A 72089-nucleotide genomic window follows, 5' to 3' on the forward strand; every position below is an offset into this window, starting at 1 on the left:
CGACCATACACGCGAGTTCTTGACGTCTTGATCCATGAATAGAAATATAGAGTTGATTTGTTAAAATGGGCAAGTGGCTTTGGCTAGCAAGTAAAAATAAAGATAGGTGGCCGATGGGAATGGGATATTGGGATCACTAGGAGTTTGACATGGACGGATGGTGGCTATTTATAGGCCAAGATAAGAGGTGGATGGAAGGTCTGGAGTCGCTTTTGAAAAAATAAAGAAAAATCATAAAAAATAAAAAATAATAAGGAGACATAATTAATTCTAAAAATAAGCTTTATTGCTAGGTTGACTTATTAAAAACCTTTCTAACAAAGAAAAAAATAGTACAACCTAGCTCAAAGATTACACGTTCTCATCAACATCTAGATACAAATTTTTGAATAAAGCTTGAAGCTCAATGTTCTCTGCAGTATGTTGCATTCACGCTTTAAATTGTACCTAGTGTTTTACTATGGTGAGTATTTCCACTATCTCACTTGTGAGATTTATTCTTCTCTCTTCGATTATCTTTCCAGTAAGACTGAAGGTAGTCTCAGAAGAAACTGTAAATACGAGAACCTTAACAAATCTTGTGCTAACAACGAAAGCACCGGATAATTCATCTTGTGCTCATGCCACCATTGCAGTATGTTTAAATTTTCTTGTTCATGGCTGATAACATCGCTGTCGATAAAGATAGCTAGCTCCCCTTAGGATGTTTGAATTCCAGCGGTCGTAGTCACAAACAATCGTGACGAAGAGTCTGAACTTCTTGATGAAGAACCTCCATCAAATATTTTTTCCCACGTTGTCATCTTCTTATTGTGGGTGTTAGTGGAGGTCGTTGTAGGCGAACTCATGTATACTTTGTTTCATATTTACTATAAACATTGAATAACTTAGAATAAATATTAGTATAATAAGTAGAATAATCATGACAAAGAGCATCACCTAGAATTGTGATAACTCTATAAAAACCTACGATTTTAGCTCTAGGATCTAAAATAAAGGTAAAGGCATAGAACGAAGGAATTTATTTCCAATATTTTAGAAATTTAGATTTCATAGCAACCACTCGATCTCTTAGAAGATTGTCATTTTCATAGCTGTTTAAATGAGTAGCAATTTCAACAATATTATGCACTATTAAACAAGATGTTGGATAATAAACTCCTGATAAACTTGTAGTTGAATCATAAAAAAATTTAAAAAACTATATTATCCTTTCGGCAACATACCAATGCGCTTCCGTGTGTAAAGTTTGACCCCATGTTGATAATAGTGTTTATGAATAAACACATCAAATGTGCTCTTATATGATATAAGATTTTTTAACATCAAGAAAGTAGAGTTCCATCTTACCAGCATATCCACAATAAACTTACGTGGACGCATACCCATTGCAACACAGTACTACTTATATGCTACAATTCATTGGTTAAAGGAGTTTACATAAAATATTGCAATACGAAAATCGTCTAGATATTGTGATAACCTTTTCATACTGAATTTTACTATAAGATTGATAATATGATAAGCACAATGTTGATGTAACAAGAGAGATTCAACCTAGGTACTAAATAACAGAGTAAGAATATTCATTGCTCTAGAGTTTGTATCGACATTATCTAAAATGATAGAAAAATAATTTATTTATGAGACCAAAGTCTTCAACTAATTGAGATATTTTTTCAGTAATATTTTCACCATTATGCATGACGTCAATCAACTGGAAATATATTATTCTCTTTTCTAATTCCCAATCATTATTAAAAAATGAGCAACCACACTAAGATAATCCTCTCTAGCCCTACCTGCTGATATGTCCAAGGTCAAAGCAATTGAAAATGTACAAGTTTGCAACATTTCTTTAAGCTTGCTATGACACGCATTGTAGTATTTTACCATATCCCTATTAGTTGTCTATCTAGAAACTTGCATGAACAATTTTGAGCTTCCTTAATGTAATCTTTAAATGCTGCGGACTCACTGATGTTAATTGGTAGATCCGCTCTTGCAATGAAGCAGCATAGCTCTTTTTGAGCATTGGCAGACTCGTACTCCCAATGATGAACAGAGCCCTCAGAGTTGTACTGCAGCACCGTCTGCTTCATGTCTGCTCCATTCTTTTGCTTGAAAGTTGTGGCATGCCTCTTCAAGTGTCCAGTTCCACCTGAGAGCTTTGCAGATAATTCATATTTACAAATATAACACCTAGCATACCTGACACTTATCCCATCTTCCTCTCTATAGAACCTTTCGAAGTTTTGGTAAACTTCGGAAGTACCGCTCTTGATCTTTTAAAGCTGGTACTTACTGATGTGTGTGCACTTGTAGAGTCTGACGATGGAGGTGCTGCTACATCACCTGCATATGAACTGGGTCCATCATCACTTGCAGCACTGGTATCAAAGGGGCCATAGTCCCATGAGTCCTTAGAGAAAAAATCATGATCGATGGATGTATTATGATCATGGTCACTAGCATCCATGATCCATGTCGAATGGCACTAAAAAATTTTAAATATTCAGAGTTAGAAATAATCAAATAATAAAACAAATAATGAAAAATAATGAACAACGTTGCAAAAAATCACCAAGGTTTCTTCAAGACAACAGGATGACATTTTTAAAATTGCTCGGATTTTTGGCAACAATTCAAACTAATTTTACCAAATTATTGCAAATTCTTCAAGAACTATGAGACAAGAATGAGAGAAGAAAACAAGAGAGCAAATGGTGTTGCTTGTGTGGAATGGAAGGGCAGGATGGTCCCCTATTTATAGGTGAAAAATAGTAATGTTTGAAATTGTTTTTGAATATTTTGGAGCCCAAACGGTCACAAAATAGCTAGAAAATTAAAAATAACGGGTTAAAGGGTTAAACGAGGCCCTTTTAACCCGTTAACCCAGTGTGCCCCCACGTGCTTTCCTATGCCACCCGTGCCCCCATGTGCCTTCTCGAGCTGACCCCACGCGTAACGACTTCTGGTCGGCCCAGGTGTGCTAGCCGGGCCGTGTCGTGCCCCCCGCATGCTCAAGTGAACGAGCCAGGCCGCTTTCGTGCCATGCCTGCATAGGCCGACCGTGCCTAGCCAGGCTGAGATGTGCCGGGCCGTGTTGTGCTCGTGCCGGCCTGCCTTGTGGCCTCATGTCGTACCTACAGTCCTGTGCCTCAGGCCATCCCAGTAGACATGACACATTTGGACATCTTTGGATGGTTCTGTGTAGGATCCTAATGACTGAAAAGTAGCAGTGGTCTCGCAGGGTGCTTAGAGAGGCTTGCAGAAATAGCAGTGGCCTCATCTGACACTCAAGCACTTGTTGTGGCGACCCAGTGACCCCAACACACATTTTCTTGGGAGGGGGAGGGGGGACGACAACTTTCCACAACGGGGATGGCGGATCTGTGGAACGCCAGCTTTCCACAACAGGGACGGTGGATCTAGACATCGACTACAAAACATAGGACAAATATGGTTTAGGCGATTAGTACTCACCTTCTTCAAAGTCATCTTCTGGATCTTCCTCGTAATTTGAGTCTTCAGTTTCCTCCTCAAATGCTTCTTCATCTAACATACGCAAATCAACATCGAAGAAGTAATCTACGGGAAAAACTATTCAATTCAAATAATTTCAAATGCAAATTAGAATGAGCTCCAAAAATTATGGAATTTGTATGGTAGGATGGATTTTGAATTTAGATGGAAGAATCGTCAAAAACAAAGTTGAAACAGAGGAGATATGTACTTTGGAAGATTTGCCAGAAGATTAATTTCACAAAATGGAAAAGGGGAGAATATTCTTCGGTAGATTTCATGGAATTTCTAAAAAGGATTTTCTAATTATTAAAATATATTTGGAAAATCATAAAAGCACTTGAGCTTGACAGGTGGGGCCAGTCCAATAGTCAAAGCCAAAGGTTGACTAGGTCAACAGTTAGCATTTACTTGGTTAGCTATTGACCAAAGCGCTACTATTTGGTAGAGTAGGTCTATAAGCTATGTGGACCGGGTGCATGTCTATGGTCTATGGGCTTATGGATTTGTTCACGGTCTGTAAACCCACAACGAACTACATAAGGGGGTTTACAATGAGCCAGGACTGGTGAACTGGTGCTGACTCAGCCATGATGCTGGTCAAAAAGGGTATGCCATGTCGGGAAAAGGTGGTCAATGTGGCAGCCAAGTAGGCAGCGACGCGGTTTGGTCACAGAACAGTAGTTACGTGGTGGCATAGAGGGAGGGGCTCACCGGAGTTGATGTTGGATGGTGATTTTGACGGTAGCCTCATTGACACACTCCCTAGCGATGATCTACGTGGGAAGGCGGAGGTGGTGGGGGATTCACATTGCCGAAATCTCATCAAGAAGTGGTAGGAGCTTGCTGGAGTTGGCTGCGATGGTTTGCAAAAATCGAAATGTGTGAGGGGTGACTTTCCCTAGCATTTTTGCTATTCAAGAGCTCTGCACTAGACTTTTAGTGGCCTTAGCTCGGTCGAGACGACATTGCTGGTGGCTAGTGATGGAGAAGAAGGGTGGCAGCTGGTGGGTGCTCAGTGTGGTGCTCGTGTAGCCTAGGGAGAAGAGGTTGAGGCTTGAGTGAGATAAGGAAGGGGCACGAGGTGCTCAATGGGGTTAGGGAGGGTTGAAGGTGCGTCGACAACAGAGAAGAAGAGACAACAATGGCAATGGTTAGCTCAGGATCTACTCCCACTCAGCCTCTAATGCACTTTTGGCTACGAGGAGGGGCGTAGAGGTGAGAGGGGATCACAAGGAGGCCACTGGGATAGAGAGAAGGGAGAAGGCCTCACCAGCGATGGCAAATTTGGGTGGCGATTGGAGATGAGGAAAAAAAGAGGAGGGTTTGATTTGGAAAAAATGGTGTGGAAAGGGGGCTCATAGCTCAATTTATAATCTGGCATGGTTGGTTCTGGTAGAAGATAGTGCGTAGCGGGGAGAAATGTCTCAGGTTATGGCCAATTACCTCCCTATAGCTCTTGAAGGATCAACTCGTTTGTGGCTAACCAACTTGTCCCTAGAATTGATCAACTCCTAGGAATGGTTATGCGACATTTTCTGTGCCAACTTCCAAGGGACATACAAATACCCAAAAAAGGAGGACCATCTACACCGCCTCCGACAGGAACCCAGGGAGTCACTTCAGGAGTTCATCAAGCAGTTTAGCACAATAAAGAACATGATCCTGGAGATTACTAATCCCTCGATCATCCACTCCTACAGGCAAGGTCATAGGCTGATCGAAGACATGACCATGTGAACTCCTCTAGATGTTAGAGAGCTCTTCGAATTAGCTGACAGCTATGCATCTACTGGAGAGGCAATCTCCTAGAACTGGTCGATGACCAATTGGGTAAGGAACCCAAGGGCTCCAAAACAACTAAGAAGCATAAGTCTAACAAGAAATCAAATAGGGCAAAGAAGAAGAACAAGACTGGGGATTACAATGTCATGACCACATCCTGCGACAAGACTTATTCTTCTCACAAGACCTCTAACGATGAAAAAAGTCAGCGTCGAGGGAGAACTTGATGAAAAGATGGTGTACTTATCACAAGTTGGGCACTCACGATATGTACACTACGTGAAAATAAGTCATTAGTGATGGGTCGTAATTGTGACCTGTTACTATTAACTGAACATTAGTGACGATTTATAATTTGACCCGTCACTAATGATCGATGAACATTTTTCGTATTTTTTAGACACAAAAAAGTCAAAAAAATATTTTTTTCACCTGAGCCATCCTAACGCAAGCACATCCCATATGCCTCACAAGTCACGCTTTTTCACATTGTTTTCAAGTTTGCATTCTATGGGAAACAAATTCGCGACCTCCTCCTCACTTGTGTAGCCACCTTACCACCTCTGCTATCACGTAGTTGTGATAGAAACTGGATATTTTATCATTTTAACCTTATTTGCCGAAGGTTATTAGTGACGCGTCATAACCATGACCCATCACTAATGACTAAGTTTTCCAAATTTCGTCGAGGGTTATAATTTGATAGGTGACGACCCGTCACTGATGACCTTATCATTAGTAATGACATGTCACTGGCCTAGGATGACACATCACTGATGACCTTATCATTAGTGAAAGGTCACAACTTGACCCGTCACTAATGTCGGGTTCGGCGAATTTTTAGAGGCCTAAAAAGGCTTGGAAGATTGAGTTCTCGCATCCAGAAGTTTCTGCACTATTTTCGAAACAAGCATTTGTGTCCATAGCCGTTACCCCTTACATCAAACTTGAGCAGAAATGTACAATGGTTCATATTCTAGTGCTTCTGAAGTGAGAAAAAAATAAGAGAAAAATAAAATAAAAATATTTTTTTTGCAATGTTTGGATTATTTTCTGTATTTCTGAATAACGTCATTAGTGATGGGTCATAACTTGACCCGTCACTTATGACAGACCTATGAGACTCGTCACCGATGAGTTAGTCATTGGTGACGGGTCAAAACTTGACCTGTCACCAATGACTGGCCTACGATGACTTGTGAGTGATGAGTCGTCATTGGCGACGGGTCAAGTTTTCACCCGTCACCAATGACTGGCATTAGTGACGGATCACAACTACGATCCGTCACTTTTATCATAAGTGACAAGTCATATTACAACCCGTCACTTATGTAGTGTCTCCTTTGTCTGTTTTTCACGTAGTGACTGTTCTTACCGGATCATCTGGTGTTAAAAACTTTTATGAGTCGTTGGGTTAACAGCTAGTGCACGGGTTTGAGGCTATAAATACCTCTCCACTCAGTCATTTGAAGGTGTGGCATACAACTAGAGTCTTCAGAAGTTCATATACACCTAAGAAGACATCTAAGCCACCAAAGTGCTTAAAGTGATCATTCAATACGATTAAGCACACCATTAGAGAGTGATTAGTGCTTATAGGTCTAGAGAGTGTGTTGCTAGGTGATTGCTGCCTAGAGATTGGATCAATGAGTGATCCAAGCTTGTACCTCTTGGTACGCTGGTACCTTGGAGTCTTAGTGACTCATCGACAAGCTTGTTGACCCTCCGACTTGGTGTGAAGCGATGGCAAGGCAATTGTGCAGGGATGCGGAGACCCTTGCCTTTGTGGCTCAAGCTCCGAAGTGATTACGATGGCAAGGGACTAGAAGAGAGTCTTATGGTGAGGCCTTACCTTGGTGGCTTGGTGGCTCATCCGGGCTAAGACCTTGTCTATATGACTTGGTGGCTCAATAGCTGTGATCGGGTGCCGACCAGGAGTATATTCTTGGTGGAGCTCCAATGTGGACTAGGGGTGGCATTTATACCATCCATACCAAGGGATAAAAAATCTTTGTGCCGAGTTTGCTCTCCCTACCTTATTTACGTTTCCACATTTACATTCTTGCAATTTATCTTCCTAGATAGGTTGCAAGCTCTTTTGATTGGTAGAGTAGACACACTAGATAAACCTATAGCATATTTAGATAGAAATTGATATAGGTTTATCTTAGGTAGTTTTTGAGCCGAATAGATTCTAAGTGTCCTAATTCGCCCCTTCTCCCCTCTTAGAACGTCACCGATCCCTTCACATTTGAATTCTATGTACTCTTTGAAGCGGGAACGAATTATGTATTCTTAATACAACATTTTCTCAAATTCTGGACTATTTAATCGAAAAGATTTGCTTCAATCGAATAGTCAGGGCTAAGGAAATAAAATGTGTCTCTCCTAAAGAATCTTCTTAACCGCCCAACTGATATGCTTGTCATAACAGTCAAACAGTCAGGGGTTAAGAGAAAATATACTACATTGTTAAGTTTTGCTACCGACCGTTGGATAGTTCAAAGAGGATCTTACAAACCAGACTGCAAGAACTTGATGACAAGATAATAGCTTTCCCTAGACACACAAACCAATGAGTTTGTAACACTTGGAGCAATACGACCTCATCTGAGTTATTCGTAGGAAAGTTAATAAGTTTTCTTTTAGCTAACTGCTTGAAGGATGCATCTATATAATATGACAAAAAGAGTATTTGTATATTTACAGGACAACTTGTGGAGCCAAGACAGCAAGGCAGCCCCTTCGCTGTACAACAAGGGTAATTAAAGATGTCAACGGATAAAATACTCGTGGGTAGAGACTACCTAGATCCGTACCCACGAGTTTATACCCGTGCCCGCACTAATACCCGTTACCCACCACGGGTACGAAATGCTACTCGGGCCCGCTACCCGCGTGCGGGTTCGTATGCCTGCCCAAAGCACGGGTTTGCGGGTAATTAGGATGAATTGATATACCTAAGCTCCTAGATTATATACCTAGTGCTGACTTGGACCCACATGTAACGTGATTGGAGCGGGTTTACGGGTTCACGGGTACGGGTATGTCTTTTTCTTGCCCATGACCTTTTGCCCATAGGGTTTAAGATCAAACCCGTACCCATACCTGCGGGCAAGCATTGAAACCCAAACCTGCACCCGTCGGGTTTCTTACCCGCGGGCACGCGGGTAATCTCTACGCGTTGCCATCTTTAATGGTAATATCTTACTAAATTTTGCTCCACTTTTTTTTCCAAGCACATCCTATTGGAAATGGCATTAACCAGGCCAAAAGGTTCTTTTTGATCAAATGTTTTTTCTCGATCCAGAGGAACCAAACCCGGAGGAATCATGTTTCGTGGCACTGAAAGGTGACATCCAGAAAAAATTAAGATGAAGGATTTCTTCATTAAGGAGTTCACCTTCAATTCAAAAGATTTACATCAAAAAGGGAGGTTTCCAACATCCCACAAAATTCGCTGAGTTATGTTACAACAAGAACTCAGGGGCATCTAGTAGGTAAGAAAAGAAAAAAGATGTAAGGAAACTAACATCCTAAAAGAAGTTTGCATCCATTATTGTTTCCTTTCGGAGAAATGGCTTTTAACTTGCTGGTCTCATCATCTACAATATCTTCATCTTCTTCAATGAAAGAGGATGAAGGTGAAGGATGCGGTAAGAAAGAATGGTCATTAAGCGCACCTTGATTTGGGTCTAGATTTACAAAATCCAATTCCTCTGGTTCATCATCATCACCAGCAATGGCCAGCCATGGATCCCAACCATAGTGGTACACTATTCATGGAAGGTGAATCTTCATCTTCATCTTCGGAAGAGACTATAATGAATTATGGGAATGACATTGGTGCTTGATTGAACACCTTTGAAAGAAAGGAACCCATGATGGGAGCTTGGAGGAAGACGAAGAGGGTTTATGGCTTGAGTTTGGACTACAGGTTTATGAGAATGTCTGGGGGCTCTCCGTTTATAGAGTCTCACATCCTCACAAGTGTTCATTTGGCGAAAAGCAATGGAGCCATCAAAGACTAATCACGAGCGATATCTTTCAATTCTTGGTGTGGTTCGGCGAAAAACCAAAATGTGCTAATCAATGATCTTTGATTTCCAAGGAGGTCTACCAAAGGTTTAGTCTTGTCAACTCCCCTCAGAAGTCACATGCGTCTAACCAGTTATAATAGATAAGGATGGAAAGACCGAGGATTTTCTAGAGTTTCCAACAAAAATTCAAATGTCGTAATTGATTTCATCAAAGACTATCTAGTTGGACCCATTCTATGCGATCAGAGAAATTCCTAACTAGGAGGAATACGGCCCGATAGATTTTTTGGCTAAAGTAAGGAAATCAATGACCCTCTTCAAAGCAGAGTGGGAGGGCTAGTTGTCGAGGATATATAATATATATTCCCTAATTACCATATATTTGGAAAATATATAAGAGGATGGTTCATATCTTACTCAATACGAGGCTAGATGTAGCCACCATGGAGTAAGGTATAGAGACGATATACTTGAAAGCTAATCATCCTAGATACGGAAGTTATCACAAGTTCGACAAGGATTTCTAGATATTTGGGAAACTAACGATTTAAATAGGATACATCTAGAGAAGTTCAAGGCCGGGAGAGGGGTATGTCCAAGGCAACTGAAAGCAAAAGCAACAAAACTAACAGAAGTTGAGCAATCAAGCCTTAGCAACTCGTGCCTCCAAATCTCCAAAGTCACAAGCCCATTGTCAAGTCTACTTGGTTAGAAGACCAACACCTATTGAAGATCCATAACTGGAATAATCCCATATATGACTAGATTTTCTGTAGTAAATGCACATAAATCCGCCTAGTTCTTAGGATTACAGTTATTAGTGATGGGTGGTAACCACACCCCATCACTAGGACTAGGTCATTAGTGACGATGAGGTTACAACCCGTCACTGATAGCACTCTTGAGTGACATGTGATATTTTCACTCATCACTAATGTGCTCATCCTCCTAAGGGATTTACCTGTTTTCTAGCTACTATTGGGGAACAGGCAGGCTATGCTAGCCTAAAACAAAATTTTTCTACCGCATTCACCTAGGAAATCATGCTAGTAGGAGATTATAGATCGTTACCGCTCGACGCGTAGTGCAACGGAAGAAGAGTTAGAGTAGACCAATCCAATGTCGTGCGCGTCAAACTCCTCGAGCAGCTTCTTGATCAGATCCGCGACTGGCCCTGCGCAGGTGGTCACACTCCTCGACCAACTCCAAGTAGGTGGTCGTGCTTCTCGATCAACTCCGAGCATGTGGTCGTGCTCCTCGACTAACTCCGAGTAGGTGTTTGTTCTCCTCGACCAACTTCAAGCAAGTTTCAGAGTGCCTCAAACTCGCATGCCCTACCCACCCCTCTCTTTCTATAGAGCTCACCAATGGGCTCCCACATTGGAAGCCCTTTAGGACTCTATCTTATTATAGATCACAACCAAATCAAAACTCATATACGAATCCAATTCACATGTTTTATTCCAACCTATTGAGTGTGTGACCCGTAAGGTTCATGCACAAACGGCTACGACTCAGGAACTCTTTTCAAACCAAAATCAATAGCGGTCCCTAGCAGGACATGTTGACTCCCGAGTATACATAAAAGATCATATAGGCTGAACCTTGATATACACATGCACTGATCCCTTCGCCTCACGATACCGGTCAAGCTCAAGGTGAGATACGTGCCACACTTGTGACAGCTCGACCATTCACTCGATCAAGTAGTGGATTCATCATGATTAACTCTTTAATAATATTGGCATCGCCATGCACATTCTCAATGCAACTACCTCGAGGGGCCCAAAGATATCTCTCCCGTTATCAAGGAGGGGCAAATTCCATCTTGATCGCTCATACCCCACAATATGTTTCATGACCAATCCGAAAACTACCTTTATGAGTACCCAGTTACGGAATAGTGTTTGGCAGCCTCAAAGTATGCCACTACACATTTTGGGAATCAATGACGATCTCAGGTCTAAGGATCCTGCAGGTACATCATTTGAGATAACAACTGATGTCACATCATAAATAACAATCCCCGCAGTATCTCAAGGTGAGCCTATCCAACATCATGTTCTCTAAGATAAATGTCTACATTATTAACCTGGTATCTCTATACCTATGATCCATGAAACATGATCATCAATCAATACATGTGCTGGTCTTATGTATCATAGCAATGATATGCGACCAGGGATCGACTAAGAATAACATCATGATATAAACAAAGAGTTTCACGAACAAGTCACATACTTACTAATCAATGTAAACGATAGTCATTCTTAGAATAACACATTATTCGGTTGTACATGAACATAGATGTGTGATATAATCATCTCTATGATTGCTTTTAGGGCATATCACCTTCAGCTGCATCATGAAGTAATGTTAGGATTTGACAGCCGTCTTCTCCTGCAAACAAGATAATACACATCTAAATATCCACATCGAGATCACTCATAATATTCATGCCACAATCACATTCATGCTATAATCACCATGCATTTTGAGATATCCACATTGTAGGGACCAAAGTCATGAGATATCCACATATACATAATCAAAATGTACAATGGCGCAAGTCCACATCAAGATAACTAGAAATTACATAAGTCAAAAATAGAACCACAAATTACATAAGTCAAAATGCTTTCTCCCTATAATGGAACTCGCCTTTTGAAGAGACGATATCGGTCATTATGAATGAAGCGATCCATCCTCGAATGTTGAAGAGTGCAGACTCCTCGATTGAGAAACCAAGTTGAATTGTACCTTGGTTTATATGTGATGAGTGATTGACAATATTGTTATTTTGGTTTGTTGATTTGTGGATTGCACAAGCATGTATATAGGTTGTAATATGATCATTGCTAACCAAAGTTATAGAGAGAAATGGAGTTGGCGTGTTTTTTCTTTGAGTCTGGGAAAATTGTACATGCCGGATGATCCGGCACTTGGGACTTTGTACACGTCAAAAGGTCTGGCGTTCAGATGAGGTTCACACTGGAGCTTTTCATTCCAGAGGCAGAAATAGAAGTACACACCAGATGGTCCGGCGATGTGCAACTATATATACTGGAGCATTTCTTGCAGAGAGGTTGCAAGTCAGCTTTGGTGGACTTAAACTCACTAGATGGTCTGACGATGGAGAGCAATGCATAATGGACTATTTCCTGTAGAGATGGTGCAAATGAGTAGTCTGGTGTGAATGTACACGTCGGATAGTCTGGTGGTGGGGTCTATGAATACCGGAGAATACACCGAACCATTTTTTGTAGAGAGATTACAAAATGGTTGTCTAGTGGAGATGAGCACGTCGGATGGTCCGGTGATGAGCAGTTGTGTATGCCGGACTATTCCTTGCAGAGAGGATTTCAGACAGCTAGTCTGGTGTGTTCAACATGTCAGAAGGTCCGGTGCTCAGGATGTGTGGATGTCGGATCATCTGTCATTCATGATTTTTCTAGGATGTGTCTTAAACTGAGGATTTCAATTTGGAACTAACTGAAGATGGTTTGGAGATATTTGTTTGCTTGTCTTGTGTTGTGCAGGTGATGGATTCAACTTGGCGGCCGATGACGTGATGATCGGGGTCAAGTGGGGTGCTTGGTGCCAGACGATCAAGGTGGCCGAGCGGAGTCAAGGGTGATCCTAGTTGTGCACATGGAGGTCAAGCAAAGCATGGAAGAGAGGATGAAGATGGCATGTTGATGAAGTCAAGTGAAACTTGGCTCCACTCTTAAGTTTTTTGCATGGAAGGAAGGATGAAGACAATGAAGATGGTATGCCTTTCTTAAGTTTTTGCTTCTGTTCTTGGTTTTGAGATGTGTTAGGTGATAAAATAGGAGAAGAGCATCAAAGAAACTTGTGAGGCCCCTATTCACCCACCTCTAGTCGTAATTTTCAATCCTACATTGATGTTGCCATCCGGTAAGTTGAATTCATGCTGAATGAAACTAGTTATGGAAAAAGTATGCAATTAGCATGAGGAAAATTATTTTAGCATCGGATATTAGTAATGAATGAAAATTTTTATGAAAAGACTATGCAATTATCTTACATATGGGGATTTCATATCATTTGCTGCCATGGCTAGCACCATGTGACGCGCAACATAAAAGCCACGGGCATTCCCAAGTTGATGTTGGTGGCACTGGAGAGGGATAAAACTATCAGTTCTAAAGAAAAAATGTAGTAGTGCAGTGGTTGTAACCTAGCACTTACCGTGAAAGCATTCTTACATGTCAATGTGCGGGGCTCATTCGGATCGTACTTTGGATCATAGCATATATACCTGTCAAAATCCCTACATGCAAAGAGGGATAAAATAGTCAACATTTGGTGTAAGTTTGAAATTTTCAATATGTAACCTAAGTCATGAAAAACTTAACTCATCGAGGATTTATTTGACCAAAGTATAATCACCTTCTCCCTGTTCACCGTTAGGTCCTACTACTAGTCCTTATGAATCAAGGTACCAGACCAAGTTTCAATGACCAGTAAGATCCAATGGCCACCCATGTTGTGGGCGGCCATTAGGTAGTCCTTCTTCAAAAAGTGGCTCATTGCCCTAGCCACATATTCCACATTGAATTCCCTTTCTTGTTCCATCACAAAAATCATCATAATTTGGGGGTCAAGGAATCCGAAGGGCTCCTTCTTCCTCGTTTCTTGCATCAAGTGTCTATAGATAAGAAGTTAGTTAGATTGAAATTAGTGAAAATAATTAATGAATGCCTAATTTGAAAGGACTTACAATGTACAGCATTGCAATAACCCCACATCTAGGCCATCGAGGTTAAAGAGGTCGTATAAGTCATTGAAGCCCACAATGATGTAGTCGTCCTTATTCAAGAAGTGACGACTTTAGTATTAAATGACAACAGAAGTCTTCTTCACTTTACAACCTTGCAGGTTGTAATTATGCAACTAGACACAATGTTGTCCCACCCTCCAAAGTAGATCTGCCGACAGCAAGGGCTTCCCAAGCTGGAATTTTGGGTTAGCCTTAGTCCAAGTTGCTCCTATCTCATGCTTCTCAGTGATTGAGTCCTTACCAGAGGACTTGAACTTCTTCATCAGCTGCTTCTTGAGCCCTAACTTGGACTTCTTATTCTTCTCTGGCTGCCCTTAGGTTTCCAAGCTGGAGATGGCAGAGTGGAAAAAGGCGACGTAGTTGGATCATCTCAAAGCTTTGGTTGGGGTAGGGAACTCGATCTCGACACAATGTTGTTCCGCCCTCCAAAGTAGATCTGCCAGCAGCAAGGGCTTCCCAAGCTGTAATTTTGGGTTAGCCATAGTCCAAGATGCTCCTATCTCGCGCTTCTCGGCAATTGAGTCATTACCAGAGGACTTGGACTTCTTCGACAACTGCTTCTTAGGCCCTGGCTTTGACTTCTTATTCCTCTCTGGACTACCCTCAGGTTACCAAGCTGGAGATGGCAGAGTGGAAAAAGGCAACACAGTTAGCTCATCTTGAGGCTTAGGTTAAGGTAGGGAACTCGGTGCATTTGAACGTTTAGGCGGATCGCTCCTAGATGATTCCATGCGCACTAAGATGGCCCCCCCCCCCTCTTCCTTTGGATCCTTTGAAGACAAGCTTGACCTAGTTTTTGGATCTAATAGATACAAATATGTAGATACAATTGTATTAGTATTAATAACTATATTCACTTTTAGGACTTTTCTATAAAAATATGATATATTTCTTATCTAAGGTGAAAGTTGTAGCTAATTTCTACATAGGAGAAGATAGATCCTAATTCTATTCAAGGATATATGACCCGAGTAGGTTTCTATGCTCTTGTACAGTTCTAGAGAAACTTTCAGCAGCATCTTCCCGCTGTTCTCCAAATACACATCTCGATAATGAGCCAAAAGGGTGTATATCCAGAGAACAACAAGGAGATACCACAGAAATTCTCTCTAGAACCATACAAGAGCACAGGAAACTACTACTTGGGCCACATATCCTTGAAATATCCAAAATTCATGGACAATTCGGGATCATCTTCTTATAAATATGATGATTTCCAAGTCATATTTATAATCAAATACTCCCAAATGGAAGATTTAGGTTATGCAAATTGGGTTCACTTTTAGGATTTTCTTATAAATTTAGTTTTAGCCATCATAAAAGATAGCATTCATAATCATGTGCACTCAATTAATTCTGTCCAAAGGAAGAGACGGCAAGGTGAAACTTTCATATAGAAATAACAACATATGGAACAATGAAACATATGTGAAATAATAGCATATGGAAAAAATAGAACTGCAAGTGTAATTGATCAATGTGCTCTCGGTCATATATGATCAGTTGACCCCAAGATATATTTCAATCTTGCTCCCTAATTGCTAGGTTCCAATACATCACTAATTGGACTCAATATAATAGATAATTAATCAACAATAATTCAGTTATAACAGCAACAATGCTTCTTCGTAAATTGAAAGATCAATTGCCAACAGAAACAAGTAATGACCAGCATATTAGATCAGATCAAGTAATGACCACAACATTACTTGATGTCCAAGAAGCATCAATGAGTAATTTAACAGATCAAGTCCAATTCCAGAATGAACCTAGCATCATCGAGCATTTTAACAAATCAAGTCCAATTTCAGTATGAACCTAGCCTCATCGAGCAGTTTGAACTGGCAATTTTAGTATGAACCTAGCAATGCTCCCTCCCCTTATCAATTAAACAGATCAAGTTCAATTTCAATCATCAAGCAATTTAAAAAGTCCAATTTCAGTATGAACATGCGCTAAAACCCTAGGAATTAGAGGGGAGGAGGAGTCGGAGGGGGAGTCGGGAGACCTACCTCGACGGACGAGGGTGATGGTGGTGCAGAGCACACAAGCGTGGGCTCCTTGGTGTCGGGGTGCTCGTCGGGGAGGAGGTGGCGGGGTCCTCGGCATCGGGGTGGTGGTCCTCAGCGATGGCGACGGTGGATGAGGGCACAGGGCACAGTGGCGCAAACTCCTCAGCATCGGGCTGCTCGTCGGGGAGGAGGCAGTGGGCTCCTTAGTGTCGGGGTGTCTATCCTTAGTGTCGGTGGCCTCAAGGACAGCAGGGAGAAGGCGTCCTTTACATAACCAGGCTGCATGGGGATGGTTAGGGCTTTGGGGTCAACAGATGGGAGCCCGGCATCAAGGAGTAGGAGGTGGCAGTTGTGGAGGAGGAGGCATCGAGCGTGGACATGAGAGGAGGTGGCGTCGGTACTTAGGAAAATGCGGGGCCTAGGGTTCGAGCCCCCTTTTACATAGGCAGGTCATTAGTGATGGGTTTTAGCTTCAACATGTCACTAATGACCTTTACATTAGTATTGGGGAAAACAATTCACATGTCACTAATGAGTATATCACCCGTCACTAAAGACTAGTCGGATCTCGAACACTTCTATGAGGATAATTGGTTGAAAGAAGTAATGACTGGCCTAAGGTCGCCTACTGGTCACGAGGTTATCTCAACCAGTCAAAGAAAAGCACATTAGTGACGGGTTATAGCTATGACCCATCACTAATGACTTTCACATTAGTGACGGGGCATAGTTGTCACCCATCACTAATCTGCATACGACTGGTCATAAATGACTTTCAGAGGGATTTTGAGATATTTTCTTTTAAGAACAAAAATTATTTCCTTTATGAATTTATTTAAAATAGCAAAATTACAAGCACTATTTAATTACAATTTTCATCAAAATTCATAAATTTTATCTAAATTCATCTAGATTCATAAAGATTCATAAAACTTCATCTAAATTCATAAAAACTCAAACTTAGGGTTTCAATCCACATGAAATTCAGACTTAACCGAATATTATAAATATTACAAATTTGAGGTTACATTGATTCATACATCATTTGTCATGTACTTGTTGTTTTCGTGCTTTCTTGACATAGATCACTTTGTTATGGTCAGAACGCAGGTATGGAGTCTTCTCGTTCTATGCAGCTTGTGGCATAATTGTAGTAGCAAAAGGGGGGAATTTTATCAAATTGATTGGACTCGTCCTCATCAACTACGTTTTCAACTCTGATGATCCATCTTTTCCCAGCGAGAACCACATGGAGTTTCTTATTTGCTATGTTAGTCACATAAAACACCTGATCAACTTGTTTAGGGAGTACAAAAGGTTTGTCCTTATATCCGACATGTTTGAGATTAACACTAGTGAATCTGTACTTGTCTTTCGTAACGCCCTTTGTTCCATCCACCTAACGGCACTGAAGCAGGGGTACCTTGAATCCTAGGTAATCTAGCTCTCAGATCTCCTCTATCTAACCGTAGTATGTGCTCCTATGCCTGTTGTTATCATGAGCATCTATACAGACACTGCTGTTCTGGTATGTGCTTTTCTGATCTTAGGCAACCGTGTAAAATGTGTAACCATTTATATCATAATGATGACATATTGTAATTGTGTATATAGGGCATGCTGCTAGTTTTTTGATCAAATCATTTGTAGGAGTACTCAATTAATTGATTCGATTTTGAAACCAAGTGTGAACCTTTGCATATGTTGCTTCGCAAGTCAAGGTTTGGTCTGCCCTGGATTCTCTTGAAGAAGTAACTGCTTGTGCTTGTCGATATATGAGGACACTTCACTCATTTGTTGCAACACGAGAAAATGAGCTTGGTCATATGCCTTTGGCTCAGGAGTAATTGCATGTTTTCCCATAATGCCTTAACATGCGAGCCTGCACTTGTGGCGAGAATGAGGCACACCAATTGGGTTATCTGGGTTCATGTAATCAACACACCACTCCACTACCTCCTCCGTAGAGTAACCCTACACAATTCAACCCTCAAGCAAAGCTCGATTCTTTACGTACGACTTGAGACCACCCATGAATATTTCATATGGATATATTTGATGTAGGAACATGGGGCTAAGAAAATAAATCTCCTTCATAAGGTGAGTAGTGAGATGGACCATAATATCGAAAAGGATGGTAGGAAATACATCTTGAGAAGACATAGAGTCTCGAAGTGTCTTTTTTCTAGCTCAACTGGCACTTCTGAATCGAGTACCTTCTGACAATTATATTGAAGAAAAAACACTGCTCATGATAGCCTCTTGAACACCAATTGGCAACATGTTTCTAATTCTAACCACAATCATCTGAATCAACATCACATGGCAATCATGAGTCTTCATTGCGTCAACCATTTTCAACTCTTTAACAAGTCTTCTAATGTTGGATGAGTAACCGAAGGAAGCTTTCACCCCGTGCAAGAACTCACAAAAAAAAATCCTTCTTGGATAGGGTGATGCAATATGGGGATAGGAATTTTCCTTTATCTGTATCCTTAACATGAAGCTACAGCCTTAAGCCCATTTCTTTAAGGTCAGCTCGTGCGTTTTTATGATCCTTTGTTTTCCCCTTCATGTTGAGCATTGTATCGAGGAGACTATTGCATATATTCTTCTCTACATGCATGAGGTCAATAGAGTGGAGAACATCTAAGTATTTTCAATAGTCAAGCTCTTAGAGAATAGATTTCTTGTTCCGCATTCCATTTTCATCACTCTTGGAGTATCATTTTTGCTTGCCAAGGACAACATTGATATTCTTAACCTGATCGTAGACATCTTGCCTGCTCAAATGCCTTGGAGGTGACACTTTCTCCCTTGTGCCGTCAAACTGAGACTTCATTTTGCGATACTGGTGGTTTGTTGGAGGGAAACATCGATGCCGCATGTACACTATTTTCTTTGACTTGTTCAACCACATACTCTCAGTGTCATTTAAGCATTGGGGCAAGCTTCACCTTTTCTTTTACTCTACCCTGACAAGTTATGAAGTGCTGGCAGATCATTGATGGGGACGAACAACATGACATGAAGGGTGAAGTATTCTCACTTGTACTGATCATAAACCTCAATGACTTCATACCAGAGTCTTTTAAGATCATCCACCAAAGGGTGAGGTACTCATCGATGTCATTGCCAAGTTGCCTCAGACCAGGAATTAAGGTCGACAACATAATGTTTTTTCGCTTTTTACAAAGCCAAGGTGGAAGGTTGTAGGTAAATAGTAAAACAGGCCAGGTGCTATGTGAGATACTCATGTTACTGTGCTCATAGCAAACATAATATTTCTTAATTCTCCAGCGAGCCAACAAAATGTGGAATTAATGGTTCACTACTGAGCGGAATCTATGGGGTACCTTATCATTGTGTCATTCTCATGACCCTCCTTGTGCCACCGCAGCAATTGGGACTCCTTTGCGTTCGTGAACAAATGCTTCAGACGGGGAATTACAGGGTAATACCACACCACCTTTCTAGGAGGCCCTTTTCTCTTGCTGCATTCCTCCATGTTGACACCGTCATTTCTACGCTTGTATCGATGGGTTTCACAAACAGGACATTGATCCAGGTCTATATACTCTCTATAAAACAAAACATAATCCTCCTTGCATGCATGTCTTTTTTCTATTTTCAATCCCAAATTACAAATCTTGGGCACCTTGTTCCGCTCTGGTAGCATGCCCCTTAGCAGATACAACAATACTTTGAAACTCCTATTAGACCAACGATATATTGCCTTCAATTGCAGAAGCGTAAGCACCGCAAGCAGCAGCGTGTGTTTTTCCTTACAGCCAGGATAAAATAGTGTCTTCGAGTCTCGTACCAGTTTCTAGAATTTGGCAAACTCACCATCACTATACACGCCGTGCCCCACAGCATCGCATACCATTTGGTCCACATTCTCCACCAAATCCACATAATCATCATTGAATCCTAATATGTTTATGTCCCTGAGATAATCATCCATATCACCGGCCGACGGGAGTCCTTGAACCATACTGCTATCCGGTTAGAGCTGATCTATTCTCCCTTCATTAAGGCCTTCTTCGCCGTGTTTGTTCCAAATGTGATATCTCTCTTTGAATCCATGCCTTAACAAGTGACCGTACACATTGTCTGGTTTTGGGAACTTCTTCTCATTCTTGCAATCATAGCATAGACATCACATTGCCATTTTACCCCGACCTTCCATATCCACCACCGCGACACTCATGAATACTTCAACCCACTCATATACTCATTACAAGTACGGCAATTAAGGTATATCAAACTTCAGTCCACCATCTACAAACTGAAAAAAATCATTGTTAATAGAAATGACAAAGTACATACATTGAGTTAGTATAAAAATTCTAACTAAATTTAACTAAATTAATAGTAGATTCAAACCAATTTCTTATCTAAGGCGAAGGATCCTACATAATTTCTACATAGACAAAGATAGGTTATAATCCCATTCGAGGATATGTGGTCCGAGTAGGTTTCTATGCTCTTGTACGGTTCTCCAAATACACGTATCGACAATGAGCCAAGAGGGTGTGTATCTGGAGAACAACATGGAGATGCCACTAAAATTCTCTCTAGAACCATACAAGAACACATAAAACTACTACTCGGGTCACATATCCTCAAACTATATAAAGTTTGTGGACAATTCGGAAGTATCTTCTTATAAATATGACGAGTTAACAGGTCATATTTATAATCAAACACTCCTGAACGGGAGACGTAGGTTGGTCCTCAACAGAATCGCCAAAAAATCGCCTCCCTATGCCGAGTAGCCGACGGACAGACATTATTTGGTCGAGCTACTCAGTGCAGAAAGTAACAGTAAACATCACTCCTTAATGACAGGTGATAAGGACACTTATCACTAATGAGTGAGAAATTAGTGGCGGGTCTCAGCATAACCCGTCACTAATGAGTGTCCCCGACAGTGAACCGTCTGAGGCTATGTTTAGTGTCATGTTTCCCTTTTACCCGTCACTAATGACTATATCATTAGTGATGGACTTTGAGGTGATCTGTCACTATTATCTTTAGTGATGATTCGTTCTCTCACTATCACTAATAACTCCTCATTAGTGACGGGTCTTCATCGGGTCCCAGTCTAGGCCACAAATTAGTGATGGGTCATCACTAAACCCATCACTAATAGTGCATTGTGACGTGTTCTGGTTGACCGTCACTAATGTGTTGTCTCTTATATTAATTTCTTACGTAGTGATTATTTAACTCAAAGGCTTGAACCTGTATAACTCTATGTCTCTTCGCAACACTTTTCGATGACTACACATATGTATCTATATTTTTATTTACATATTATCGATAATGAAGTACAAATTCTCGACAATAATTGATATTTGTCACTTCGTTCGGGGAGTGATTAAGCATATGAGAAATGTATACTTGGATTGACCCAAAAAAGCCAATACTTAATACATTCATAGTAAAAGTACTTCCACTATGTATACTGGCTTTTACAAACATATTATTGCAATAGAAGTTAAAAGTTATAATAAAAAACTCACCTCTTCAAGATCGTGCCAATGTTTAAAAGAACAGGTTGTCGTAAACTCACATATACCAATTTACTAGTAATAATACTCAATTTTGGGTTTATAACTAATAACTTATTAGTTTCTACTTTCAATCAAACCAAAATTGAACATTGCAATTAAAAGTCTAAACTATCATAAAACTACATTTTTTCTCTTCTATTTCACAAAATCACACTTACTTTACATCACTTTATCACAAAACTATACTTCTTTTGGTTTAACTATGGTAAAACTACACTTTTTCCCTCCTATTTAACAAAATCACACTTATTTTGCATCACTTTATCACAAAGTACACTTTTATTACTGTAAACAAATCTGATAAGATGGGTACACAAGTCATATTTACAGGTTTCAGTCCTCACCGTTTGCTGGCATGACCAACTATGACATGTCACAATTGCTCACTAAGTTAGTAGATTCTATGTAACCTTTAGGCTCCTTTTGAAAGCTATAGGTCTAACACGAGTTGAATTCCTAAGCACGAAAAATTGGTGCTAATAAGGGTTGAGACGACATCATTTAGCCACCCAAATGGCGCTGGTGGGGATTGATATAGCACCGGGCAGCTAAATGCTGCCACGCTAATCCCTGCAGCACCAATTTTTCGCGTCCAAGAATTCAACTCACGTCAAATCGGTAGCTTCTAAGAGAAGGAGCTCAAATGCTATGTATGGTAAGTAATTGTGACATAGCATAGTTGATCACATCACCAAACAGTGAGGAATGAAACCTATAAGTATGACGTATGAGTCTATCTTGTTAGATCTGTTCACAATAATAAAAGTATAGTTTTATGATAAAATGATACAAAGTAAGTATGGTTTTGTGAAATAGTTTTGTGATAGTTAAACTAAAAGAAATATAGCTTTATTATAAAGTAATATAAAGTAAGTATAGTTTTATGAAATAGAAAAGAAAAAATATAATTTTGTGATGGGAGAAATAAATTCGAAGCTTCCAACGGGGTGATGGGAGATGGTGGTGGCTTTGGTGGTGTCGGTGGCGTTCAACCGCTGTGGGTGATGCCTGCCGGTTGGCAAGGTGGGCGAACAAGGTAATATACAATATTGTCCAGCAAAAGTTAATCCAGATATGGTACTTCGTTTCCAAAGGCACACAGTCACGGCCTCAGTAGGTTACAGTCCTAGATCGGACCTTTAGCAGCTAGGTACTTCTCAATGATACTCCCAGTCCTAATACATGATGTATATAGTTATTTCTTAGAGTTGAGAATATTAGAAACACATACTAAAAATAATCCTCTCAATGCATAATGGTTATAAATTGTATCTGAGTTTTATATAACCAACAGATAAATATGAGAACATATGTCAAGCATACTACATTTCTCAATACATATTTTGTTATTTCTTGTCTTTGAATTTTGAGTTTAGCTTGTTTTTTCATTTAATTACTTGTTCTCTTTTATCATTTAATTACTTGTTATATCATATTTTATCTATGTTGACGTGTATTTAATATCTAAGATATAAGTAAAGATGTTGCATTGGGAGAGACTTTAGTGTTTGCTAGTTCCATAGAACTTTCCATGAGAAATCTTATTCCCTCCGTTCTTAAATAGCAGGCGTATTTTTGTGTTTGGTCTTTGTAATTGAATTTTGATCAAGATTTTCTCACAAAATATATCATTTATAGCTAAAAAACTATGTAGTGTGAAATCATTTTGAATTGTGAGTCTAGTTATATAACTTTTATACACTAGATATTCTTATAATTAGATTAAATGTTAGTCAAAATACATAAAATTTGACTTTTTAAAAAAATACGTCTATTATTTCTGAATGAAAGGAAGTAAAAAAATAGGATAGGCCATAGAGTTTTACCTTATATTTTTTAGATAATAGAATAAAATTTTGGCTTCAACCTTCGACATGAGTCTGTTAATTTTTGTAAAGTTGCAACCATAAAGCTGACATCATCACACATCCGTTGCGTAAAAGATTATGACATAGCATAACTAAAATAAATGCTAACAATGTTCAAATGAGAGAAAATATTATCATATCCTATTACTAAATCTCCATTCATATCTGGCGAAAATTTACATAACTGTTGTCTTCTAAGTATAGCATACATGATGCATCATTGTCCTTGTTCTCTTCACTTAGATGTGGTTGTGCCAAAAAGTAGAGTCAATATATTCTTCCAAATAAAACCTGCCTATAAAATTTAGTTGGTGCTTTATCAAAAATCATGTTAGTCATTCTATGCCATATAGTCCACCATGATGTAGCAAAACAACCCCACCCCCTCCCACCAATGAAAACACACAAATGTCATTTCAATGCTAATTATACTTGAACACTTTTAGGTGTCTTAAGATCTCTTTTTTAGGTAAAAAAAAAGAATTATGAACAATATGATCTATATATATTTTAAAAAGTGTACTTTCTCATCTAGGAACTAGCATTATTTATGACTATGGAAGATGTCTAAAAGCGTCCACTTATCAATGATGAGTACTTCATACAGTTGTCAATCCCCATTTCTTACACTTGTCAAAAAAGAAACAACAACATTTAAACCAAAGAAAAAAAAAAGAGGAAATTACACTGCCCAAAAAGGGTATTAAAGAAGTCACCGCGTCCCCTACAAAACCCAAAGCAAAACGGAGGAGCTAGCGACACATCGGTAGCACCTTTTCACCAAAACCTAAATAAAGCAGCCAATCCCCACCGCCCAGCGCGCGCGCCCCCTTTTTCTCAGGTACGCGCGGACACGCCACGCACGCGTCGCGTCCCGTCGAACACCTCCCGAGACAACCGGCCTCCGGCCACTGGCCCGCGCGTGCATGGCAATGAAGCTCCCCGGCCGCCGCCTCCTCGCTGCCGGCGCGTGCGCGCTGCTCCTCGCGGCGTTCTTCCTGGTGGCCACCCTCGTGACGACGCCGCTGCCGTTCCTGCTGCCGCCGCTATCGCTCTCGCTCCCCTGCCTGCCCGCGGTCGCCGCGCCCTCGGGGTCCGGGTACGGCGCGCCCGGCGTCGCGGCTCTCGCTGACGCCGTCGTGGAGTACGCCGTCACGGAGACCGTGCCGCAGCAGTCGCGCGCGGAGATCGCGCTCTCGCTCGCCGTGCTCCGCCGCCGCTCGCCACTGCGGCTGCTGGTGTTCGGCCTCGGCCGCGACTCCAGGCTCTGGCACGCGCTCAACCCTGGCGGCGCCACCGTCTTCCTCGAGGAGGACCCCGCGTGGTATCGCGTCGTGCGGGCACAGTCGCCGTTCCTCCGCGCGCACCTCGTCGCCTACCGCACGCGGCTCGAGCACGCCGACCGCCTCCTCGCCACGTACAAGAAGCACCCCGCCTGCCTCCCCGGCGCCGACGGCGCCAACGCCACCGTGCACGTGCGCGGCAACTCGGTGTGCCCGCTGGCGCTGCACAACCTGCCGCCGGAGGTGTACGAGACCGAGTGGGACATGATCATGGTCGACGCGCCCAAGGGTTACTTCGCTGCTGCGCCAGGGAGGATGGCGGCGATATGGACGGCGGCAGCCATGGCGCGTGCGCGCCGCGGCGAGGGGGACACCGACGTGTTCCTGCACGACGTGAACCGGAGGGTGGAGAGGGTCTTCGCGCAGGAGTTCCTCTGCGACAAGTTCCGGGTCGGCGGGACCGGCCGGCTTTGGCATTTCAGGATCCCGCCAGTGTCGCGGCGCAGGAACGAGGCGACCGCCGGCGGTGGCCGGAGACCATTTTGTTAAGGTGGTGAGTTTTCGAGGGTTGTGTTTTGCAAATATCCCTATTTGGGGTATAATAGGAAACCGTTATTCAGATACTCTGCCGTGCAGTTCAAACGGGCATTGTTCAAAATTAGTTTTTGAACAAGTGCTCTTTTGTTTGAACTGAAGGTCTCTAGATGATACGAATCCTGAGAAATAGCACTCTTATGTCCTGTATCTTCTTTTTTGCAATGTAAGTACACTTATGGAGTTAATTTCTATTTAGATAATGAAAATATAATTTCTGATCTTTGTACCAATAAAATGTTAAGACATTGAGGATACAGCCATTTTTTATTAAATAGGCACTAGAATTCTAAGGACACGAACTTGGACGGTTTATAGGCATATATCCACGCTCTAAACTAACTGAGCTAGACCTGGTTCCTAGGAGTTAATTTCTTGGCATACAAGTTTTCGAATACATGATCGAAGGACGCATTAGCAGATTAGCTACAACAAGGTCATACGTTCTGTTTTAACCATTGTCCAACGATTGAGATTGTTTTTTTGGTGAATCAATTCAATGTATAAGTTGTAATCCTCTGTGCACACAAGGATTTTAATGCGAAATAGGGATTCTAAACTCTTTGTTGAGACATATATAGCCGATGGTTTCTTAACTTTAGCCGCTAATTCAAGGCTATTTACATTGATCATGTATAAAGGACCATGCATTTTTCAAAAAAATGTTGGCATGGAAAAGGTATTTTTAAAATGTATTTCGAACCGGGTACTTCTGGTTCATATATGTTGGGTACCCATTTGTTTGGTGCCCGACAGCATTTTCATGGGTACGCAAAAGTAGCTCAGAACTCAAAATTATAGAAAAAGACTAATGTTTCAGTGTTGTCCCTACAAACAAATGATAAGTCTTTTCCTCGAGATAACTCATGAACCATGATGTCCCTACGATGTCTGATAAGTGGGCCCGGAAATTCACTAGGTACTAGGTTTGTAGATGCACATGGCCCATGGCGATCACAGGTATCGATCCTCCCTGATAGCAAAGAACCGCACAACAAATATCTATAATTTTAACACACAAGAAAAATATTGTAATTTTACATTGTGACTAGTCCAATTGATGTTGCACTTGCACCTTTCGGCGAAAAGCTATTGAGTCCCACTAGCTACGCTAGTACTAATACTAGTACTAGCAGCGGCGGATCCAATAGGGGTTAAGAGCTCTAACCTCTTTTTACTAGCTACAGTTCCACTGAAATGAAGAGATGGAAGAGGGAGAAAGAGGAGATGGGGAAGAAGGGAGAAAGATGGGGAGGAGAAAGAAAAAGTCAGCCTTCCAAAAACAAAAAAGAAAAAGAAAAAAGAAAAAGAACACGTATAAACTCTTCGGTATTTTATCAGGTGATCTCTCTAAGGATGATTCTTTTAGGAACAGTCCTAGGCTTCTATTAACCGCTGCACCCACTGTTTGTCGAAACTAAACACAACAGCAACTTATATCAGGCATGTCGCTTGGGACCAAGTCGTCGCATGCAGAATTGCAGATTATGGCCCAGTTGACTAGGCATTTGACTTTCCAGTGGCAGTTTGCACTATGCCTGATCTTTGTGGATCTAAATATGTCCCACTGCTTATGGCAGTTTGCGATCTGGTCCTTGATGCCGTTTCCAATCCAACCTGCCAGTTTGGTGACATAACGAATTCCATGCAGTGCACGAAAATAGACAGTTTACGAATGTGTTTTAACATTTGGGGTGGGGTTCAACCTCACTTGCACCACACGCGTAATTTACGTATTAGGATTCTGTAGTTTTGGATAGGATAAGGTACTGTTTATAACGACAATTCAATCAGGTGGAAGTTTCCAAGTTTTAGAGCTGAAAGCTCAAATTCAATCAATATTTGTTTACAACACCTCAAATTGAAGCCTCGGTTTCGTATCCGATTTAAGTTGAAAGTTGACTCAGAATTCGTTTACAATACCTCTGGTTTCCTACTGCATTAGAGCTTCCCACGGAAGATCATGCAGTCATCTCTTCGCCATAGAATTCAAACCGGTCCCTGTAATGGCTGCAAAATTTGTATTTCATATCTCTTTGCTTTGCAATAATTCTTGGCCATACTTTTATTTGCATTTTGTCTGCAAGATTTATGAGAGTCATCCCTCGGCCACACCTCCAAGGGTCCAACTGGTCCTGCGGATCAACATTCTATCCAAATAGTAGGAATTGTTTAACAGGAACGAAGTGACCAAAAAGATGAAAGTTAATTCTAGATTGATCGATCAGGTTGTAACCGTGGAAGCCAACAAATACTTGAATACATGTTTTACAAAATCACAATAAAGCACAACCTCTAATCATACTGTTGCAGCTACTGTATTTGTATTTTGTAGCCAATCAATCACGAACAACAGGAACAGAGTACGAGCAAAGGAAGCCACCATAACAAGTAAACACAATTAACTCAAACAAAAAGCCAATGCTTTTATGGAAAAGAAAAGGGCAATTCAACTCACGATGTAACATGGTCGAAAACCAGGTCACTAAGTCCAAAAGTGTCACAAGAATAATTTAATATGACAACATGTTATCACAAGAATAACTTTATATGACAACATGTTATCACAGGCCCACCATTCTTGACCTGCCAACCTTCTCAGCCTGCTCAGTCTTCTTCTATGCATATCATGGAGCAACAATGAGGATTTGCCTTCCCAGCCTGCTCGTTATCCTATTATTCACAGGTCGCTACATGTTATCACAAGGATAATTACATCTGGCAACAAGGAAGGCGTGTCTTTCTTCATGAAATCAAGTATGTGATTCTTACCTCGTGTATTGCATTTCTGCATGCATGTTGCTAATACGATCTTGTGGACACCCATGTTGTGAATCGTGTTCTGAAAAAGAGTAGATCTGCATCACCCTTTCTCTTTCCTGCAAACACCATTCAATTTGACAGCCGGTGGTTATATTCAAAAGGAAAATAAGTCATAGAGACTCGGGATTTAAACATGTACAGATTTTCGTTTTTAATTCTTTTTTTTCGCGGGAGGGGTCCACGCCTGTTCTTACCTGGATGAAGAATTCTTTTTTCCGCGGAGGGGGGAGGGGATCCACGCCAGTTCTTGCCTGGATGACAGATGTTAATAACTGGATATGTTCACTCATTCACTGCTTTTGTATTCACCATATGCATTTACTTAAAACTCACAACTCCTCCATGTTTCCCAGTGTCATCGATGATTCCTATTGTTCTGTTAATTATGTTGCCTCATGGACTTCAACAAGCATCAAGTTCATTGGTTCAGGCATCAGCAAGAACATTATTCAACACTAAGACAGATGGGGATACCTTGCTGGCATTCAAGGCAAGCCTAAGCAACCAGTGGGGTGCCCTAGCCTCATGGAACACCACCACTGACTTCTGCAGGTGGCAAGGTGTCAGTTGCAGCCTTAAGCATAAGCACAGGGTCATAGCGCTTAACCTCTCTTCGGAGGGCCTTGCTGGAACTATCGCCCCTTCCATTGGGAACCTCACGTTCTTAAGAATTCTGGACCTCAGCTCTAACAAATTGCAAGGTGAAATTCCTTCATCGGTTGGCCACCTGCCTCGGTTACAGCATCTCTACTTGTCAGACAACTTGCTACATGGTGAGATAACCACCCAGTTGAATAACTGCACAAGTCTTGAAACCATCGAACTTTCTTCAAACTGGTTCACTGGAGAAATCCCTGCTTGGCTCGGAGGCTTGTCAAATCTCAAGTCCATACGCCTGAGCAAGAACAACTTCAGTGGGATAATCCCACCATCACTTGCCAACCTCTCAGCACTCCAAGAAATCTATTTTACGAACAACCAACTTGATGGGCGAATCCCTGAGGGCCTTGGCAGGCTCAGAGCTCTTGAGTTCATGGCTCTGACTGCGAACCACCTCTCAGGCACCATCCCTACAACACTCCTCAATCTTTCCTCACTGACACACTTTAGTGTGACAATGAATGAGTTGCATGGGACGCTGCCTTCTGACTTGGGGAATCGCCTCCGTAAACTCCAGTACCTCCTCCTTGACATTAACCAATTTACAGGAAACCTTCCAGTCTCTCTTGCCAATGCAACAGGGATATATCTTCTAGACGTCTCCTCTAACAATTTCACTGGAACCGTGCCTCCGGAGATCGGAAAGCTATGCCCACGCATTTTCAATCTTGAAGAAAATCAGTTTGTGGCGACTACTGGTTCAGACTGGGAGTTCATGACATTCCTGACAAACTGCACACGTCTCTGGTTACTTGACCTTCAAGACAACATTCTAGGTGGCATGCTGCCGAGCTCTGTTGCCAACCTGTCATCACAGCTATCCGTGCTATCTTTTGGATTCAATGAGATTTCTGGAAAGATACCATTTGGCATCAGCAATCTTGTCGGGCTACATGACTTGCAGCTCTCCAATAGCCGATTTACGGGCATATTGCCTGACAGCATCGGAAAGTTAAATGTACTGCAATTCTTGGGGCTCGCTAACAACCTATTGACAGGGTTCATGCCATCCTCACTTGGGAACTTGACACAGCTTCTACATCTTTTCACAGATAACAACAAGTTTGAAGGACCACTTCCGACAAGCCTAGGGAACCTCCAGAAGATAACTTTAGCAAGCTTCAGAAACAATAAGTTCACAGGTCCATTGCCTGTAGAGATTTTTAGCTTATCATCCTTGTCAATCGCTCTGGATTTGTCAGGCAATTATTTTGTCGGTCCTCTTCCACCAGAAGTCGGTAGCCTGACGAAGCTTGCGTACTTGTATATCTCCAGGAATAACTTATCAGGGCCACTGCCTGATGCACTCAGCAATTGCCAGAGCTTGATAGACCTTCGGTTGGACAGCAACTCCTTCAGCAGTAGCATCCCTGCATCTATCAGCCAAATGCAAGGCGTGACATTCCTAAATCTGACAAAAAACACACTCTCTGGCGTGATTCCTCAAGAGTTGGGACTCATGAGTGGAATGAAAGAATTGTATCTTTCACACAACAACTTGTCTGGGAATATACCAAAAAGCTTTGAAAACATGACATCCTTGTACCTGCTGGACCTATCCTTCAACCATCTGGAGGGTGAAGTTCCAACACATGGTGTGTTCAGTAATGTGACTGGATTTTCGTTAGATGTGAATTTGGGCCTCTGTGGTGGTATCTCAGAATTACATTTGCCTCCATGCCTGCCAAAATCCATGGAGGACAACAAAAGGAAACGTCGTCTCATTTTCAAAGTAATGGCCCCAATTGCTTGCATCATTCTGTGCTTTAGTTTGGTGCTTATTTACATTTCACGAAGAAAGAAACCAAAAGCTCGATCTACAGCCTTGACAGGATTTCATTTGATAGATGGTAAACATCCTAGAGTTCCTTACGCAGAATTGGTCCAAGGAACGAACGGTTTTGATACAAACAATTTGATTGGTACAGGAAGGTATGGATCAGTATATAAGTGCAGTTTGCTACTCAAAAATATGATAACTACCGTTGCTGTGAAGGTGTTTGATCTTCAACAATCTGGCTCTTCCAAAAGTTTCATAACAGAGTGTGAGGCACTTAGTACGATCCGTCATCGTAATTTGATCAGCGTCATAACTTGCTGCTCAAGTTCAGATTCAAACCAAAACGACTTCAAGGCCCTCGTGTTTGAGTTCATGCCTAATGGAAATCTACATGGGTTGTTGCATCTCGATGTGCATGCATCACAGCAACGGCGAGGTTTGACATTGGCGCAGAGATTAAATATCGCCACTAATGTTGCGGATGCACTAGATTATTTGCACAACAACTGTGAGCCACCAATAGTTCACTGTGACTTGAAGCCAAGCAACATTCTTCTCGATCAGGATTTGGTTGCTCATGTTGGGGACTTCGGCCTTGCAAAAATTCTTCCTGCGTCAGAAAGTGAGCAACTGATTGACTCAAAGAGCACTATCGGAATAAGAGGAACAATTGGATATGTTGCTCCAGGTAACTATAATTTTCTTTGGCATTCCATACTCCCAGAACAAAATTTAAACTGCGTGTTAAATCACTACTGTTTGTCTATGCAATGTAGAATATGGGGAAGGTGGTCAAGTTTCTCCATATGGGGATGTATACAGCTTCGGAATTGTCATCCTCGAATTGTTTACTGCCATGGCACCTACTCACGACATTTTTAGAGATGGGCTGACCTTGCAGAAGCATGCCGAGAATGCGTTTCCGGGGATGATAATGAAGATTGTTGATCCAGTCCTACTCTCTATCGAAGAAGCTTCTGCAAGTAATTTGGAGGGTGGAAGAGATGCAATGGAAGACATCAGCAAGGTCATGTTGTCTATCACAATACTTGCACTATCATGCAGCAAGCAGGCACCAACAGAGAGGATGTGCATGAGGGATGCAGCAGCTGAGATGCGAAGGATAAGGGATCACCATGTTAAAAGAAGACAAAAGGAAGAAGAAGTTACCATGCAGTGATATGCATTAGGCAAGGTGACGGTTGGCAATACAGATAATGGCATTCATTCTACTTGCCCTTCAGCTTTGCGAATAATATTGGCTTAAAGTAGTAATCTTTTTCTAAATGTAGAAAAAAGTCTATCTACACCCGTACCAATGCCATACTTACCAGACTTAGGCTATCTCATTGCCGAACTCCAAAAAGGTGAGATTTCGCCTCATCTGAATAATATTTAATCCAGGGCATGGAGCAACGAATGCGTGTGCTTAATTTTCAACAAATGACATTTCATCTTGTTGGGTATGTGACTGTATAAACTGTTGGGAAAATATTGTAGTACCAATGCTCTTTGTATGTGAAACCAGTGAATCAATGTTTATTTAGTGACAGCTATTACTCACCGTACTGCAGCACCACTTCACAATTCTGTTTTCGCCTTTGATTACTCCATCATGCCACCATCACACTTTGATTGCTCGTCTTCAATGCTCTTCCTCACCTTGTAAAATCCAATTCTGTTTTCGCCTGCTTTTGGAGGATGGAACATACGGTTAAGTTAAGCAGAGGAGACGCGTCACTCCATCAGAAAACTAGGAAACAACCGGTTTAGCTTACATTTTGTCTCCCTAACCACAAATCTACCACTTCATCACATCACAGGTTCCTGACATGTATGATTTGCACCGCCTGTTCAGCATCCATCTTGGCTGCCCCATTAGTGGAGAGAGGATGTAAACCTAATCTGGAGAGAAGTAGCGAAATTTACCGGGTACATTCTGCGCGTGCCGAAATCCTCCTTGAGCGGGCGCAGCGACGCCGGAGCCGGCTGCGGAGCTGGGGTCGTGGCGGCCCGGCGTTTGCTCCTTGGGGCCGCCGCGCCGCACGCGCGCGCATGTGTAGGCGGCGGCGCCGCGCGAGCGAGCGATGCATTGGCGACGGAGAGCTATCGCTGCACAAGATTATTGCAACATTAAAATTGGAACCACACGGAGAGCTATTGCAAGGTTAATGCTCTCTTCCGGCTGAAGAAACGTTGTTTGGTTCGTAAGCAGTTAAACCCATTAAACTTTTGTCAATGACATCTTTTCAATACTGAGATTGAAATTTAGAAATAATACGACTAGATTCATCTCGAAAAAAGTCCACGGTGTTATAACTTTACAGTGCTTAATCAAGTATGGCTCCCACGTGCTGCACTTTTAAGCCCAATAAAAAAAATTAGCCTAACTAAACAAGACTTTTATCTATCATCAGCAATTTACGCTCGTTCTACACCGCATATTCAACTTCCTCTGTTTCTTCACATCGCCGCCGCAAGCAGATAGCCTGTGCATGTGCTCCGCTCGCTATTAGCCGTTGCTTTAGTACTAGGGCTGTGAAGCCACAAATTTTAGGAATGTATACCTCATGCTCCCTCCCGACCATCCTAATCTCCAATTATTGTATGGAATTTTATTTTAGGATTAGATTAATCGGGTACGGATAGGGTTAATTATATCATGTATTCTTTAGTTGTGATGATGAATGGATGATGCCATGAAAAATCTAATTCTCTTTTTTTTTTTCTAATTTTAGTATATTTTGATAGCCTTTAGTTGTTAACTTATTTAGCCACAATGAAGAGGCTAAGGACGATCGATAGTTTTTATAAGCCAGTTGTTTCAAAAATTGGTTGTGCTGAAAATCCTAATTCGATCATTGATCAAACTATTGATTCGGTTGATATGCAAATTCCTAATCAGAATAATTATGTTCACCACAAGATCAATAAGCAAAAATTATAACTACAATATTTGAATAGGGCCTAGGTAAACGCCTTCAAATTTGAGATACTTACTAGCTAATTAGTAGACAAGATACTTAACTTTTTTTATCACAAAATATATGTTGCTATACTTGTTATCTATACTCCAGTTGAATTAGCATATATGCATATGTAATATCATATCATACTTATTATCAAATAATTATTATCAATATTTACGACTTGACCTCTATAGTCTAATCCTAACTTCGCCCCTGCACGTGCTCACCTTTGCCCGAGCGGAGAGCCGAATTGGCTCGCCAGCCTCAGCTTCGGCAAGGATTTTCTACCAAACAGCCAAGCAAAGCAAGCTTTGGGGGATACTACCAAACAGGTATCCTTGCCTAGCAAAGGATCCAAACACCCACTAAATTTCTCTCAACTATACATCTTTTACTATTTACCTTTTTGCCCGGCATTCCTTTGCTGAGACACGAATGTGCAAGGTGATGAGCTCATGGCGCTCACAGAGAGGAAACACCTAGCTGAAACTGGTAAATACTTCCTCGGTATAAATACTTAGTACTTTATTCTAGAAAAAATAGTTAATACTTTTGGTTGAACTTCTTTTTCTACATACTTGTCACTTTCCGTCGTGGAGTACGCCGTCACGGAGACCGTGCCGCAGCAGTCGCGCGCGGAGATCGCGCTCTCGCTCGCCGTGCTCCGCCGCCGCGCGCCGCTGCGGCTGCTGGTGTTCGGCCTCGGCCGCGACTCCAGGCTCTGGCACGCGCTCAACCCCGGCGGCGCCACCGTCTTCCTCGAGGAGGACCCCGCGTGGTATCGCGTCGTGCGGGCACAGTCGCCGTTCCTCCGCGCGCACCTCGTCGCCTACCGCACGCGGCTCGAGCACGCCGACCGCCTCCTCGCCACGTACAAGAAGCACCCCGCCTGCCTCCCCGGCGCCGACGGCGCCAACGCCACCGTGCGCGTGCGCGGCAACTCGGTGTGCCCACTGGCGCTGCACAACCTGCCGCCGGAGGTGTACGAGACCGAGTGGGACATGATCATGGTCGACGCGCCCAAGGGTTACTTCGCTGCTGCGCCAGGGAGGATGGCGGCGATATGGACGGCGGCAGCCATGGCGCGTGCGCGCCGCGGCGAGGGGGACACCGACGTGTTCCTGCACGACGTGAACCGGAGGGTGGAGAGGGTCTTCGCGCAGGAGTTCCTCTGCGACAAGTTCCGGGTCGGCAGGACCGGCCGGCTTTGGCATTTCAGGATCCCGCCAGTGTCGCGGCGCAGGAACGAGGCGACCGCGGGCGGTGGCCGGAGACCATTTTGTTAAGGTGGTGAGTTTTCGAGGGTTGTCTTTTGCAAATATCCCTATTTGGGGTATAATAGGAAACCGTTATTCAGATACTCTGCCGTGCAGTTCAAACGGGCATTGTTCAAAATTAGTTTTTGAACAAGTGCTCTTTTGTTTGAACTGAAGGTCTCTAGATGATACGAATCCTGAGAAATAGCACTCTTATGTCCTGTATCTTCTTTTTTGCAATGTAAGTACACTTATGGAGTTAATTTCTATTTAGATAATGAAAATATAATTTCTGATCTTTGTACCAATAAAATGTTAAGACATTGAGGATACAGCCATTTTTTATTAAATAGGCACTAGAATTCTAAGGACACAAACTTGGACGGTTTATAGGCATATATCCACGCTCTAAACTAATTGAGCTAGACCTGCTTCCTAGGAGTTAATTTCTTGGCATACAAGTTTTCGAATATATGATCGAAGGACGCATTAGCAGATTAGCTACAACAAGGTCATACGTTCTGTTTTAACCATTGTCCAACGATTGAGATTGTTTTTTTGGTGAATCAATTCAATGTATAAGTTGTAATCCTCTGTGCACACAAGGATTTTAATGCGAAATAGGGATTCTAAACTCTTTGTTGAGACATATATAGCCGATGGTTTCTTAACTTTAGCCGCTAATTCAAGGCTATTTACATTGATCATGTATAAAGGACCATGTATTTTTCAAAAAAATGTTGGCATGGAAAAGGTATTTTTAAAATGTATTTCGAACCGGGTACTTCTGGTTCATATATGTTGGGTACCCATTTGTTTGGTGCCCGATAGCATTTCCATGGGTACGCAAAAGTAGTTCAGAACTCAAAATTATAGAAAAAAGACTAATGTTTCAGTGTTGTCCCTACAAACAAATGATAAGTCTTTTCCTCGAGAAATTTACTCATGAACCATGATGTCCCTACGATGTCTGATAAGTGGGCCCGGAAATTCACTAGGTACTAGGTTTGTAGATGCACATGGCCCATGGCAATCACAGGTATCGATCCTCCCTGATAGCAAAGAACCGCACAACAAATATCTATAATTTTAACACACAAGGAAAATATTGTAATTTTACATGGTGACTAGTCCAATTGATGCTGCACTTGCACCTTTTGGAGAAAAGCTATTGAGTCCCACTAGCTACGTTAGTACTAATACTAGTACTAGCAGCGGCGGATCCAATAGGGGTTAAGAGCTCTAACCTCTTTTTACTAGCTACAGTTCCACTGAAATGAAGAGATGGAAGAGGGAGAAAGAGGAGATGGGGAAGAAGGGAGAAAGATGGGGAGGAGAAAGAAAAAGTCAGCCTTCCAAAAAAGAAAAAGAAAAAGAACACGTATAAACTCTTCGGTATTTTATCAGGTGATCTCTCTGAGGATGATTCTTTTAGGAACAGTCCTAGGCTTCTATTAACCGCTGCACCCACTGTTTGTCAAAACTAAACACAACAGCAACTTAGATCAGGCATGTTGCTTGGGACCAAGTCTTCGCATGCAGAATTGCAGATTGTGGCCCAGTTGGCTAGGCATTTGACTTTCCAGTGGCAGTTTGCACTATGCCTGATCTTTGTGGATCTAAATATGTCCCACTGCTTATGGCAGTTTGCGATCTGGTCCTTGATGCCGTTTCCAATCCAACCTGCCAGTTTGGTGACATAACGAATTCCATGCAGTGCACGAAAATAGACAGTTTACGAATGTGTTTTAACATTTGGGGTGGGGTTCAACCTCACTTGCACCACACGCGTAATTTACGTATTAGGATTCTGTAGTTTTGGATAGGATAAGGTACTGTTTAGAACGACAATTCAATCAGGTGGAAGTTTCCAAGTTTTAGAGCTGAAAGCTCAAATTCAATCAATATTTGTTTACAACACCTCAAATTGAAGCCTCGGTTTCGTATCCGATTTAAGTTGAAAGTTGACTCAGAATTCGTTTACAATACCTCTGGTTTCCTACTGCATTAGAGCTTCCCACGGAAGATCATGCAGTCATCTCTTCGCCATAGAATTCAAACCGGTCCCTGTAATGGCTGCAAAATTTGTATTTCATATCTCTTTGCTTTGCAATAATTCTTGGCCATACTTTTATTTGCATTTTGTCTGCAAGATTTATGAGAGTCATCCCTCGGCCACACCTCCAAGGGTCCAACTGGTCCTGCGGATCAACATTCTATCCAAATAGTAGGAATTGTTTAACAGGAACGAAGTGACCAAAAAGATGAAAGTTAATTCTAGATTGTTTGATCAGGTTGTAACCGTGGAAGCCAACAAATACTTGAATACATGTTTTACAAAATCACAATAAAGCACAACGTCTAATCATACTGTTGCAGCTACTGTATTTGTATTTTGTAGCCAATCAATCACGAACAACAGGAACAGAGTACGAGCAAAGGAAGCCACCATAACAAGTAAACACAATTAACTCAAACAAAAAGCCAATGCTTTTATGGAAAAGAAAAGGGCAATTCAACTCACGATGTAACATGGTCGAAAACCAGGTCACTAAGTCCAAAAGTGTCACAAGAATAATTTAATATGACAACATGTTATCACAAGAATAACTTTATATGACAACATGTTATCACAGGCCCACCATTCTTGACCTGCCAACCTTCTCAGCCTGCTCAGTCTTCTTCTGTGCATATCATGGAGCAACAAAGAGGATTTGCCTTCCCAGCCTGCTCGTTATCACAAGGATAATTACATCTGGCAACAAGGAAGGCATGTCTTTCTTCATGAAATCAAGTATGTGATTCTTACCTCGTGTATTGCATTTCTGCATGCATGTTGCTAATACGATCTTGTGGACACCCATGTTGTGAATCGTGTTCTGAAAAAGAGTAGATCTGCATCACCCTTTCTCTTTCCTGCAAACACCATTCAATTTGACAGCCGGTGGTTATATTCAAAAGGAAAATAAGTCATAGAGACTCGGGATTTAAACATGTACAGATTTTCGTTTTTAATTCTTTTTTTTCGCGGGAGGGGTTCACGCCTGTTCTTACCTGGATGAAGAATTCTTTTTTCCGCGGAGGGGGGAGGGGATCCACGCCAGTTCTTGCCTGGATGACAGATGTTAATAACTGGATATGTTCACTCATTCACTGCTTTTGTATTCACCATATGCATTTACTTAAAACTCACAACTCCTCCATGTTTCCCAGTGTCATCGATGATTCCTATTGTTATGTTAATTATGTTGCCTCATGGACTTCAACAAGCATCAAGTTCATTGGTTCAGGCATCAGCAAGAACATTATTCAACACTAAGACAGATGGGGATACCTTGCTGGCATTCAAGGCAAGCCTAAGCAACCAGTGGGGTGCCCTAGCCTCATGGAACACCACCACTGACTTCTGCAGGTGGCAAGGTGTCAGTTGCAGCCTTAAGCATAAGCACAGGGTCATAGCGCTTAACCTCTCTTCGGAGGGCCTTGCTGGAACTATCGCCCCTTCCATTGGGAACCTCACGTTCTTAAGAATTCTGGACCTCAGCTCTAACAAATTGCAAGGTGAAATTCCTTCATCGGTTGGCCACCTGCCTCGGTTACAGCATCTCTACTTGTCAGACAACTTGCTACATGGTGAGATAACCACCCAGTTGAAGAACTGCACAAGTCTTGAAACCATCGAACTTTCTTCAAACTGGTTCACTGGAGAAATCCCTGCTTGGCTCGGAGGCTTGTCAAATCTCAAGTCCATACGCCTGAACAAGAACAACTTCAGTGGGATAATCCCACCATCACTTGCCAATCTCTCAGCACTCCAGGAAATCTATTTTATGAACAACCAACTTGAGGGCCGAATCCCTGAGGGCCTTGGCAGGCTCAGAAGTCTTGAGTTCATGGCGCTGGCTTGGAACCACCTCTCGGGCACCATCCCTACAACACTCCTCAATCTTTCCTCACTCACACACTTTACTGTGGCTTTGAATGAGTTGCATGGGACGCTGCCTTCTGACTTGGGGAATCGCCTCCGTAAACTCCAGTACCTCTACCTTGGAGAAAACCAGTTTACAGGAAGCATTCCGGCCTCCATTGCCAATGCAACAGCGATATATGCTCTTTCCATCACCTCTAACAATTTCACTGGAACCGTGCCTCCGGAGATCGGAAAGCTATGCCCAGACTACCTTTCGCTTGAAAAAAATCAGCTCGTGGCAACTACTGCTTCAGACTGGAAGTTCATGACGTTCCTGACAAACTGCACACGCCTCCAGATATTTGCCATCGGCCACAACAAACTAGGTGGCAAGCTGCCGAGCTCTGTTGCCAACCTATCAGCACAGCTCCAAGAGCTTTATGTTGGATTCAATGAGATTTCTGGAAAGATACCATTTGGCATCGGTGATCTTGTCGGGCTAAATCAGTTGCAGCTCTCCAATAACCAATTTACAGGCATGTTGCCTGATAGCATCGGAAATCTAAATTTATTGCGAGTCTTGGGGATCGAAAACAACCATTTGACAGGGTTCATGCCATCCTCACTCGGGAACTTGACACAGCTTCTAAGTCTTTTCACAGATAACAACAAGTTTGAAGGACCCCTTCCGACAAGCCTAGGGAGCCTCCAGGAGATAAATGAAGCACACTTTGCGAACAATATGTTCACAGGTCCATTGCCTCTAGAGATCTTTAACCTATCATCCCTGTCATACACTCTGGATTTGTCAGACAATTATTTTGTCGGTCCTCTTCCACCAGAAGTCGGTAGCCTGAAAAAGCTTGCGTACTTGTATATCTCCAGGAATAACTTATCAGGGCCACTGCCTGATGCACTCAGCAATTGCCAGAGTATGATAGACCTTTGGTTGGACATAACTCCTTCAGCAGTAGCATCCCTGCATCTATCAGCCAAATGCGAGGCTTGACATTGCTAAATCTGACGAAAAACACACTCTCTGGCACCATTCCTCAAGAGATAGGACTGATGGGCGGAATGGAAGAGTTGTATCTTTCACACAACAACTTGTCTGGGCATATACCAAAAAGCTTTGAAAACATGACATCCTTGTACCTGCTGGACCTATCCTTCAACCATCTGGAGGGTGAAGTTCCAACACAAGGGGTGTTCAGTAATATGACTGGGTTTTTGTTCGATGGGAATTTGGGGCTCTGTGGTGGTATCTCAGAATTACATTTGCCTCCATGCCTGCAAAAATCAATGAAACACAGCAAAAGGAAGCTTCGTATAATTTTCGAAGTAATAGTCCCAATTGCTGGCGTTGTTTTATGCTTCAGTGTGGTGCTTATTTACATTTCACGAAGAAAGAAACCAAAAGTTCAATCTACAGCCTTGACACGATTTCATTTGACAGATGATAAATATCCTAGAGTTTCTTATGCAGAATTGGTCCAAGGAACGAACGGTTTTGATACGAACAATCTGATTGGTACAGGAAGGTATGGATCAGTGTATAAGTGCAGTTTGCTACTCAAAAATATGATAACTACCGTTGCTGTGAAGGTGTTTGATCTTCAACAATCTGGCTCTTCCAAAAGTTTCATAGCAGAGTGTGAGGCACTTAATACGATCCGTCATCGTAATTTGATCAGCGTCATAACATGCTGCTCAAGTTCAGACTCAAACCAAAACGACTTCAAGGCCCTCGTGTTTGAGTTCATGCCTAATGGAAACCTACATGGGTTGTTACATCTCAATGTTCATGCATCACCACATCGACAAGGTTTGACATTGATGCAAAGATTGAATATTACTATTGATGTTGCAGATGCACTAGATTATTTGCACAACAACTGTGAACCACAAATAATTCACTGTGATTTGAAGCCAAGCAACATTCTTCTCGATCAGGATTTGGTTGCTCACGTTGGGGACTTTGGCCTTGCAAAGATTCTTTTGGACTCAGAAAGTGAGCAACTGATTAACTCAAAGAGCACTATTGGAATAAGAGGAACAATTGGATATGTTGCTCCAGGTAACTATAATTTTCTTTGACATTCCATACTCCCAGAACAAAATTTAAACTGCGTGTTAAATCACTACTGTTTGTCCATGCAATGTAGAATATGGGGAAGGTGGTCAAGTTTCTCCATGTGGGGATGTATACAGCTTCGGAATTGTCATCCTCGAGTTGTTTACTGCCATGGCACCTACTCACGACATGTTTAGAGATGGGCTAACCTTGCAGAAGCATGCTGAGAATGCGTTTCCAGGGATGATAATGAAGATTGTTGATCCAGTCCTACTCTCTATCGAAGAAGCTTCTGCAAGTAATTTGGAGGGTCGAAGAGATGCAATGGAAGACATCAGCAAGGTCATGTTGTCTATCACAATACTTGCACTATCATGCAGCAAGCAGGCACCAACAGAGAGGATGTGCATGAGGGATGCAGCAGCTGAGATGCGAAGGATAAGGGATCACCATGTTAAAAGAAGACAAAAGGAAGAAGAAGAAGTTACCATGCAGTGATATGCATTAGGCAAGGTGATGGTTGGCAATACAGAGAATGACACTCATTCTGCTTGCCCTTCAGCTTTGCGAATAATATTGGCTTAAAGTAATAATCTTTTTCTAAAATGTAGAAAAAGTATATTTACACCGGTACCAACGACATAATTGCCAGACTGTAATACCCGATAATAATAACAATGATGTGACTTTCTAAACCGTTGCTCGGTTGGACAATCGGAGACCGTGGTTGCGTAGATCTCGTCAAGACGAATCTGTTTTGCTATCTACCATTGCGTTTGGGCACTTAGTGAATTCGTGGTGAGCCCAATAAATTTAGACCGTTGGTTAAAAAAAAGGATAAGGTTCGGTGGGATCGGCTCCCACCCGATCCCACCCGCACTCATCGCCTTCGCTCCTGGGCAGCCGCCGCCGCCGCCTCCGTCCACCGCCTCCGTCCGCCGCCTCCGGCCGCTGACGCCTCCGGCCGCTGCCGCCCCCGGCCGACGCCGCCGTGCCCCCGCCTCCCGCCGTCGCCGCCGTGCCCAGCCCTCGGCTGCTGGCCGGTGTGTGGCCGGGCTGTGGTGTGGAGGGGGGGGGGAAGCAGGGGAGGAAGTGGCAGTGAGAGGGCCGGCTGGCCGGTCAGCCAGAGAAGGAAGAAGGAGAAAAGAGAGAGAGAGAGAGAGAGAGAGAGAGAAGAAAAGAAGAAGAAGAAAGGAGGAGGAGGCCGTCCGCGAGTTCGCTGTTTTTTTTCCTCGCCGGCTAGCGGTTCCGCTCCAAAGGTGACTCCTCCGTCGTCCTTAGATGCTTGTAGGTGTTTGAGTTTAGTCGTCTGCATTGTCGGTTAAGTGTATTGTTGACCCAATTAGTTAGTAGCGTGTCATTTTAAATTGTAGGCCTAACCGGTATTGGTCACGAGTGTGTGTGTGTATAATGGAAGCTGTGGTTCGTGTTATAGGCGTACCGATGGCGTGGGCGTTATCCTTTTTGGGTAATTGGTTTAGGTCCTTTTGGCTATTTGGAGTCGGTGTCCGGCGAGGGTTAGCCGTACGTTGTGGCTTATTCTTTGCTCTTTGTCTGAGCTAGAGGGGGGAGGGGTCTTACTCGGCGTCTAGCAAGCTAGTTGGTAAATGTCTTTGAAACCTTCGCTTGTCAAACGCTGGGTTTTGGCGTATTAGCGTGTGTCCTCTTCTACTTTGTCGTTGTGGCATCGTTGTACTAATGGTGTGTTTGTTCAGGTGGCGCGACCTCACGTCACGACTAGTGCCCGGCTTCATCGTCGGTAAAGGCAAGTGATTGTAGCGAATGGCTACGCTTTAACCTCTTATTGGGTCGCCTAAATTCTTTAATTACAATGCATTCATCTAATCTGAATAATTGATTATGAGCTGGTTACTTCCCGGATTAGTTTGGGTTGTGTGCTGATGCAGGAGGGCCGTGTCATCGCTTATGCTTCCAGGCAGTTGAAGTCTCATTAGCAAAATTATCCCACTCATGATCTTGAATTAGCTGCGATTGTCTTTGCATTGAAAACTTGGAGGCACTACCTTTATGGGGAGTCGTGCGACATCTTTACCGATCATAAGAGTCTCAAGTACATCTTCACTCGGCGAGAGCTGAATTTGAGGCAACGTAGATGGCTAGAGTTGATAAAGGACTATGATCTGGCGATTCAGTACCATCCAGGCAAGGCTAATGTGGTGGCTGATGCTTTAAGCAGGACTGGTGTCCCTAGTACGGTGATGTCTTTGATCTCAGAGTTTGAGCGGATGCATATATCTTTCTGTTTCGCTGGTGTTGCGCAAGAGGAGACACAAATGATCATTCAAACTGCCATACCCGAGCGTGTTCGTGAGGCTCAGCAGCATGATCGGCTCCTTTCTAATGTAAAGAAGAGGATCTCCGAGGGCCGGTCCCGTGAATTCAGTTTAGACGAGGATGGTGTAGTTCGTTTCAGAGGCCGTCTTTGTGTGCCCCAGAAGTCCGAGGTGAAGGCAGATATCCTTCATGAGGCTCACCGTACGCCATACTCTGTGCATCCGAGTGAGACTAAGATGTACCGTGATCTGAAGCAGCTCTTTTGGTGGAAGCATATGAGGGTTGACATTGCTAAGTATGTTGCTTCTTGTGGTGTGTGCCAGCAGGTGAAGGCCGAGCATAAGTGACCTGCCGGTTTGTTGCAGCCTTTACCAGTTCCCGAGTGGAAATGGGAGTGTGTCGCGATGGACTTTGTGATTGGCTTGCCTCGCTCTCCTCGTGGTAGAGACGCTATATGGGTTTTCGTGGACAGGCTTACTAAGTCCGCGCACTTTATTCCAATGAAGACGACTAACTCTGCGCAGGATTTGGCTCCCTTGTATATTAGGGAAGTGGTTAGATTGCATGGAGTGCCGAAGTCAATTGTTTCGGATCGGGACTCCAAGTTTGTATCTCACTTTTGGCAAAGCTTGCAGAGCGCTTTGGGCACGAAGCTCACTCTTAGCACAACTTTCCACCCTCAGACGGATGGTCAGTCAGAGCGGACAATCCAGACACTAGAGGATATGTTGTGTGCCTGCGTTTTGTCTTGGAAGGGCAGTTGGGAGGACCATCTAGCTTTAGTTGAGTTTGCTTATAACAACAGCTTTCAAGCAAGTATCAAGATGGCTCCTTTCGAGGCTTTATATGGTCGAAAGTGTGTTTCTCCTCTTTGTTGGAATGCGGTGGGCGAGAAATCTTTGCTTGGTCCAGACTTTGTTCAGCAGACCTCGGAAAAGGTGCAGGAGATTCGCCAGAATCTGTTGGCCGCGCAGAGCCGACAGAAGAGCTATGCTGATATTAGGCGTCATGATCTGGAGTTTGCTGTTGGAGATCTCGTGCTTCTCAGGGTATCGCCGACCAGGGGCATTGTTCGCTTTGGTACCACTAGGAAGCTCAGCCCGCGGTACATTGGTCCGTTTCCGGTTGTGACTCGTGTTTGTAGTTTGGCCTATCGTCTGGAGTTGCCGGACTCGATGAGGGGAGTGCATAATGTGTTCCATGTTTCTATGCTACGAAAATATCTCCGCGACCCTGAGCATAAGATCGATTTGGAGTCTATCACGGTGGAACAGGATCTCACCGTGGAGTGTCATCCGGTGTGCATCTTGGACTCATCTGAGCGAGTCATGCGGAGGAGGACCATCAAGTATGTGAAGGTCCTTTGGTCAAATCAGACTGAACGTGAGGCAACATGGGAACTTGAGGATCAAGTACGAAAGAAGTATCCCGAGCTCTTCGAAGCTGGTGAGTATTGTTGCTTATCATCGTTTATGTTTTGTTGCCCTCTCTTATCGTAGAATCGGAGCGGGTAGATTCGGGGACGAATCCTTTTAAGGAGGGAAGAATGTAATACCCGATAATAATAATAATGATGTGACTTTCTAAACCGTTGCTCGGTTGGACGATCGGAGATCATGGTTGCGTAGATCTCGTCAAGATGAATCCATTTTGCTATCTACCGTTGCGTTTGGGTGCTTAGTGAATTCGTGGTGAGCCCAATAAATTTAGACCGTTGGTTAAAACAAAAAATAAAATAAAAAAAGGGATAAGGTTCGGTGGGATCGGCTCCCACCCGATCCCACCCGCACTCATCGCCTTCGCTCCTGGGCAGCCGCCGCCGCTGCCTCCGTCCACCGCCTCCGTCCGCCGCCTCCGGTCGCTGCCGGCCTCGGCTGCCGCCGCCCCCAGCCGACACCGCGCCCCCGCCTCCTGCCATCGCCGTCGCGCCCAGCCCTCGGCTGCTGGCCGGTGTGTGGCCGGGCTGTGGTGTGGAGGGGGGGAAGCAGGGGAGGAAGTGGCAATGAGAGGGCCGGCTGGCTGGTCAGCCAGAGAAGGAAGAAGGAGAAAGAGAGAGAGAGAGAGAGAGAGAGAGAGAGAGAGAGAGAGAGAGAGAGAGAGAGAGAGAGAGGAAAAGAAGAAGAAGAAAGGAGGAGGAGGCCATCCGCGAGTTCGCTGTTTTTTTTTCCTCGCTGGCTAGCGGTTCCGCTCCAAAGGTGACTCCTCCGTCGTCCTTAGATGCTTGTAGGTGTTTGAGTTTAGTCGTCTGCGTTGTCGGTTAAGTGTATTGTTGGCCCAGTTAGTTAGTAGCGTGTCATTTTAAATTGGAGGCCTAACCGGTATTGGTCGCGAGTGTGTGTGTAATGGAAGCTGTGGTTTGTGTTTTAGGCGTACCGATGGCGTGGGCGTTATCCTTTTTGGGTAATTGGTTTAGGTCCTTTTGGCTATTTGGAGTCGGTGTCCGGCGAGGGTTAGCCGTACGTTGTGGCTTATTCTTCGCTCTTTGTCTGAGCTAGAGGGGGGGTCTTACTCGGCGTCTGGCAAGCTAGTTGGTAAATGTCTTTGAAACCTTCGCTTGTCGAACGCTAGGTTTTGGCGTATTAGCGTGTGTCCTCTTCTACTTCGTCGTTGTGGCATTGTTGTACTAATGGTGTGTTTGTTCAGGTGGTGCGACCTCACGTCACGACTAGTGCCCGGTTTCATCATCGGTAAAGGCAAGTGATTATAGTGAATGGCTACGCTTTAACCTCTTATTGGGTCGCCTACATTCTTTAATTACAATGCATTCATCTAATCTGAATAATTGATTATGAGCTGGTTACTATGTTGTTTACGTTTCAAGAAATTTACTCGATGATTGATTTATGAAGTGCAGTAAGCACGATATGCCATTCTGCAGTTGTTCATTATTGTTTTATGCAATGTTTTTTTGAAGTCTCAAGCATATTCCAGGAGTTATGTTAGTTATGCTTGAAGCACGTCTTACATATACATCTCATGCATTGGAAGTTTGTCGTCGTTTTCTGGCCGCGACCGTACCGGTACAGCACCGTCTGTCACCCGAGGAGGGGTACGGTGCAGACCCTTACGTTACCCGAGGAGGGGTAAGGGTGAGGAGAGCATGTCATGTGCATGGTTATGTCTTCTTATGAAATTCCATGAGTTATTCGCATCAAATCTTATTTTCTTTAGTTAGCTTGTATATAGATATATATGCGGCTCCGAAGGCTTATACCAACCGAAGGTTAGAATGATTAATATTATCGTTGGACTTGTTTAGTCATAATTGTTCCTCCTAGTGTTGGCGGTCTGTTTTATTACTAGTTTCTATTTAGAATTGTTAGCACATTCAACTGTGACTAAATAGCTTTTTGTTAAAGTACCTTTCACTTGCTGAGATTTTCAAATCTCACCCGTGCTTGCTTTCCAGGTTCCTTTTGAAGTGTCAATTGCTTGCAGGATGGGTAGCTACACATCGCTTGCGCGTTCACCTTCTCTCTTGGGCTAATCTTGATGTCCTGTTAGATTTTGTCTTTTGCCCTGTAATATATATAGTGAGTTTGTTGGTGGTACAGTTGTATGGTCGAGGCTTGCTCGTTTGCTAGGATCTTTATTTTGCTAGTGTGATATTCTATATATGTTCTGTCTGATTCGTTGTTGCCTGTTATACCTCTACTTTTAGGGGAGGTACTGCCGAAATTTTTTCTTAGCTTTTGGCAGATTTGTTGGTTGGCCTAAGTGACCTTCTGAGCTTGTTTTAGTCCCCAGGGTGTTACACAGACTTAGGCTATCTCCTTGCCGAACTCCAGAAGGTGATATTTCGCCTCACCTGAATAATATTTAATCCAGGGCATGGAGCAACGAATGTGTGTGCTTAATTTGCAACAAATGTCATTTCATCTTGTTAGGTATATGACTGTATAAACTGTTGGGAAAATATTGTAGAACCGATGCTCTTTGTATGTGAAATCAGTGTTTATTCAATGACAGCTATTACTCACCGTACTGCAGCACCACTTCACAATTCTGTTTTCGCCTTTGATTACTCCATCATGCCACCATCTCACTCTGATTACTCGTCTTCACTGCTCTTCCTCAACTTGAACAATCCAATTCTGTTTTCGCCTGCTTTTGGAGAATGGAACATACGGTTATGTTAAGCAGAGGAGATGCGTCACTCCATCAGAAAACTAGAAAACAACCGGTTTAGCTTACATTTTGTCTCCCCAACCACAAATCCACCAATTCATCACCGGTTCCTGACATGTATGATTTTCAACCGTATTTTTAAAATATCATATTTGTATCGGAAATTTCCGAGTAAATTCTAAATAATTTCTGTTTTTTTAGACTCAGATCATTCTAGTTTTTATAGACCTCGACTCTATACCACCAAAGAGGTATTAAAATAGTAAGATGGCTAGCTTCACCCTAGTCATTTTATAATTTTTTTATATAATAGATGGGTTCTTTGAATTTTTATGTTGTAAGTATATGTTGTGGTACTCATAGAATAGTTTTGCATTATTGTATTAATATATTAAATGGATTATAAATTATCTAGTGTGAATATATTGTATCTTATATGGTCGAGTTAAAATTTATTCGAGTACTCAGGTTAAGACTAGTGTCATTATATGGATGAGTTATGAGTTATGTCATTGTATTCTCGAGTGAAGACTTAAACATATCTTGACGATTGTATGGACATATGCCGTTTGAGTTATGTTCTACGAGGCGGTGTTTTCGATCTAAATTATCGGTTCCCGACCGTAATCGACATGTTTCCGTTCTGATGGCTTCGTTTTTTGAATTTTCTAATATCTCTGATATCGTAATCATTTCTGACATTATCGTTTCTGAGTTCGATTTCGAGAATAAATATGAAAGTGAAAGTGATTTACATTTTTCGATTGTTTTCATCACTAAGTTTTTACACTTGTTCTGCACCGCATGTTCGACTTCCTCTGTTTCTTCACGTCGCCGCTGCAAGTAGATAACATGTGCATATGCTCCGCTCGCTATTGGCCGCTATTTCATACTAGGGCTGCAAAGCCACGAACTCTAGAAATATATGATCTTGCTCCCCTGACCATCCTAATCTCTAATTGTTGTATAGAACTTTGCTTTATGATTAGATTAATCGGGTACGGGTACGGGTAGGGGTAGGGTTAATTATATTATGTATTCTTTAGTTGTGATGATGAATCGATGATGCAAAAAAAAATCTAGTTCTCTCTTTTTTCTAACTTTAGTATGCTTTGATAGCCTTTATTTATTGACTTATTTAGCCATGATGAAGAGGCTAACAATAATCGATAGATTTTATAAGTTAGATGTTTCAAGTTCTTAGTTGTGTTGAAAATTCTAATACGACCATCGATCAAACTATTAAACAGGTTGATATGCAAATTCTTAATCAGAATAATTATGCACCACCACAAGATCAACAAACAAAAATTATAATTACAATATTTCAGAGAAATCTAGGTAAACATCTTCAAATTTGAGATACTTGCTAGCTAATTAGTAAACAAGATAATTAACTCTCTTTTATATCACAAAATAAATGCTGCTATACTTGTTATCTATACTCTAATTGACTTAGTATATGTACATATATATATATATATAGGAAAACTAGTATGTACTCCTGGGTGTATGTACTCCCACCTCTCATATACCACTTTTACACGTGTGTTATACTTCTTTATCACTTTAAATATACTTCATTAGTAATTATAAGATACTACAATACAAATCCCACGAAATTTTTTATAAAATTTCATGATTTTTATCATAATTTGCGTATATACTTTTTTTATGTATAAAAAAGAGTATATAGCAAAAATGAAAGGCTAACATTGAATTTTTTTTCATACAACTCATATTGGAGTATCTTAGAATTAGTATTAGAGTATACTAAAAATGATAAAAGAGTATAAAGTGTTTGTTTAGGTGGTATATTGCATGTGGAAGTACATACTCCTAGAAGTATAGAATATGTGTCCTCTGTATATATATATCATGTCATACCTGTTATCAGATAATTATTATTAATGACTTGATCTCACCTATAGTTCAATCCTGGCTCCATCCCTGCACGTGCTCACCTCTGCCCGAGCGGAGAGCCGAATTGGCTCGCCAGCCCTCAGCAAGGATTTTCTACCAAACAGCCGAGCAAAGCAAGCATACTACCAAACAGGTATCCTTGCACAGCAAAGGATCCAAACACCCATAAGTTTCTCTCAACTATACATCTTTTACCATCACTACTAAATAAATAATTTATATAGACAGTTAAAAAACTCTGTATGAGACGCTTTATTAAATCCCCTATAATTTTTTTTTTATAAATCAGATTTATATAAACGGTTTTTAAATCATTTGTATAAATAATTTATATACACGGTTCTGAACTGAAACCGTTTATATTAATTATTTGTACAGATAGTTCTAAAATTAGTACAATGGTTCCAATTTAGATCCATTTGTATAAAAAAATACCAAAGAAAATAAAAATATAACCAATACTTTGATAATTGACTGAACACTATACATGCACGAACTACAGAGATAAAAGATGATGAAATACGTAAAACTACACTATACATGGACGGTCGCATCGATTCCCTGCTACAGTGAACATACACAGGAAAAACCATTAGATATAAGCGTCGATGAACTCCATCTCGTACTAATCCTGGAGCAAAGCTTCCTCATCCTCATACTCGCCCTCCTCATCGGCGGTGGCGTCCTGGTATTGCTGGTACTCGGAGACAAGGTCATCCATGTTGCTCTCAGCCTCGGTGAACTCCATCTCGTACTAATCCTGGAGCAAAGCTTCCTCATCCTCATACTCGCCCTCCTCATCGACGGTGGCGTCCTGGTATTGCTGGTACTCGGAGACAAGGTCATCCATGTTGCTCTCAGCCTCGGTGAACTCCATCTCGTCCATGCCCTCGTCTGTGTACCAGTGCAAGAAGACCTTCTTGTGGAACATGGTCGTGAACTGCTTGCTCACACGGCGGAACATCTCCTGGATGAAGAGCAACCGAAGCACACAGGCACATGAGCAAGGAGAAAGCAAGCAATAGAAAGGGGCAAAAAAAGTACTTACAGCTGGGGGTTGCGAGCTTGAGCGTGCAGAAGAAGAAGAAGATGGTTTTGGGAAAGAAGAGTATTATTAATGAGGCCAATCACTTTTGGAATTTTCCCAATCAGTCTATTTCCTTCAAGCAAGCATCCACATATTCATGAGGATCAAGTCAGCGAAAGAGCTATCTGAAAGAAATAGAACATTGCATTGCATGAATAAGCGAACTGTATAGAAAGATTTGAAAAAAAACGTATTTCTCTAGATATTTGGTTGTTTAAAATGTCCCTGCATCCCATACAAGAAATTAGAATCATAGTATACGATACCTATAGCATGCTGTAGAGGGCTTACAGGTATTGCAGCACTTCATTCCAGTAGATGAGCCTTGGGATGTCGCCGGTAAGCTTGTTCTGCGGTAGATCCCTATTTCAAGAGAACAAATGGACATTTCATTATAAGGAGCTGCACAAGATTTAAAAAAAATCCACAAAAACTTCTTCCCCTTGGTATGCAAAACAAAAAGGTAGGTAAAACAAAAAGAACACAAATCACTAAATGTGTCCAGGAATCACAAAATAAGTGAGGATAGAGAAAGATCCCAGGAACCTTACAAGACCTTGAGATTTGGAATCTGGGACAATCTGGGACAAAAACTGGTGCTCGCTTACCTGCCTGGCGTTCAATACGTGGAGATCTCTAGTAGATCTACCCCTTAAGATCCAGCCCCCAGCCGCCATGCTCGCTTACCTGCCTGGCGCTTCGTTCGACCACGCCGGCAGCAGTGGCGCCAACTAGCTGGGTTGCTGTGCCTTCTCGACGGCATCAGAGCTCTGAGGGCGGCTGGTCCACGTGCTGGCCGAGCTCGACTCGGTGCGCACCACACTCCAGGCGGAGCTCTAGCGAATGGAGTCCGAGGCCATGGAGCTCAGCCTGACCTTCTTCCCCAGCTCAGGCCGTCGGAGATGGAGAGGGAGGGGGTCGGATCGGAGGCAGATGTGGAGTTCGCTTTCGAGGGGAGCTCTCTAGATCTGAGGTGGAGCGGTTTCGAGGGGAGTACTCTGGATCTAAGGGGGGCGGGGTCATGAACGCGTGAGGAGCAAGGTTCGCGTTAACCGACCTCCGGCGGTAACCGAAAAACCGCGGTAACCGCGATTATCGGTCAAAAATTCAAAAAAATTCGGAGAAAATTTATTCGGCAAATTTTAAATTTTTGCGAAAAAATCATGTTTTTGCCCTCTCGGTAACCGAGCGGTTTGGGTCGGTTACCGAGCGATTTTCTCGCATTTTCGATTCGGTCGGTTACCGAGCGGTTTGGCTCGGTAACCGCTCGGTTTTCTCGATTTATCGAGCGTTTTTATCGAATTTCAGCGCAGTTCAACAAAAAATCTAAAAAATGGTTCAATCTTGTAAAATCAATAACTAATTCATCCGAGCTTCAAATCAAGTGAAACAAATTTTGTTGGATTCCTTGTAACATGATCTACATGATAAAAGTATTTATACTCATAAAAAAGTTCAAAATTTTCTGTGAGAAATTTTATTTGTTAAACCAAGGTAAATGCATAGTTTACTCTTTGCTAATCCAAAAATCATGAAACTAATTTTGTTAGTCTTCTTACATGATCCTATATCTTTTAAAAATATATGAACTCATGAATTAGTTATTGTAACATGCATGATTGTGTAAATGTGTTGCGACTAGATTAATTCATAACTGACCCATCACACCTTAAAAATTAGTGAAACCACTTTCATTAGCTTATTTATATTATGATTTACGTAGAAAAAATAATAGTAGACATGAAAAAATTAATTACAGTGATTTTTCTTAACATATTCACTTTATGCTTGTGAACTTTGTAAAAATCATAGAGAATTTAATAAAACTCTAAATAAAGTGAAATCAATTTTAAAGGTTCTCTTAAAATACGTTTTATACAAGAAAAATATGTGTTTGCATGTTACACTTTTCCTTAACGTGAGTTAATAATTGAGCCGCACGCTTCAATTTTTTTCATTTTTTTCAAACTTTCTCCCTATAGAATATGATGCAAACGACATTATTTTTGAAATTTTTTTTCACAGAAGTTCTTAGAATTGTGTCTAGTTTTTTTTAAGATTTTTTTGAATTTTTTTAAATTTTTTATTTTTTCGAATTTTTTGAATTCAAATTTCGGTTACCGAGCGGTTTTTGAAATCGGACCGGACCGGGAAGGTCGGTAACCGCGATTTTTGAGCGGTTACCGACGGTTTTTTGAACCCTGGTGAGGAGTCAGGTGAAATGCAGTGCAGGATGCTCAGTTGAGATTGGAACATCAAATGCAGTGCGGACGCTCAGTTGAGATTGGAATCATCTGTATCAACGTCGCGTGTCAAATGCAATGCGGGACACTCCAGTTGAGATTGGAGTTGTTCGTATTTGTATAGATGGAAACACTCACAGAGAGGAAACACCTAGCTGAAACTGGTAAATACTTCCTCGGTATAAAAATACTTAGTACTTTATTCTAGGAAAAATAGTTAATACTTTTGATTGAACTTCTTTTTGTACATACTTGTCACTTTCCGGCCTATACAAGATACATTTGCCAAGATGCCCATTTTTATTCTATCAAAATACCTCACTCTGCTACTTCCAACTACTCCCTCTGTTAAAAAATACAGGACATATTTTATTTTGAAAAAGTAAAACTTTGTATGTTATGATCAAGAATTAGTCAAATTATAAGTATATTTAGTATATAAAAATTATACAACTATATTTATATTTCAAAATGTTTTAACACTATATTAATTTTGTAGCTATAAATGATATATTTTGTGAGAAAATAATGATCAAAGTCTAACATTAAAGGCCGGACCATAATAAAATACGTCTTGTATTATTGAACGGAAGGAGTATTTCTTATCTATCATTATGTCTGCACTTCTTCCCCTTTGGAAAAACTGCCTGGCACTGACAAATCATGCTTGCTAGATACCACGATTCAGATGCCAGAAAATGTTGTTCTATATATCACAGAATAAAAGGTCTTTGTAGACCTCCTTTTTAAGAATTTACCAATCTTAAAGCAAAACAACTCAAACTAAGAAAAGGTAGTTTCATACTCCTTCAGATTGCATACGTAAGTCAAGTCGTTTTGGTATCTTTGTTGGTTAAACTTTTAAATTTTCACTAAATAATTACAGGAAATGATATAACTAGACTCATCACTGAAAATACTTTCATAATATATAATTTTTTATTTGAAATAACATATTTTTGCCTAGGATCACAAGTCAAATCACATTGAAAACCATGTCAATGTCATAAACAACTTACAAAACCAAATCAGCGGACAACGGATAAGGCTGGCTTAATCATGCTTAACTTTTGAAACTTTGACGCTGATCATTGTTGGAGGGTGCCGGCAGGGTGGCCCTTTGTGTCTCTGATCGAGAATTCAGCTGGCAGACAAAGGTTTTCCGGTGCTGATATCTGAACGGATTATATTCCGAACCCTTGGTTAAGCTGAGAAGACGAATTAATCGAGTACTTGGCAAGTTTGGCCTAAGGTTGCTGTCATTTTCTTTGAAAGGATAACCCGAGAGGTAGAACCTTGTTCTGCTTTTGCAGCCGGACTTGATCCCCTGACGACGTTGCAAATTGTTAGTTGACACTACTGCTGGTAATGCATATCTCCTCAAGGCCTTTAGAGTACGAGGGGACCTGAGGCACTACATAAACTCTACTACGCATTGCCGTAGCTTTTCAAAAACACTTATTCATATCCAATTTCATTGTAGCAATTAATTAAAGAATTTTTTTACAGTCAATCAGTCAAAAATAATTTTTTTATGTAGTTGTGATATCGTAACGATATGAAGTTGCTGTAATAAGTAAATACTGCCTTTTTAGATAAAGGGTGTTTTATTTCATCAAAGTAATGAAAATATTCTAGTCTCTATATCCATAGATGTACGTAGCCGATATTTATTACAAAGTTTAAAGCAAACATCCTACCATAAAAAGATCTAATAATTGAGCCAAAAGTGCCAGAATATGAATACAAAATAACATCAGAAACATATCCTATTGCTAAACTTTCATCTATTTTCCGCAAACATCTCTATTGTTATAATCTCCAACTGGCGGCATGCAGCTTTCATAGTGTCCATTGTCCCTGCCTTTTGAAACATAGCTCAAAGGCAGCATCAATATGTTCCTTTGAAGATCATCTGCATAGAAGAGTCTATTTTTTGCTTTATTAAAGATGATGTCATTCCGACTTCACCAAATTGCACAATATAGAGAGGTGACTCCCACCAAAATTTGTTTTTTCAGGTTTGCATCAATCCCATTTAGCCATGATCCAAAATAGTTTGCGACACTAGTTGGGGGTCTTAACCCAAAGGTCGTATATACAACTCGCCAAATAAACTTAGCCATAGGACAATTAAAGAAAAGGTGTTTAATTGTTTCTTTATGGTCACATAAACAACACGTTTTCACAACCTTTTCAATTCCTTTTGAGTAAGTTATCTTTGGTGAGAATGACACCTCTTTTCAAGTGCTATAAAAAAAATTTGATCTTAAAAGGAATTTTAAGCTTTCAAAGAGAACCGTTGTTATTAGAGAAGTCACAATTAATCATGGATTTATACATTAATTGTACCAAAATTTGTCCAGATATTTGTAGAGACCACTTAATGAATCTGGTTGATTCGTGAGCTGTACCATCGCCACCTTATCAACCAAATCCATCTAGTCCTCCACTTTATCTCCCACTAAAGCTTGGCGAAAAGAAACGTTTAAAGGGACCGATGAAAATATATTTGCTACTGTGGTATGTTTGTGATGAACAATGTTATATAACCTAAGGTATTGCTCTCTAAGTGTACTATTACCTAGCCATCTATCCTCCCAGAATTTGATTTCAGTGCCGCTTTGTATCCTATAGTTTCCTATATTGAAAAAATTAGGTTTGATACTCATTAGCCCCAACTAGAACTGTGAGTTATCAGGTTTTTTTTTTCTACTTGAGCAATGATCTTATCCTAAAGTAAATACTGCCTAACTAACTATAACCCATGGCTCAGCACAACATAATATGGTGACCACAAACTGGCTACTCACTCCGATCCAAAACATACGTGGTTTTAGACTTGTGTACAAGAATTAAGAAAGTAGATCAAATAACCTTTTTGCCCTTCATTTATACTATATTGGAAAAAAGAAATAATTTATTCATGAGATTGATAACATTTATTTAATAGGGGCAAGAATGAAAGAAAATAGTAAAAAGTGCATAGAAATTCTAGGATGATATACATTTAGCAAAGAGTCGGGAGGCTAAAACGACGCACATTTGGAATCAGAGGGAGTATTAGACTATCTTTATTGTGGTCCTACAACCCGGAGAGGTGATGGAGCAGTTGAAAAAAAAAAGAAAAAAATTATTGTCGAGAAACCTAAAGAAGACCCCAGCTAGAGGCCTCAATCAGCACAGCTCGAATCAGCTTACGAGACTCCAAATACAAAACCCTCAGCAGTGGAATTGCGGAAACACTTTTGCCATTCCAAATTTTGACAAACGCTTGCAAATCTCACGTGAAGAGCAGTTAAACGAAACAGAACAAGCATGTTAAACAAATCGGCATGGCGCTAAGCCGTATACCTCATTTTGCCAGAAACAACACGAGCCAAAGAAAAAATGAGAGAGACAGCTAACAAATATTTGGATACTAGTTTTCACAAAATCATCTTATAAAGATCACAATGAAGCACAACCTCTAACTATGCTGCTGCAGCGATTGTAATTTTAGCCAATAATTACTTACAGACACCATATGTCCATAACAAGTACATCCAATCAACTCAACGATGATCCTAATATTCTAAGGAAAAGGGGAGAATACAACCCACAGTTTAACAGGCAGTTGTCCATGGTTTCGAGGAAAGTGGGCCACTCGCACACCGGTGCAACATCATCTGTGAGCTGGTAACATATGCAAAGCCTATAGGACCTCATGTATCTCACATCCATAGAAGCACAAGATATTGAATCAGGCAGCCAGGAGGTCCAAATCTTTCTTCGAGAAAACAAGTATGTGATTCATATCCCGTCTATTGCGTTTCTGCATGCAAGTTTCTAATGCAAAGTTGTGCATAACCATTGTAGGATCGAGAATGGAGATTAGAGAGGTGAATAGGCGCCTCAACAAATTTCTTTTGAAATCGATGGCATTCTCTTAGTTTGATCACCCAACGCACATCAAAAACTCAAAGGGAAGCAAATAGAGAGAAACAAAGAAAATAACTGAAAACTTTTGACTCCATGGATAGTATATAAACACAAGGTTCCATTTAAGACTATTCCATGACCCTAGTCACAAAAAGCTCCCAACTTTGAAAGAAACTCAAGAAGATGGTCACCGGACGAAGAAATTCTCCAAGTTGATGACTTAGAGATAAGTGAATGCGAGATCCAAATTTGTACTATTGTAAGCGTATTTTATACCCCTAGCAACAAGAAGAATCACTTCACAAAGGTGAAAAAATTGCAGCTCAAAAAGGAAAATGAAAATCACAACCAAAAAATGAAAACTTGCAAACTTGCAAAGGAACCAATAGAGTGAAACTAGAAGGAGATGAATTCAAACACAAGAGTAAACAAAAACTTGCAGAGGTCAGCCTTATTTTAGATGGATTACAAAGATTTTGCATACAAAAACTCACACCTAATACATAGGCTAAGCACTCCTCTCTCTCTCCTCTAAAATCCTAGCACAAGGCTCTCATATGGATGGCACAAGGGGCTCAAAATGGTTGGTTCAACTCTTCCCATATATCTACTACTCTATTTATAGGTCTAGAAAACTTGACCCATAAGTTTTCTACCTTGTTACCAAAATATCCCTCTATTTTAGTACACTTCTACCTACCACCGAGGGTATTTTGATCCATTTTTTACTCCGTCCATCGAACGGCCGAGGCGCCTTCACGATTTAGCTTCGTCTCGACGCAAGCTTCGCGATGGTGCTACGTACTCCTCCAGTCCTCCCACGGTTCTCAAAGCGTGACTCGCCACTTGCTTACACCTTAAGCAAGCGCTCTGATGTCGACGTGTGTACTCCGTCTTACGATCCAGATCGCCGGCAAGTCTTTCCTGCTCCCGATCCCTTGGGCCGCCTTGTCACTTGCACCGACATCCTTTTCGCTTGACTTTGTCAACACGCCGTCTTCATCCTCCGTTTCATACTTTGCTTGACCTCCATGTGTATAGCTAGGATCACCCTTGACTCCGCCCGGCCTCCTTGATCGTCCGGCACCAAGCACCCGCTTGGCCCCAATCACCCGCCGTCGACCACCAAGTTGCATCCATCACCTGCACACCATGAGACAAGTAAACACATATCTCCAACTCCATTTCCAGTTAGTCCATAATCAAAAAGCTCAATTGAAACCACAAATCAATTCAAAGCACATCTCATTTGAATTCCCAACTCAAAAAAATCGAACAACCCGGAAGTTCTGGATTCTGGACTGAACTGAACTTCAAGCTAACCAAGCTCAAGCAATTTGAAACTCGACAAACTAAATTGACAACTTTGTCAATCACTCATCACATATAAACCAAGATATATTTCAACTTGGTTTCTCAATCTCCCCCTGATGAGTGCATTGACAACACCTCAAAACACAAAGATTTTAGTTTGAAGAAGTTAAAACAAGATAGGCTCACCCAAGTAACCAAAAACTTAAGAAGGAGGAAAAACATATCACTTGGTATAAGAAAGATTGCATAAGGCCTAAGAGAGGCAAAGACAATCCAAAAACCTTAAAAGAGCAATAAAGGCTCAAAAACACAAAATCAAATGCTCCCCCTTAATGAATGCACATTTTTCATTTATGCAAGATTCTTCTTTGTGATTTGGTGCATATTTTTCATTTCTCCCCTTTTTCATTGATTTCTCCCCCTTTGGCAATGCAAATATCAAGGACAAAACATTATGCAATGCATGAACATGTAAACCTATTGAGCTTTCACAAGTATATCACAAAGTATTTGCAAATGTTAGAAACGTCAAAGGGCTACGGAAAGTAGAGGATGGAGCTCACAATTGCACAAAGGGTCAAAAAAAGACAGTGACACAAGAACATGAAGCTTCACAAGCTAAACCCGAAGAATTGGTTGGCGCATTTAATTTCACATAGCCGAATCATGTTCAAAGCGACCACCACATGAGCATCCACTCGTGCCGAGGTAATACAAGCATTAAGAACTAGCCAACTTCAATCTCAAACTAGGCAAACAAACATTCATGATAGTAAGCTTTGCAAACACTCACATATGAAACCAAGACTTAGTTAGATCAAGTGATTTAAAACAAAATTGATCATTTAGGCACATTTATTTCATTTTTATCCTCAAGTTACCTCTTATCCAAGCGAAGTGTCGCGCGATTGGGTACGGCAAACACCTCGAGGCTTCAAGACAACCGTATTGGATCACATTTTCGCACAAGAAACTTGATTTTCACAAGATTATTCAGATTTCACAAGTTATCAAGTTTTCCCAAGATCAAGTCAAGTAGTGTCTTTGTGACACAAGGAACACATGTTCCCCCAAGGTTCTATCATGAGCTAAACATTTGACAAAGATAGAAAATATAGTGCAGTGTTCCCCAATCCACTTTCTTAACATAAGTATTGACTAAGCCAAAATAATTATGAACATAGTGATCAAGAATGTAGCATTTCATAGTCTACATGATTCATAAAATTGTCAAATTTTATCTTAAAGAATGCTAGCTTGCTTGAAATGTTTCATGCCAAAGCATCAAAGGGAGTCTAAGATTAACAGATTGCTCCACACAACTACTCAACTTAGTCTAAATTCAAAACTAGCACAAGAAAATACTAAAGACATACAAGTCAAAGCTCAACTACTTATGATTATCTTACATGATGCAATGCAATGCAAATGCAACAAAAGAACGATAGAATAAGTACAAGAACAGCTCCCCCTCACACAATGTCATAGGGATGGCACACACCAAGCTCTCCCCTGAAATAGGCAAATCTTGTTGCATCTAGCGGCTTGGTAAAAATATCGGCTAGCTGGTGTTGGGTATCTATGTATTTCAAGTCTATATCCTCCTTCTCATTGTGGTCTCTCAGAAAGTGAAATCTCGCATCTATGTGTTTGGTTCTAGAGTGTTGGACTGGATTATTGGCTAGACTTATGGCACTGGTGTTGTTACATAAAAGTGGCACACTCTTAAAATCTAATCAAAAGTCTCTCAAGGTAGCAACCATCCGCAAAATCTATGAGCAACAGCTAGCGATAGCTACATATTCAGCTTCAGCAGTAGACTATGCAACGCTAGACTGCTTGCGAGAAGACCAACATGCAAGAGAAGTACCTAAGAAATGACACGTACCAGAAGTACTCTTCCTATCAATTCTACACCCAGCAAAATCCGCATCGGAAAAACCTCAAAGAGAAAGCGAAGAGAAAGCAGAAAACCAGAGTCTATACTTGAGAGTGTGCTTGATGTACCTTATAATGCGTTTCACCGCTTGGGTGAGACGTCCTAGGTGAAGCTTGGAAGCGCGCACAGAGGCAGACGATGAAGTGGATATCATGTCTTGTCGCTGTCAGGTACAGGAGAGAGTCAATCATGCTCCTGAACTACTGCTGGTCCACCGGTTCGTCATCTTCATCCGGATCAAGCACAGTCGAGGTAGCCATTGGTATCGCCAAGGGCTTCGTGTCACTCATGTCGAACTTCTTCAGCAGCTCCTTGGTGTACTTTGTCTGGTGGATGAATGTACCCTGCTTATATTGCTCGATTTGAAGTCCCTGCTCATAGTTTCTGCAAACTTGGCCACAAGTGCATAAGAAGAGCCACCAAAAATGATATCATCCACGTAAATCTGAACAAGTAGGAAATCTTTGCCATGCCTGAGAGTGAATAAAGTTTTATCAACCGACCCCATGACATACCCATACTCTAACAAGAAAGGCCTAAGCCTATCATACCAAGCCCTAGGTGCTTACTTAAGCCCATACAAAGCTTTCTGAAGCTTGTATACTCTATGTGGGTAATTGGTGTGTTCAAAGCCTGGGGGTTGTTTGACATAGACCTCTTCCTGTATGAAACCATTAAGGAACGCACTCTTGACATCCATTTGATATAGCTTGAAACACTGGGATGCCGCAAAAGCAAGAAGGATCTTAATGGCTTCTAGCCTAACTACCGATGCAAAGGTCTCTCCAAAATCTATCCCCTCTATTTGAGTGAAACTCTGAGCCACTAGTCTAGTCTTGATTCTCACTACAGACCCATCCTCCTCCTGTTTGTTTTTGAAAACCCATTTTGTGCCTATGGTGTGAACATTAGGGGGTGGCTCTACAAGGACTCAAACTTGGTTTCTCTCAAAAAATTTCAAGCTCTTGATGCATGGCATTGACCCAATTTGAATCAAATAAAGAATGTCTAACATCATGGGGCTCAAAGGAAGCAACGAATGCAGAATCAGTAAAATGAGCATGGTGAGTGGACCTGGACCTAGTTACCCTCTCATCGAGATCGTCGATCATCATGTGTGGAGGGTGTCACCGCTGAATGTGTTGAGGAGCCTCATGCCTTGAGAGAACCTCCCCTTCAAACACAGCTGGTGTAGGCTCGAGAGCAACGGAAGTAGAAGTAGAGGCTGCAGGACCCTCTGCTGGAGTAGAAGAAGTAGGAGCCAGCTCTGGAGCAGGTGTGGTTGAGGGAAGTAGTGGATCATCCTCATCATCACCAAGAGCTGGAAGGTCACTGTCGGAGGATTAACTCCTGTCGCAGGGATCCCGAGAGACCCCTTTTTAGATATTCAGCCGGGGGGATGATCTTGAATAAGTTCGTCGAAGAAATGAATGAGAGTAAATGCAACGGCCGATGGTGGGATTGATGATCTAGTGCAAAGAGGAGTAAATGCACCAGAAATTTAGACAGGTTTGGGCCGCACGGGGGCGTAATACCCTACTCCTGCAGGGATGTAATAACTGTCCTGAGGAAGTCCCTCAAGGATGTTGCTGGTTACAAGAATATTTGTCTAACTCAGAGCTTGAGGCTCCTTGTTCTTGGGCAGGGACTATGGCTTGAGTTGGTCTATGGTTCAATTCTTGGTGCTTCTGTGTTCGATGCTTGCGGTCCCTTGCTCGATTGGTGGTTTTGCTGGATGTATTTCGGATGATTGCTGGATGTATCCCGGATGTGTCTCGGATCTCTCTCGGATCGATCTGCCTTTCTCTTCTGTGCTACCGGCCCTTTTAAGCACTCGCCGGTTGCAACATGCCCCAAACGGGAAGGAGGGGGGCACAAGTTCCAAGACACCATGACCAGAAAAGGCGTCATCATTTTCTTCTGGGTGAAGTGACCGAGGGGTGGAAAACGTGGCGCACGCCCGGTCACCTGTCACCATAAATGCCCTGGCAACGGGAGCCGTAGAGAGGGCCCACCGGGCAGCCACAGAGCAACCCGGCGTGCCCGCCCTGTCTTGTTCCTCTGCCACGGCAGGGCGGCAGGCGGAACGCCTTGATCCTGGCGACATTATCCCGAGACACACCGGATGATACGGGACGGGACCCGTGCAATTAATGGCCCCACGCCTCTCTGCCAAAGCATGGTAGGAACTGACACTGAGGCGGGAGCAGTTGGGGTTGTCAGGCCACGCACACTCATTAAATGCAGCCTCGGACCTCTGACTGATTGACACCTCATCGGCGGGCCCCTCGGGGATTCTGTTCACCTCCCCGAGCACTCTCTCCCGAGAATGCCTATCCTTGCCCTCGAGGTACCGGGTGCTCGAGGGCACTGTTTACCTCCCCGAGCACTCTCTCCCGAGCACTCTTGCACGAACCTTCGGGGAACCGAGCGCTCAGGGGCTGCCACGTGCCGCCCCGAGCACTCTCTCCCGAGCACTCTTGCACAGATCTTTCGGGGAATCGAGAGCTCGGGGGCTGCCACGTGCAGCCCCGAGCACTCTCTCCTGAGCACTTTCATACTGACCCTCGGGGAACCGTGCGCTCGGGGACTGCCGCCCGCAGTCCCCGAGCACCCTCTCCCGGAACTTAGCTCTTCTGATCGTCGGGGGACTAGGGTGCTCAGGGGTGACCGGGCACCTCCCCGAGCACTTTCTTCCCGGTACTTAGACTTTGCGGATCATCGGGGAACTGGGGTGCTCGGGGACCAGGGACTGTGGCCCCGAGCACCTTCTCCCGGAACTTGGACTTTCCTCACCCCGCAGGAGGGACCTCGCGGAATGGTGACACGTGGCGGACGGCTGGCCTGGCCTCGGAACTCAGGGACCCCCGGTTCCTGATACACCGACAGTAGCCCCTGGGCCCATTGGTAGGCGATGGCACGGAGACTGCGGATGGGCCCTTCATCGCGAACGAGGCCGAGGCTGGCGTGGACGCCACATGGCAAGCTTTCAAGAGGTGGCCCTTTAGATCCGGGCCTCTGGTACAGCCCAACGGGGAGATGAGTGGACGCGCTGCGTCCACACAACTCCCGAAGGGCATGACAACGGGACGGGCGGCACACGCGGCTGCCGCGCAGATCGAGGAAAATACGCCTGGTAGCTGCTGACACCGCACGACCAGCGAGAGATTCACCTGGCAGTTGCGTCGACCGAGGAAACAATCCCGCCGAGTGCACCGTTGGCAGGGGACGTTTGAATTCTCTGAGATATAAGAGGGGGAGGGGATCGATCCGCCCCCCTCTTTTCGCCATCTTGCGATCTTGCTCTCGTTTCCTTCGCGCTCCTGAGCCCCTAGAATCCCTTAGGCGATCAGAGCGCTTTTCTCTCTTCCTCTCCACCACCCAGACAACCTCCCCCTCCGACGAGATGCCGAGAGCTGGGGGAAGCCGCCGCGACAGGATTCCGGACAGCGTGCTGCCGGAGTCTCGCTTGAAGAATGAGGAGGCGGCGGAGAAAGTCAGGAATCTGCTGGTCCCCGAGGGCCAGCAGGGGGCCTCGGTGGTGACGCCGATGAACTTCCCGCCGGCGATGACCATCCCCGGGCGCATCGTCTTATTCACATCCTTCGTGGTGGTGGGTCTGGCGCCGCCGTTCTCGACATTCTTCCTCCAAGTCCTCGACACCTACGGCGTGCAGTTGGTGCATTTGAGCCCCAACTCCGTCGTCGTGCTGGCGGTGTTCGCGCATCTGTGCGAGATGTTCTTGGGAGTGGCGCCTTCGGTGACGCTTCTTCGACATTTCTTCATCCTGTGACCGGCCGGGAAGAAGAGGGGGTACTCCACGGCGGACGTCGCAGGGTGCTGCAATCTTCGGCTGCGAGACGGCATGGGGGAGTGGTACATTCCCCAGGTGCTGCGAAGCAAGTGGGAGGAGTGGCGGCGGGACTGGTTCTTCGTCGACGTCGACCCCCATGACCGTCTTGCCCTACCGGAAGTGGCGGCGGAGCCCCAGAAGTCGACATGGGAGGTGCCGCCGCCGGAGGACGCGAGGTTGGAGCTGGTGTTCGAGCGCATCAGATTCTTGCGCGACGCCAGGCTGACCTCGGTAATGGTAGTGGCGGACTTCCTGCGCCGCCGCCTGGCGCCCCTGCGGGAGCTGGCCCGGCCGTGCTGGCTCTACACCGGGCCCGAAGACATCACCAGGACCCAAATCGGCGCAAGCTGGGACCTAGGCCCGGCGGAGCTGAGGGGCATGATCCGGGTGGTGACCGGCATGGAGGACACGAGCCGGGCAGAGCTCTTGTGGCCGGAAATAGCGCTCTGCACCAACCCCGAGCACATGACGATCCTGGCGAAGCTACCGGAGTTCGACGCCCAGGGGCTCGTCGACCAGCCGAGGAGCCAGAGCCCCGAGGCTCCCGAGCTCCCTGGGTTGGATGAGGTGGCCAGTGAGGGGGCCGCGAGCAGCCAGGTGCAGACTGGTGGCCCAGGCGCCGCGAGCGGTGAGCCGCGGGCCAGCGGTGGGGCCGCTACGGGCGGCAGCCGTCGCACCGAAGGAGGAGGCACCGCCGACGATGGAGCGGCACCGGCGCCGGAGGACCGGGGGAAGCACCCCTGGGTCTACATTCCCGTGCCGGAGTCCCCGCCGTCGCCATCGGCGGTGGCGGCGTTCCCGGTGTTGGAGCCGCGCCTCGTTCGGGTGGGGCCCGATCCGGCGCCTGGAGAACATGCGGCGGCCCCGCCAAGCCCCCGGCGGAAGAGGAGAAGGGACGACTCCGGGCCGGCGCTGTCGGGCCCGGAGTTCAGGATCCCGGCGGCCAAATGGTAGTACTGGGGGACTACGACCGCGTAAGTTTTGCCTTTCATTCCTCCTTGGGAGTGCTTCGCCCGAACTAGACTTTGATTTTGATTTTTCATTCTTCTCCTGCAGGCCGCCTACGGGCGCTCCCGAGGCTCAAGAAGCGCCGGCGCCGGCGCCAGCACCCGAACCAAGCCGGCCGGCGGAGCCGGGGCAGGCAGGCGCGGCGATGGAGGCGGGGACGACGGAAGCGGCGGCCTGCCAAGGCCAGTAGACGCGGCGACCGAGGCGGGTACGGCGGAAGCAGTGGCTGCGTCGGGGCCAGTGGACACGGCGGCTGAGGCGGGGACGCAGCCGTCGCCCGAGCACCCGGCGCCGGTCGAACCTACCCCGGGCGTGCCGAGCCCGGGGCGGATGATGGCGTTGCAGCCTTCGGGGTCCCCTAACCCCTCGGAGGAGGCTCGCGGGGAACCCAGCGCCCAACCGGCGCCCGGCCGGCCTGCAGACCCCTTCCTGGTCGCGATCGAGTGCGTCCAGGTGGCGGTCGAACGGCTGGGCACGGCGGTGGACGTGAAGGAGGAGCAGCTTGAAGCGGAGCACGCTAGGTTAGACTCGTAGAGGGCGCAGCTTGCGGCCGCCTGGCGCGCCTTCGAATCCCGCCTCGCCGCGCAGCGCGCCACCAACGAGGAGGAACAAAACGCCCGCGTGGGAGCAGAAGATTTTGGAGGATACCCGCGCGGAGATGGCGCGGGAGCGGGAGGTTTTGGGGAACGCCCGCGTAGAGGCTGCGCGGGAGCGAGAAGACGCCGCTCGCCTAGCTGAGGCATCGCGGCAGCAGGCTTCCGAGGTCCTTCCCAGGGAGAGGCGGGCGCAGGAGCGGGAGGTGGCGGTCGCGAGCCGCGAGATGGCGGCGGAGGCCCTCGAGGCCGACCTGACCTATCGGGAGGGCGAGGCTGACCGGGCTCACACCGACTTCCAGCGTTGGGTAGCGAAGCTCCAGAACATCGAAGGGGACCTCCGATGCTGGGAGGACGACGTCGCCATCCTGGAGTTCGACACCGAAATCACGGCGGCAGACCTGGGCGCCCGGGAGGACTTGCTGTCCCGCCGGGAGGGTGAGGCCGCAGAGGCGGCGTCGGCCGTCGCTGCCAGGGAGGAGCAGAACGCTAAGCACGAGGCGGAGCTGACCGCCCGCGAGCGGGCTTTGTTCGAACTGGTGGCGCAGGCGAAGCAAGCCACCGGCCCTGCACCCGACGCCGGCTCTTCTGGCGCGGCCGGAGGCCAGGGTCTTGAGGAGTAGCTGCGGGCCGTGAAGGAGAAGCTCGAGGCTGCCTTTGTCGTGCGGGTCAACCTATAGCAGAAGTTGGAGGACGTACTCCGACGGATGCGGCGGTCCGTGGCGAGGGCCGGCCTTGGACGACTCATCGTGGACGAGAAAGGGGATGCCCCCGGACGACACGTCCTGGGACTCCAGCAAGTCTGCGAGCACCTCGAGGCGCTGCCCTGGGCCGTCCAGGAGCTTGTCGCCGAGCAGGTTCTGGCCTGCTACCGGAGCAGAGACTCGAACTTCCCGCTGGAGCCAGCGTGGGAAGGAGTAGTCGAAGCCGAGGGAGAGGCCGCCCGGGAAGCGGTTCGGAGCACCGCTGCCGAGGTGGCGGCCGGCTTCAGGCGGGGAGTGCTGCTGCCGCCAGCCCCCGGGGATGGCCAAGACGACTCCGACGCCGACTCTGCCTCCGATTAGGCTTTTGTAGTAGTTTCCTCTTCTTTTATTTTTGTCTTGATGTAATTACGGGAGTGATCCCTCAGAAATGCTTGTATTCCCTTTGTAAATATAATGGAAGCTTTTCTTCGGGCTCGCAACTCCGATATTCTCGAGTACTTAGTGCTTTTTCTGATGTTTTGCCTTGATGCCCCGGGAAGTACTTAGTCGGTCCGACCTCGACCTTTCCGTCCCTGAGAACGAAGTCGTCCCGATCATCCTTCTCGGCGCGTTTAGCCCCCGAGCCCTCGCGAGTCCGCATCGGCTAAGTCAAAAGACAAAGACACGAACTTCCTCGCTCGGGAGATAGGTTGATCCAGCACGGAGCACGCCATGGCCGGTGAACACTTTTTCACCTTGCGACCACTCAGTCAGTAGACCGGAGACACGTGTGGGCGGAAATGCGACCAAGAGTCCCCATGGTTCGATGGTGCCCAGGCTTAAGACGGACCGAACCGAGCACCGACAGCTCGCCCCTGAGGCCTAGGCTCCGGACTACTCGAGTGGCTCGAGCGATAGGATTACCCAGGGCGCCCAGGGACTCGGTAGTGCTCGGGGCCATTAAAAGCGGACCGAACACCATGACCACTATGAAATACTTCGATCAGACATTACCGCACGCACGGTGCACCTTTCTGCGGACCGTTCTGTCGTTCTAGGAAAAAGTGGACATGCGGTAGGGTTTTGTGCGCGAGGAGACCATCTCACCGGGCAGATTAGAATGCGAGGGCCCCCGAGGATGACTCGGGAACAAAATATTATTGAATGTAAATCTGCCTGAATTTAACCATTCACCAGACAGCTGTCGGCCTTTCGGCCAACTGATCCAGGAGGGGTGTGCGCTCCGAGCTCGGGGTGCCCGGGGACTTGGTTCCCGCAGCCGGGGCGCCCGAGCATCAAGGGGCACGTGAGGAGCCCAGGGTCGGGTGATCTCGACCACTCATGCTTAAGCAGTAGGACCACCCGAGGACCCTTGGGGTCGAGCAGCGACCTAGGCATCGAGGCCCTCGCGGTCGAGCTGCCTTTGCTTCGATTGCCGATCTGTGACTTAAGAGAGAGAGGAGAAAATCCTTGTTTGGTGCGCTCTGTTAGTGCGGTACTTGTTATAGACTGCTCTCATTTTTGACCCGAGACCTCTCGAATACCCAGACCGGCGGACAAGAGCGGGCAGAGGCATAACCCAGAGGTCCTATGGTTCAATGGCGCCTGGGTATGACAGACCAGACCGAGCACTGACAGCCCGCCCCTGGGGCCTGGGCTCCGGACTACTCGAGCGGCTCGAGCGATAGGATTACCCAGAGCACCCAGGGACTCGGTAGTGCCCGAAGATCCGCCACGACACCGAACACCACAGCCTACCACACCGGACGTAAGTCAGCGGCAGCTGCCCGCGCGCATACCGATCGGGATTCTTTTATCAGCGGGGAAAAAGAGAGAGCGAACTTTTCTCGCACAATCGAGCACCTCACCAGACAGATTAAACATATGGAATCCAGAAAAACGAAATTTTACACATGATTGCACATTAACATTTATACTGAATTGATAATTTTTACAAGGTTGGGTAACTTACCCAGCTAGTGGTAGCCCCCGGTCAACTTGGGCGGGGGGGAAGCCCTCGGCCTGGTTGACCTGAGCCGTGAGCATGGCCATCTAAGGGTAGAACCTGCACAGGTGCTCAATGTTCCACGGGTTGGGGAGCGGTTGCCCGTCTTCTGCCGCCAACCTGAAAGAACCTTCTCACGGGACCCCGATCACGGTGAAGGGACCCTCCCACATAGGGGATCAGGTCAACCTTATTCTTTCCTTCGCGCGACTGGACGCGTCGGAGAACTAGATCCCCCACCTCAAAGGACCGTGCCCGGACGTGGCGCTGATGGTAACGCCGCAGACTTTGTTGGTACCGAGCTGCCCGGACGGCGGCACGCCGTCAGCGCTCTTCCAAGTAGTCGATGTCGTCGCGCCTCTGCTGTTCCTATTTACCTTCAGAATAGGCATGCACCCAAGGGGAGCCTAGGTTGAGCTCGGAGGGGAAGACCGCCTCAGCGCCGTACACGAGGAAGAATGGAGTCTCCCCGGTGGCGCGGCTTGGCGTGGTCTGATTAGCCCATAGCACGGCGGGCAGCTCGTCCACCCATCCCTTCCCGTGCTTTGCGAGCACGTCATAGGTTCGGGTTTTGAGGCCCCTCAGTGTCTCCGCGTTGGCGCGCTCAACTTGCCCGTTACTTCGAGGATGAGCGATGGAGGAGAAGCAGAGCTTGATGCCGAGGTCTTCGCAGTAGTCCCCGAACAGGGCACTCGTGAACTGGGTGCCATTGTCGGTGATGATCCGGTTCGGGACACCAAAGCGACTGGTGATGCCGCGGATAAACTGGAGCGTCGTGTTCTTGGTCACCTTGACGACTGGGACCACCTCTAGTCACTTGGTGAACTTGTCGATGGCGACGTAGAGGTACTCATAGCCCCCGATTGCTCGGGGGAAAGGACCCAGAATGTCCAACCCCCAGACTGCGAAAGGCCATGATAGGGGGATGGTGTGGAGAGCCTGAGCTGGCAGGTGAATCTGCTTTGCGTGAAACTGGCACTCCCTGCAGCGCCGAACCAGCTCAGAAGCATCCTGGAGGGCTGTAGGCCAGTAGAAACCTTGCCGGAAGGCCTTCCCGACCAGCGTGCGGAACGATGAATGGCCACCGCACTCACCCTCATGGATCTCAGCGAGGAGCTCACCGCCTTCTGCCCGGGAGATGCATTTCAGGAGGATGCCTCCTGCGCTACGCCGGTAGAGATCCCCATCTACTATGGCATAGCGTTTGGACTGTCGAGCAACTCTTTCGGCAGACGCCTCATCCCCGGGAAGGAACTTTTCCTTCAAGTACCCTCGGATGTCGTCCATCCATGAGGCATCTTGAGAACATTCAGCAAGTGCAGCGCACTCGCCGGACGGCGGCACCCTGACGGGGCTTCCCACTGAGGGCACCGTCGGGGTCCCCTGAATTGAGTTTGAGGTTTCCCCTTCGTCCTGTTCGGCAGGCAGGACAGAAGGCCGTGTGAGTCTTTCTTCAAAGACTCCGGCAGGGACGCGCGCACGGTAGGAGGCTAGGCGGGAGAGCTCGTCGGCCAGAGTGTTGTCACGGTGAGGGATGTACCGCAACTCCAGGCCATCGAAGCGCCTCTCCAGCTTCCTGACTGCTGCCACGTACGCCGCCATTTGAGGATCCGTGCACTGGTACTCTTTGGATACCTGGTTGATCATCAGCTGGGAGTCCCCTTTGACCACTAGGCGACGAATCCCGAGGCCCACCGTGGCTCGGAGGCCGGCGATGAGGCCTTCATATTCCGCCATGTTGTTGGATGCGTGGAACTGCAGCTGTACGACGTACCGGAGCTCTTCACCCGTTGGGGAGGTGAGAACCACTCCGGCCCCCGCGCCTTTCAGTGAGAGGGAACCGTCGAAGTGCATGACCCAGTACCTGGGCGCGTCGTGCATAGGACACGCTGAAATCTCTTCTGGGACGACCTCGGGGACGGGTGTCCATTCTGCCACGAAGTCGGAGAGCGCCTGGCTTTTGATCGCCTGGCGACTGACAAAGTGCAGGTCGAATTCCACCAGCTGCACCGCCCACTTGACAACACGCCCGGTGCCTTCTTGGTTCCGAAGGATGGGTCCCAGTGGATACGTGGTAACCACCGAGACTTTGTGTGCTTGAAAGTAGTGGCGCAGCTTCCGGGAAGCGATGAGCACGGCGTAGAGCAGCTTTTGAGCCTGGGGGTACCTTGTTTTGGCCTCCCGGAGGACTTCACTGACGAAGTACACCGGTCGCTGTACCCGGCGGGCCCGGACCGTGACCTCACCCGAGGGGCTATCACAGCCCCCAGGCTCGGCGATGTGGTCGGGGCTGACCGGGTGCTCGGGCTCGACTCCCTGGTTGGAGGAACTGAGTGCTCGGGCTCGACCCCCTGCTCTGGGGAAGCCGCAAGGACTGGGGAGTGCTCGGGGGCGGCCGGGAGCTGGGACCCAGCACTTGGCCCTGCGCACTCATCACGCTCCACCACCGACACCATGCTTACGACCTAAGGAGTGACCGATACGTAGAGTAGTAGTGGCTCGCCTTCGGATGGAGCCACCAGCACGGGCGGTGAGGTGAGGTACTTCTTCAAATCGTGGAAGGCCTGCTCGGCCTCTGGCGTCTAGTTGAAACGACCAGTCTTCTTCAGGAGCTTGAAAAGGGGGAGCCCCCGCTCTCCAAGTTTGGAGATGAAGCGCCCGAGGGCCGCCATGCAGCCGGCGAGACGCTGGACCTCCTTGAGTCGAGCCGGGGGTCGCATCTGCTCGATGGCCCGGATCTTCTCTGGATTGGCCTCGATTCCTCGGCTGGAGACCAAGAAACCGAGGAGCTTGCCCGCGGGTACCCCGAAGACACACTTCTCAGGGTTGAGCTTTAGGCGGGTAGTGCGGAGACTGTTGAAAGTCTCGGCAAGGTCGTCGAGCAGGGTGGCGTGGTCTCGGGTCTTGACCACGAGATCGTCGACGTAGGCCTCGACGTTGCGGCCAACCTGCGAATCAAGGGTAATGCGAATGGCGCGCTGGAAAGAAGACCCAGCATTGCGTAAACAAAAAGGCATAGACATATAACAATAAGTCCCCACCGGGGTGGTAAAAGCAGTTTTTTCTTCGTCCTCTACAGCCATACGAATCTGGTGATACCCAGAGTTTGCATCTAAAAAACATAAAAGATCATATCCCACAGTTGCATCTACAATTTGATCTATGCGGGGCAGGGGAAAAGGATCTTTAGGGCAAGCCTTATTTAGGTCGGTGTAATCCACACACATGCGGAGCTTGCCGTTGGCCTTCGGGACGATAACTGGATTTGCTAGCCAGTCATGGTGGAGGACCTCTCGGATAAATCCGGTGTCAAGGAGCTTGCTGACCTGCTCCCGGATGAATTCCTGGCGCTCGGGCGCTGCCGCTGGACTTTCTGCTTCACCGGGCGCGCGTCCGGGCGCACAGCCAAGTGGTGCTCAATCACCTCCCTAGGGATCCCGGGCATGTCGGACGGTTGCCAGGCAAACACGTCGGTGTTCGCCCGGAGGAAGGTGACAAGCGCGCTTTCCTATTTGCTGCCCAGGTCATCGCCGATTCGGACGACCTGGGAAGCGCCTTCGCCCACCACGACCTCCTTCGTAGGAACAGAGGCGTCGGCGGCGAGTCGGGGTTTGGATGAAGAGGGTCTTGGGCCCCCTGTGCAGCCTTTGACCTTGGCCTGGGCTGAGACCAAAGCCATGTACGACTGCTCGGCGCAGGAGACGGCGCCGCCGGAGTCAGCGGTCACGGAGATGGGGCCTGCTGGGCCCGGCATCTTAACCGTGAGATATGCATAATACGCGGCCATCATGAATTTGGCGAGCACCGGAGGCCCGAGAATGGCGTTGTAGGGGAGGGGGAGCTCCGCGACGTCGAAGAGGACATTTTCCGTGCGGAAGTTGTCCCGACTCCCGAAGGTTACGGGTAGCTCGACCTGCCTGAGGGGCAGGGAGTGCCCGGGCGTCACTCCGCAGAATGGAATTGACGGCTTTAGGCGCCTGGAGGACACCTGCAGTTTTTCGTAGACCTCCTTGGAGAGGAGGTTGAGGCCTGCACCCCCATCGATTAGCACTCTGCCGACCTTGACATTGCAGATGGTGGGGGACACCACCAGGGGTAGTCACCCCACGGCTGCAGCACTGGCGGGATGATC

General features: G+C 44.8%; 3 protein-coding genes and 1 pseudogene across 4 annotated transcripts; all 4 read left to right on the forward strand.

Moving 5' to 3' along the window:
- Positions 1 to 24341: 24341 nt before the first annotated feature.
- On the forward strand, positions 24342 to 25891 carry LOC133887155 (arabinogalactan O-methyltransferase 2-like). Its single transcript, XM_062327099.1, has one exon. It carries the CDS (start codon positions 24543 to 24545, stop codon positions 25446 to 25448), a length of 906 nt encoding a protein of 301 aa, XP_062183083.1. The 5' UTR covers positions 24342 to 24542; the 3' UTR covers positions 25449 to 25891.
- A 2175-nt stretch (positions 25892 to 28066) lies between these two features.
- LOC133887458 (putative receptor-like protein kinase At3g47110) lies at positions 28067 to 32335 on the forward strand. Of its 2 annotated transcripts, XM_062327424.1 has the most exons (4): positions 28067 to 28250; positions 28670 to 31444; positions 31533 to 31951; positions 32049 to 32335. In XM_062327424.1, the coding sequence occupies exons 1-3, from the start codon at positions 28241 to 28243 to the stop codon at positions 31934 to 31936; spliced, it is 3189 nt and encodes a 1062-aa protein (XP_062183408.1). In that variant the 5' UTR covers positions 28067 to 28240; the 3' UTR covers positions 31937 to 31951; positions 32049 to 32335. The 2 variants fall into 2 exon arrangements, with proteins under 2 accessions (XP_062183408.1, XP_062183407.1); XM_062327423.1 differs by having other exon boundaries at positions 31533 to 32335.
- A 1968-nt stretch (positions 32336 to 34303) lies between these two features.
- Positions 34304 to 35304, forward strand: LOC133886371 (arabinogalactan O-methyltransferase 2-like; the record flags this gene model as incomplete). Its single annotated transcript, XM_062326096.1, has 1 exon — positions 34304 to 35304. A coding segment is annotated over one exon (708 nt), but the record flags the coding sequence as incomplete, so codon positions are not given.
- Positions 35305 to 37639: 2335 nt separating this feature from the next.
- On the forward strand, positions 37640 to 41497 carry LOC133887457 (probable LRR receptor-like serine/threonine-protein kinase At3g47570; annotated as a pseudogene).
- Positions 41498 to 72089: the final 30592 nt, after the last annotated feature.

The sequence above is a fragment of the Phragmites australis genome, chromosome 12 (assembly GCF_958298935.1).
Source record: "Phragmites australis chromosome 12, lpPhrAust1.1, whole genome shotgun sequence".
NCBI classification, from domain to species: Eukaryota; Viridiplantae; Streptophyta; class Magnoliopsida; order Poales; family Poaceae; genus Phragmites; species Phragmites australis.

What these genes read in the sequence shown, in the direction of transcription:
- LOC133887155 (XM_062327099.1), top strand. Translation starts at nt 24,543, where the DNA reads ATGGCAATGAAGCTCCCCGGCCGCCGCCTCCTCGCTGCCGGCGCGTGC.
- LOC133887458 (XM_062327423.1), top strand. An exon ending in AATTGGATATGTTGCTCCAG is followed by an intron (nt 31,445 to 31,532) that starts GTAACTATAATT and finishes TATGCAATGTAG; the next exon opens with AATATGGGGAAGGTGGTCAA.